A 70,743-nucleotide genomic window follows, 5' to 3' on the forward strand; every position below is an offset into this window, starting at 1 on the left:
TTATACTTTGTTCCCTTCTGAAAATTCAAGGACCTTTGAACGCTTTAACTCTCCCCCTATATAAGATTACTGTGATTACTGTTGACTATTTTAGTTCTCTCTTTAAAAAAAATTCCACAGACCTTATTATTGTTGTTTTACACAGTCAATGTTTATTTAAATTTACCTGTGCATTTGCCACTTTCTCTACTCACCATTGCAATTCAGACTTTCCTTTCTGGGACTGGCTTTCTTTTTTGAATTATATTCTTTAGACTTTTCTTTGGTGAGGGTCTGTTGGTGACAAACTCTCAGCTTAATGTTTACCTGAAAATGTCTTTGTTTCTTCCTTGTTCTTGAAAGATAATTTTTCTCCATATACAAATCTAGGCTGACAGTTACTTTCTTTTAGACTTTGAAGTTATTCTACGTCTTCTGGTTACACTGTTGCTGTTGATAAGAAAGTCACTAGTCTAATTGTTCTTCCTTTGGCTACGCCCAGTGGCTCATGCCTTTAATTCCAGCACTTTGGGAGGCCAAGGTTGGAGGATTGCTTGAGCCCAGGAGTTTGAGACCAGCCTGGCAACATAGCGAGACCTTGTCTCTACGAAAAATAGGGAAAGAAGACATAGTGAGGCTTTGTCTCTAAGAAAAATAGGGAAAAAGTCAGGGTGGTACCTGTAGTCCCACCTGCTCAGGAAGGCCGAGGTGGGAGGATCGTTTGAGCCTGGAAGGTCAAGACTGCAGTGAGCTGTGATCATACCACTGCACTCCAGCCTGGATAACAGAGTAAGATCTTGTCTCCAGAAAAATTTGTTCCTCTTGTATCGGTGATCATCTTTTGTTCTTCAGACTCAGTATGATGTATTGAGATGTGGATTTCTTTTTCGATTTAATTCATTTAGAATTTATTAAAGACTTGAATCTGAAGATTGTCGTCTTTTATTAGTTCTGAAAATTCTCACTTACTGTTTCTTCAAATTGTCTCTTTTCCTTTCACTCTCTCCACTTATTCTAGAACTCTGATCAAATGTAGATTAGCTCCTTTTACTTTTTCTGCGTGCATATTAGTTAATTTCCTGTATTAAAAAAACCTCTGTGCTATATTATAGAACATTTTCTTATATTTCTCTTCTAATTTATAATTCTCCCTTTAGCTTAGTTTTATCTGTTATTAAAATTATCAGTTCAATTTTTAATTTTAATTGGCATGTTTTTCATTTTTAGAAGTTGTATTTGATTCCTTTTCAAATACACATTGATACTCTTTAGTGTCTTGCTCCTTACTGTTAAATAAAATTTACAGGAGGCTGTTGATTTGGACTGAGCTCCTACGCTAGGTTCAACATACAAAAGCAAAATGGATTTATTTATGCTGAAGTTCCATGTTACCAAGCTAAAACTAAGCTGTTTGTCTGACCATTCAATAAATCAGGAGAGAGGTACTATAATAGCTAAATTCCAAAGAGGCCGGTTTTAGCCAATGTAACAAGGAAGTTCCCTTATGCTAATTGGGAAATTCCATGTAGAATTGTGTGGTTCTGACTCAATGGTTTAAGAAGGGAGGCTGTAATGGTGCTGGGAGAGGAAGCCTCTCTGTAGCTGGTCCTGGAGGATGAATAAGAAGGGAGGAATGACAGCGTGAGTCAGGGCACAGAGACTGGAAGGAGCCTGAGGAAATGGGCAGAGAAGGCAGCCTTGTTGAGCAGAGGGCTTAAGTCACTCCCTTGGACACATGCTTAGAAGTGAGATGGGGCTGGACTGTCAGGTGGGAGAGTCCACACTGGGTGGGAAGTTTTGCTTTGTTTTGTTTGAGAAAATGTTGGGAGAGGTATTATTCTGCAGAGCACCGAATATCTGTGGATAGACCTTGGGCAAGTCTCTGCTGCTCTGGTGTTCTGACAACCACCCATGGCTGTATGGGTTGCTTCCTGGTCACGTCTGATGTTGAGAAGTAGTGGAAGGCTGAGAATGGTTCCTGCCATCAGCAAGGAAGCCAGGAGCACAGCCACAGGGTCATGGTAGAGGAAGGTGTCCTGAGGTAGGAGCAGCTGGCCTTTTACCTGAGCTATTGCAAGAGCAGCTGGAAATCAGGCTCCTCAAGTTGTGTCCCAGAAGGTCAAGCTGAGGTGCTGAATCCAAACAGAGTGGCCCACCCAAGAGGTACAGGAGCTGAACTGAGAGGGAGAGAGGAACTAGGAAAGATAAATGTGAGGGGAGCAGGCCAGCAGGAAAGGGTGGGCTCCAGAGTACAGGCCTGCTTGGGTGAGAAAAGTCCATTTAAAGAAGTAGCAATGGGATGGAGCAGAGAAAGCCAGGAGACCCAAGGAAGGTGAGGGATTTTGCAATAGGAAGATTGGGTGGGCTATATCCTGAGCAATGATAGAGGAATGGTTTTGTAAAGCAGAGGAGTGAAGGCAAACATCCTCTTTGACTTCCTTTCATCTTCTCTGTCCAGAATCGGGCTTTAATTTGGAATGGATCCAATGGACTTAGTAGAGAGGCTAGTAGAGTTCTGATGAGCCAGGAGGTTGCCCTAGGTCTCTGTTGTCTGCCCTTACAAGCACATGGAAGACCTGCTCAATACATTGTCAGTAATGCAAAGCTGGAGTTGAGGGGGAGATGAGAATTAATGTGATGGGTGACCAAATGTGGCCTCAAAGAGGTAATGAGCTTGGGAGTCTGAGACAGGAGGATCACTTGAGTCCAGGAGTTCGAGGCTGCAGTGAGCTATGATCACATCACTACACTCCTCCAGCCTGGGTGACAGAGTGAGACCCTGTCTCTATTAAAAATGAAGGGCTGAGAAACCAGAAAGAAGAGCTAACCTAATAGTTGAAAAATTCACCTGTAGGTATTATGGGATGGAACAGACATGGTTTGTCAACAACACACATGAACAAAGTTGAGGCAGGCTTAACTCAGAAAAAGCTAAGGCAGAACTCAGCCAGGGACAGAATTTAAAGAAAGATCTTTCCTTCAGTTTCTAGCCCAGTGCTATGGTCACTCAAATTCAAACCTGTGAGGACTAACACCATGGCAGGCCTGCCAGTCCTGTGATCTTTTGTTGTCTGTCTCCCACATTCCCTACCCACCTCAGTGATTAAATACACAGCAGATTAGGATATAATGAGCCTAGGGGTGGATGCTGCTCATCCAGTTGTTAATCTTTCAGAAATAACTCCAAAGCAGTGGGGAGGAGGTAAATGACTGGTGTCAGAAGTCAAAGGATCAAGCTGTTTTTCCTCCTGCTCCATCTCATTCCTAACGTGTTTGAGTGTTGGAGTTTAGTCAGGTTGGTGGGAAAAATTTTAAAGATAATTATAAGAAATAGGCACAAACCTCCTTGGAAGACTGTGGGGGTTGCATAAGCTCCAGTAATAGATCTGGCTGAAGGCAGTCTAATCCTTACCTTGAGTAAATAACTTAAAGTAGATACACAGGAATGTAAGGGAGTTTATCTAAATAACGTCTTTACTCATGTGGTCCTAAAACTAATCTTTGATCATTTGCAGGCAGGATGGCCCTCTTAGCGGGAAGGGCGACCAGGTTAATTACTCTCTAATGGTGTTGACTCAAAGCCTTTGTCATTTAATGTGTGGTGAATAAATGCTGGCAGGGTCAGCCAGTCAGAGCCAAGGCTGCAACTCTTTACAGCACCCTCCTTGGTGTCTGTAAGTGGCCTGGACTCTCAGCTGGACTGACAGGCAAAATATCTGTGTCAGTGTATGTTATTCATCTGCTGTTGGGTCAGGGTCTGCAGGACAGATCCCCACACTTGAGACCTAGAAAGAATGGTTTGTCTGCTCATGAAGTACCTGCCTATAAGGGCAGTGCCTCCCTCAAGCAGATGTGCTTTCCCCAACTAGTGCGATATAGGGCAAAACAATGTTGGTATAAATGCTCTGCAAATGAGATGCCTCTGTGTGTGTGTGTATGTGTGTGTGTGCGTGCACGCAAGTGTGTGTGTCTGCATGTGAGAGAGTCTGGAGATACCTGGGGGTGACTAAAGGGGACCCTTACATCTTCTGGGGGCACTCATCAGTTGCCTGAAAGGGGAGATGGGACAAAGTTAGGTCCCCAGGCTGGTGGGCAACTTTACATTTATCAGGTGTAAAATGATTGATGAAAACTAAACTCTTCTGAGAAAGAAGCCAAAGCTGTGAGTCTCAGTATCCCCTTCAGCTCCTGTGGGGAAACAGACCTCCCATGCCCTGAAGTGGCAGGGCAGAGCCTCTAGTGAGCTCTGAGGGTAAGTGACTTCTTGTAAACATGGGGAACACAAGGAAGACATCTTTCCTGTTCCTCCTCCTCTGCCTCTCTCTCTCTTGCCACTCTGCCTCCTCTTCACAGGAGCTCACCCATCTTCATGGCTTTCATCACCTTATTGGTTATGGCCCCTACGGCTGATATCCCTGCTGTCTTGTGTAGCTGCCATTCTCCCTTCTTGGGATTTCTGTGCACATTGCTCTTTCTCTGGTTGGATATAATCTTGGTGGAACCATTCATCATGATGCCTACCGTCCCCTGGTGAAGGGACGAACATGTGACTTCTCCAGTTAGACCAGTTATGTGTGTTCTTTTTGGAATCTGAATTTAGAGATGGTTCTTCCTGGAAGCAGTGTCCAAATGAGACTGACCCCTGATTCTGCCTGTCTGGAGCCCCAGAGCTCCCTTGATTCTTCTGATTTCTGAACTAATACAGCTTCTAAAACTATTGCTGCTCCAGGCTCTATCTGTGTAAAGACCTGAGTAATGTATATCTCCACATGGACAGCTCACAGCCACCTGGAACTTACTAGGCCCATACTGATCTTATCATCTCTCATCCCTGGACTTGTTTCTCTTCCAACCTTCTCTCTGTCAGAGAAAAGCACTGCCATCAACTCAGATGTTCAAGCTGACAATCTTGAAAACATCTGTGCTTCCTTATTCCAAAATTGACCACATAGTTGGAAGTAAAGCACTCCTCAGCAAATGTAAAAGAACAGAAATTTTAACAAACTGTCTCTCAGACCACAGTGCAATCAAACTAGAACTCAGAATTAAGAAACTCACTCAAAACCGCTCAACTACATGGAAACTGAACAACCTGCTCCTGAATGACTACTGGGTACCTAAGGAAATGAAGGCAGAAATAAAGATGTTCTTTGAAACAAATGAGAACAAAGACACAACCTACGAGAATCACTGGGACACATTTAAAGCAATGTGTAGAGGGAAATTTATAGCACTAAATGCCCACAAGAGAAAGCAAGAAAGATCTAAAATTGATACCCTAACATCACAATTAAAAGAATTAGAGAAGCTAGAGCAAACACATTCAAAAGCTAGCAGAAGGCAAGAAATAACTAAGATCAGAGCAGAACTGAAGGAGATGAGAGACACAAAAAACCCTCCAAAAAATCAATGAATCCAGGAGCTGGTTTTTTTGAAAAGATCAACAAAATTGATTGACTGCTAGCAAGACTAATAAGAAAAGAAAGAAGAATCAAATAGGCACAATAAAAAATGATAAAGGGGATATCACCACCAATCCCACAGAAATACAAACTACTATCAGAGAATACTATAAACACCTCTACGCAAATAAACTAGAAAACCTAGAAGAAATGGATAAATTCCTGCACACATACACCCTCCCAAAACTAAACCAGGAAGAAGTTGAATCCTTGAATAGACCAATAACAGGCTCTGAAATTGAGGCAATAATTAATAGCCTACCAACCAAAAAAAGTCCAGGACCAGACGAATTCACAGCCGAATTCTACCAGAGGAACAAGGAGAGGCTGGTACCATTCCTTCTGAAACTATTCCAATCAATAGGAAAAGAGAGAATCCTCCCTAATTCATTTTATGATGCCACCATCATCCTGATACCGAAGCCTGGCAGAGACACAACAAAAAAAAGAGAATTTTAGACCAATATCCCTGATGAACATCAATGCAAAAATCCTCAATAAAATGCTGGTAAACCGAATCCAGCAGCACATCAAAAAAGCTTATCTACCATGATCAAGTGGGCTTCATCCCTGGGATGCAAGGTTGGTTCAACATATGCAAATCAATAAACGTAATCCAGCATATAAACAGAACCCAAGACAAAACCACATGATTATCTCAATAGATGCAGAAAAGGCCTTTGACAAAATTCAACAGCCCTTCATGCTAAAAACTCTCAATAAATTAGGTATTCATGGGATGTATCTCAAAATAATAAGAGCTATTTATGACACACCCACAGGCAATATCATACTGAATGGGCAAAAACTGGAAGCATTCCCTTTGAAAATTGGCACAAGACAGGGATGCCCTCTGTCACCACTCCTATTCAACATAGTGTTGGAAGTTCTGGCCAGGGCAATCAGGCAGGAGAAAGAAATAAAGGGTATTCAATTAAGAAAAGAAGAAGTCAGATTGTCCCTGTTTACAGATGACATGATTGTATATTTAGAAAACCCCATCATCTCAGCCCAAAATCTCCTTAAGCTGATAAAGAACTTCAGCAAAGTCTCAGGATACAAAATCAATGTGCAAAAATCACAAGCATTCTTATACACCAATAACAGACACACAGAGAGCCAAATCATGAGTAAAATCCCATTCACAATTGCTTCAAAGAGAATAAAATACCTAGGAATCCAACTTACAAGGGTTGTGAAGGACCTCTACAGGGAGAACTAGGAACCACTGCTCAATGAAATAAAAGAGGACACAAACAAATGGAAGAACATTCCATGCTCATGGATAGGAAGACTCAATATCATGAAAATGGCCAAACTGCCCAAGGTAATTTATAGATTCAATGCCATCCCCATCAAGCTACCAATGACTTTCTTCACAGAATTGGAAAAAAACTACTTTAAAGTTCATATAGAACCAAAAAAGAGGCCACATTGCCAAGACAATCCTAAGCCAAAAGCTGGAGGCATCACGTTACCTGACTTCAAACTATACTACAGGGCTACAGTAACCAAACCAGCATGGTACAGGTACCAAAACAGAGATACAGACCAGTGGAGCAGAACACAGCCCTCAGAAATAATACCACACATCTACAACCATCTGATCTTTGACAAACCTGATGAAAACAAGAAATGGGGAAAGGATTCCCTATTTAATAAATGGTGCTGGGAAAACTGGCTAGCCATATGTAGAAAGCTGAAACTGGTTCCCTTCCTTACTCCTTATACAAAAATTAATTCAAGATGGATTACAGACTTAAATGTGAAACCTAAAACCATAAAAACCCTAGAAGAAAACCTAGGCAATACCATTTAGGACATAGGCATGGGCAAGGACTTCATGTCTAAAACACCAAAAGCAATAGCAACAAAAGCCAAAGTTGACAAATGGGATCTAATTAAACTAAAGAGCTTCTGCACAGCAAAAGAAACTACCATCAGAGTGAACAGGAAACCTACAGAATGGGAGAACATTTTTGCAATCTACTCATCTGACAAAGGGCTAATATCCAAAATCTACAAAGAACTTAAACAAATTTACAAGAAAAAAAAACCCCATCAAAAAGTGGGTGAAGGATATGAACAGACACTTCTCAAAAGAAGACATTTATGCAGCCAACAGACACATGAAAAAATGCTCATCATCACTTGCCATCAGAGAAATGCAAATCAAAATCACAATGAGATACCATCTCACACCAGTTAGAATGGCAATCATTAAAAAGTCAGGAAACAACAGGTGCTGGAGAGGATGTGGAGAAATAGGAACACTGTTACACTGTTAGTGGGACTGTAAATTAGTTCAACCATTGTGGAAAACAGTGTGGCGATTCCTCAAGGCTCTAGAACTAGAAATACCATTTGACCCAGCCATCCCATTACTGAGTATATACCCAAAGGATTATAAATCATGCTACTACAAAGACACATGCACATGTATGTTTATTGAGGCACTGTTCACAGTAGCAAAGACTTGGAACCAACCCAAATGTCCATCAATGATAGCCTGGATTAAGAAAATGTGGCACATATACACCATGGAATACTATGCAGCCATAACAAAGGATGAGTTCATGTCCTTTGTAGGGACATGGATGCAGCTGGAAACCATCATTCTCAGCAAACTATTGAAAGAACAGAAAACCAAACACCGCATGTTCTCACTCATAGGTGGGAATTGAACAATGAGAACACTTGGACACAGGAAGGGTAACATCACACACCAGGGCCTGTCATGGGGTAGGGGGAGGGGGGAGGGATAGCTTTAGGAGATATATCTAATGTAAATAATGAGTTAATGGGTGCAGCACACCAACATGGCACATATATACATATGTAACAAACCTGCACATTGTGCACATGTACCCTAGAACTTAAAGTACTACTAAAAAAAACCCAAAAAACAAAAAACAAATCCATGTTTCTTTCCTTTTTATTCCATCTTCTGCCTTGAATCAGTCATTCAAACTGATGTTTCTTCTTTCTTAATATTTAGTATGGACTCTCGAAATCCTATCTCTACCCTCAACCACAAACTGTGAATGTCCATACCTGTTAATTAGTTTGGATGTTTGTTCCTGCACAAATCTCATGTTGAGATATAATCCTAATGTTGGAGATGGGGCCTGGTGGGAGATGTTTGGATCGTGCAGGAGGGTCCCTCATGGCTTGGTACTGTCCTTGAGATAGTGAGTACTCCCAAGGTCTGGTCATTTAAAAGTGGGCGGCACCTCCTTTCTCTCTCTCTGTCTCTCTCTCTGTCTCTCTCTTTTGAGACAGAGTCTCACTCTGTCTTCCAGGTTGGAGTACACTGGCATGATCTCAGATCACTGAAACCTCTGCCTCTTGGGTTCAAATGATTCTCCTGCCTCAGCCTCCGGAGTAGCTGGGATTTACAGGTGCCCACCACCAAACCTGGCTAATTTTTGTATTTTTAGTAGAGACGGAGTTTCATCATGTTGGCCGGGCTGATCTTGAATTCCTGACCTCAGGTAATCAAGCCCCCTTGGCCTCCCAGAGTGTTGGGATTACAGGCATGAGCCACCACACCTGGCCCTATTCCCTCTCTTTTGCTCCTGCTTTCACTGTGTGATGTGCCTGTGCCTCCTTCACCTGAGGCTGTGAGTAAAAAGCTCCCTGAAGCTTCACCAGAAGCCAAGCAGATGCCAGCACGATGTGTACTATAAAGTCCTCAGAATGATGATCCAATGAAAACTCTTTTATTTATAAATTACCCAGTCTCAGGCATTTATAGAAATACAAGAATGGCCTAATATACCCATCCTCAGCTTCTTTGCCCAACTTCGGAGGGTGAAGAGTCCCTCCTCCCGTTTAAGGCCAATTCTCCACATGTGACAAAGACTCCATCCTTCCTACCTCTCCTGGGCTTGTGTCCCCTCTCTTCTCTGTTTTCTGTCTTCTCTCCAGCCTGTAAGCTTGTCCAAGTCCCCCCAGCACTTGCCAAATCCCCAAACATTCTCACCTGACACCACATTCCTTCCAGATACCACACAGATCTCTGCCCTCCACGTCTTATCTATAGGTCTTAGAAGAGTTGTCTATATAGCCTGACTTATTGTCTGTACCAACATCCTGTACTCATTCTTCTACCCCCATCTCCACTGACATGGTGCTTTCCCAGGTCACCAATGGCTTCCTAAATCCAGAATCCTAGGGATACTTTTCATCCTTGCAGATTTCTTGGTGGCTCTGCACCCAGTGTTCTTCTTCACTTCCTCTTTTATTCAACTAGTATTTGTTAAGTGCTGTGGAGATGGCAGTGGAAGAAGACAGTCATAATCCCTCTCCACATGGAGCTTAAATTCTAGACGAGGATACAAGCATTGAACAAGCAAGTGAAAATAATTGCTGAGAGTTATAAAAAATAAGTGCAAGTTCTTGCAAAAGTATAGAAAACAGCCGAACTCAGCTTTTTTTTTTTTTTCCCCCAGGAATTCATAGAAAGTTTCCTGGAGGAAGCAATGTTTAAACTGAAAGGTAACTAAGACTTTTCAAAGAGAGAGGAAAGAGGATTTCTGGCTGAGGGAGGAGCGCGTGGGAAAGCCTGAAGGCAAGAAGGAGCAGTGCGCTCTGGAAGACCTGAGTTGGAGGCAGTAGGAAGGGAGGGTGGAGGGGTGGAAGGAGAGGATGAGCTGGGTGGGGAGCAGTTGCTGGATTGAGCAGTTCCGTGACGGCTAAGTTAAGGACTTCCCCTTTGACTGAAGGGCAAGGGAAGCCATAGAAGAGGTTTAAACAGAGGAGTGATGTGGTCAAATCTGCACTCTCGAAATACTACTGGTTGCAGCATGGGGTACGCATTTGACAGAAGCCAGAGCGGATTTGGGAGGATCTGTCAGGAGACCATTGCAGTAGTCCAAAGACCATTCTGGTTGTGTTTAACTCAGATGGGTCCCTTTGGAGCCAGAGGGACACCATAACTGCCATCAGAAGCTCAAGAGACCACCTCTTCACAGCCACTGCCACCACTGTTGCAACCTGTCACTGAGTCATGTCCCATCTGAGGCTGCTCCAAGCCCTGCCATGGAGCTACCACACACATTGCCCCTACCATGGTGGTATTTTAAATCTAACATTTAAATTATGAGACGAGATGTCAAACAAACTGAAAATACAGAAAATAATTTAACAGAAACCTATGAACCTATCTTCTGTATTTAACAGATGTGAATATTTTGCCCTATTTGTCTCAGATGTCCCTTTCTATCTGTTTTTTTTTTTTTTTTTTTAGACGGAGTTTAGCTCTTGTTGCCCAGGCTGGAGTGCAATGCCGTGATCTCGGTTCACTGCAACCTCTGCTTCCCAGGTTCAAGTAATTCTCCTGTCTCAGCTTCCCAAGTAGCTGAGATTACAGGTATGTGCCACCACACCCAGCTAATTTTGTATTTTTAGTAGAGGTGGGGTTTCACCATGTTGGTCAGGCTGGTCTCTAACTCCTGACCTCAGGTGATTTGCCCACCTTGACCTCCCAAAGTGCTGGGATTACAGGCATGAGCCACTGCGTCCGGCCCCCTTTCTATCTTTTAAAAGCAGTTAAACCCTAGATACAGCTAAAACCCCACCTAATTATCCGTCTTCATTCCTTCTCTCCACAAAAATCTAACCTGAAATTAACATGTATTGTTTTTATATTTTTTCTACATATGATGTGTGTGTATAATGCATAGTGTTGTTTTTGTATTTAAAAAGTTTACATAAATTTTTATGTGCTTTTGCAACTTCCTTCCCCACCCTCCACCCACTCAGCTTTGTTTTTGAGATGTATTCATGCTGGGATATGTAAACTGGTTGATTAATTTTAACCACCATATGGTATTCCATTGCAGGGATTATTCAGTTTACATATCAATTTTCCTACTGAGGGGAAGTTGGGATATTTATATTTCTCCTTTTTTTTTTTTTTTTTAACATTGCAGGCACAGCTACAAGGAACACCCTTCATTGGTCTCTGTGTATAAGTATAGGAATTGGGTATGTGGCTAAAAGAAGAATCACTGGGTGGTGAGGTTTGTGCTTCTGCAAGTCTACCAAGCATTGCCACAGTGCTCTTCAGTATGAGTGCTCCTCATACTCTCATGTGAGAGTTTCTTTTTCTTCACCTCCTCAACTCTTGGCATTGTCAAACTTGAAGATGTTTGCTGATTTGTTGAATGTGAAATGAACTTTCATTCTGGATTAGCTTTTCATTTCCCTAATTTCTAGTGAGGTTAAACATTTCCCCATGTTTTTGGCCATTGATATTTCTTCTATAAATTGCCTTTTTATATCTTTTGCCCATTTCTTAATTGGTATGTTTGTCTTTTGCTTATTATTTGTAAATATTTATATATTTTGAATGCTCATATGCTTTGTAAATATCTGATTCAGTCTGTGACTTGTCTTTCAATTTTGCTTATTAAATACCTTTTGTCATACACAAATTTCAAATTTTAATGTGGTAAAATTTATTCATTTTTCTCTGATCAGATATATCACTTTGTCCCTTATGGTTTAAAAGTTTTAAAACTTCAACAAAATTTGATGTTTAGGTCTTTAACCCATTTGGAATTTTTAAGTATGATATGAGGTGGGGATCTAATTTTCCTCATTTTTATGTGGATAGTCAATAGTTATAGCCTCATCTATTAATACTTAATTTATTCACACTGATTTGTAATACTTTTGTCTCATATAACGTTTTAACATATTAGTCTTTCTGTTCCATTGTGACATTACCACACTTCTAAATATTACTATAGCTTCGAAAATTCTTGATGTCCCTATGAAGGCAAGTTCACGCTTATTCTTTTTCAAGTTCTTCTGGCTATACTTAGCCCTTTATTCTTCCATAAGAATTTTAGGACCAGCTCAGTAAGTTCCACAAAAATTCCTGTTAGTATTTTGTTTGGAATGGCATTGAAGTTATGGATTACTGTAGGAAGAAGTGCCACCTTTGTGATACTGTGTCTTCTCATCCATGGATTTGGTGTATTTCTCCATGTATTCACCTCTTTATGCCTTAGTGGCTGGTGAGATGGGGATTAGGTTTCTTTCTTTAACAAGCTCACAGGGTTTTGTGAGAATCTGTGGAGAAAATGCTTGAGAAAATGCTTTCCAAAGTGTGTAGTTCTGCACATGTTTGTTGCAGCCTTGGCATATTATTAAGACCAGTGAATTTCTGGTCCCTATCTCCCAGAAATTACAATTCATTAGAAACAGGCCATCCTTTTTGCTAACAAGTTTTCTTGCTTTTTTTCCTCTTAATTCAACTCAATAAGCACTTACTGACTCAGCTATGGATGAACTGGTGGCCAGCCATCTCAGTATGCCCAAGACTTTGCTGATTTTACCACTGAAAGTTTCTGTGTCCCGGGAAACTCTTAGTCCCAGGCACATTGGGATGGTTGGCTACTGAGTTCTGTGCTAAGCCATGGGCCACCAGAGAGTTGAATTAGATGAGTCCCTGCCTTTGAGGTGCGGAGGGGTCTTGGAGGGCCTTGGGAGATAGGATTGGAGAGTGAGGGGAGGAGAGCTTGTGGACAAATTCACTTTTATATAACTGACTAAATACAGGAAGGGAATCACAAACAGCCAAGCATAGCAGTGTGGGTGTAGGGATGAACTCTTAGAGGACTTCCTGTAGGAAGGGCATTGGTTATGAAAAGCATAGAATTAGGTAGGCAAAGGTTGGGGGTTAGAGGAGAGAAAAAGTCAATTTTGCTTTTCTCTCAGCTGCTTTCAGTTTCCTACCTACTATTTTGTGCTAACTCTGCTCTCTATCTCAGGTGTAAGATATTGTTAAGATGCAATATCTTAGTATGACATGGGACCTTGTCCAACCCTCCTATTGAACAGATGGGCAGACTGAGGACCTGATAAGGAACCTACTTGCCCAGGATCACACAGTGAGTCCATGGCAGAGGTTGGCCTGGATTCCGCTCTCTAGCCTGATATCCTGCCTAGCATACCACAAACTGTTTATTTAAGGAGCCTGATCTTATCCCCTTAGCCAAAGGCTCTCAGGCTGCTCTGGAGGCAGACCCCTGGCTTGCCTTACTGGCATCGTACTTGAATGGAATATAGCCAGCTTCCAGGCTTCCTGATTCTGTTTGCCCTGCTCGCGTTCCACAGCCCTCTGCCTCCACTTCACACACACTCAGGCTCAAGTACCAGGCAGGGGCAGCTGGAATTACTCTGAAGCAAGTCTATCTCATGGGACAAGCTGTTCAGGAAGCAACGAAGCCCTAGAATCCATGCTAGAAGCTGCCTCATTCATTCTCCTTTTATCGATCACCACTCACCCCAAAACAACCGCATGTGAGAATATTAAGCCAAAATGTGCTGAGCTGTCAATGTGGGAGCTAGGTGCTTTGCACACATTATCTCATTTAATCCTCCAAGAAACTTTATGGGGTAGAGGTGATGATAACCTCTGTTCTGCATATTAGCAACCTGAGATTTAGAGAGGTTAAGAAACTTGCCCAGGGTTGGATTTGCATCTCAGGTCAGTCAGAAAGCCAAGCTGATGCTCTTAACTGAAGCTTCTGACTGTGCTAGGCAGCTAGTGTGCCTGATGAGGAGGTGGTGGAGCCAGGCATGGCTTTCATGGTGAGTGGCCTGAATGCCAGGCTAAAGGTTTAGCTTTTTCTTGGCCACCCCAGCCAGGTCCCTGAAGGCAGAAATGATTGAACTTTATATGGAAGATGCCAAATGGGGTGGGATTAGATCGGGCACAAAGGGTGTGGTATAAGGGTCCATAGACTGGAGCCCACCCTCCTAGGGAACATGCCCTCCTACCTGGATTTCTCCAGAGGGGAGCACAGCCCTCTCTGCCAGGGGTCAGACTGCCGATGGGTCCAGTTATCTCCCTGGGGGAGCCACTCAGGAAAAGTACTGAGTCATCATCCTTAGTGAGAGATGGAAGGGAAAAGGAGAAAAGAAGAGAGGGAGGGACCAATTGGGAGGGAGAGAAACAAGGAAATAAGTCCTGTTGTAATACCAGATGGAGCTTTCTTTGATGTGCCAAACACATACCTTTCCCCAACCGGTTCTGGAGCAATTGAGAAATACTGTTATCTCTTGTCTTGGTATCTGGGAAACTGAGTATTCACATGGGGGATTTCAAGCTTCATGATTTCCCAGGACCAGGATGGAAGAGCTGCCCATTGACGCAGATCCATTGTACCATCAATGTAATAAAATGGGATTAGCACATATATTAAGCACCAGCATGTAAACCCCACCCTGGGTCTTCTGACCCTTGTCACCTCAGCACCCTCCACCCACAGCCACATGACCATATATCTTCATTTTAGTCCCCCCAAAAGCAGAGCTTGAGGGAAAGACTTGTTTGCTTGTAGTGATCCCAGGGAATAGGAGTGAGGGGCTCAGGAGGAACCCACAGGGAAAGCTGTTACTTGCTGGAGACAACCAAGCTCAGTCATGCTAGGAACCCTCTGAGGAATTGTGTAGAATCCACCTTAGAACTACCTGCCTGAGGCATGGAAGAGGAGAATGTTTATTTATCCACTCTTCTCCTGTTTTCCACTGGTCAGGGGTTGTCTGGTCAGGGGTTGCAGGGATTTTAACTCCCTGGCTTCACCAGGTGTATGGGATCCCACCTGTGCTGAAATGGCTGAGCAGGCTCCTACTTGGCAGTGGGAGGGAAGTCCTAGGGCAGAAAGCAAGAGAGATGAAGTGAGGTGAGGTGCCCATAGGCTACACCCACATGCAGCTGGCTGCTACAGCAATGGTCAGAGCAAAAAGGTGGGCTGTGGGGTGTGCAATGGAGCATAAAGTTTGCCAAAATTGACATATCATATTGCACACTGGAGGGCACTTCCCAGACATAATCTGATTCACTGTCATGGGACAAGCTGAGGCACTGAAAGCAACAGGATCTCATCTGAGGTCACTTAGTGAACCACAGGCAGACTCGAGACCAGAACCCACGTTTTCTGATGCCCACACAAAGGTCTTTATTTTTCTGGGCTTAACGCAGGTGTGCTCTTCCCAGGAACACAGTCAACTGGTAGGCAAAAGAATGCCTGTATTTTGGACTGCGCTCCTGGAAATATGGGGAAGAATCTTTTTTTGTTGTTGTTGGCAGAACATTGTCAGAATGGGAGCTCCTCATCTCTCTTGTGTATTAATTTATTTCAAGTACCTCAATATATTGCAGTACTTATTTTATAGGTGCAATAGTAGGTGCTTGGTAAATACGTGTTGATGAATGAATGAATGAATGAGTTTGAAAACTGATAGGAGAAAAGTGATTTCTCTCCTCTTACATGCAGATGAAGGAAATCTCTTTGATGTTTACCTTTCAAGCACTGGCCCATCTTTGTTCACTTGCTGTGACTCAGGCAGGCTGTTTTCTCTGTTCTGTGGTGCAGGTCTCTCTCTATCCTTCTTCCATTTGCCAAGACTGTACCCATCCTTTCCAGGGATGCATCTCGTACTTACTCATTTCCTGCAGAGTGTGAAACAGCCACAGCTTGCAGTTTCACATGGAATCTAAAGTATCCCACCATTCTGGGCAGAGGGGCTGGGGACTGGTGTCCATGGGAGGGCAGGGATTCTGAGTCACATCCTCCCCATTGTGTCGTATCTTTAGCTGTCCTTGTGGCAGGGCCATCTTTGGGGTGGATTGGAGCACCTTAGAAGAAGGTCACCATGCTCTCTGGAGGCTCAACTCAGAACAAAGCCTGTAGAATGGCTGACGTCTGTCTTCCTCACTGCCCTCCTGCCCTTCCCATCTCCACACTCCACCCTTTTGCTCTGACACTTTCAGGACCAAGGTACTCAGCTAAAGCTAGTTGGGATTGCTCACAAACAAGTACAACCTAGATGGAAGGAGCTGGGCAAACTACGAAGATCAAGAAATCTCAGATGCCAGGACAGGGAGCCACCTGTCTTCTTCCCCCTACCCACTCTGGGCACTAACTGTAGCATCCCTCACATGGTGCACCAGTTTTGTAACATGCATAGAACATTGCCATGTTCACAGGATCCTTATGACAACTATGTGAAGAAGGCCATGTGAGCAGGACAGACAGGTTGTGGGCCAGCACAGAAGACAGGGATGCATCAAAGGCACCAGGTGATTCGAATGTGTAGCCAAGGTCAAGGCTACCACTCTGGACACATCTTTTCTTCCTCTGAATATTACGTGGCTTTGTCTCCTTTGTCAAAAATTCACATTCAATTTGCCTGACATCCCTGGGATATTGAGGTATGGGTCCCTTTGAGGACAGTGGTGAGGTTTGAGCCCACCAAGCAGTGGCTACTGGGATCCAGTCACAAGAAATGCCGACTGCATCAACCATAAGGGCATCAGTACAACATTTCCAATATATTTCACATTGGTCAGTAAATCTTTCCTCACCATCTCCTCCCCATCTCCAGCTATAATAGCCAATCTCTTCAACATTCATTCAACAAACCGTGAAAGAAAAATAAATCTTGGAGCCCCAAAATCACTAAGCTAAAGGGAAAAGTCAAGCTGGGAACTACTTAGGGCAAACCTGCCTCCCATTCTATTGAAAGTCATCCCTCTGCTCACTGAGATAAATGCGTATCTGACTGCCTCCTTTGGAGAGGCTAATCGGAAACTCAAAAGAATGCAACCATTTCTCTCTTATCTATCTCCCTATGACCTGGAGGCCCCCTCCCTGCTTTGAATTGTCCTGCCTTTGGGTTTTACTTTGAGTTGTCCTGCCTTTCCAGACTGAACCAATGTTCATCTTACATATCTTGATTGATGTCTCCTGTCTCCCTAAAATGTGTAAAACCAAGCTGTGCCTTGACCACCTTGGGTACATATCTTCAGGACCTCCTGAGGCTGTGTCACATACACTTGTCCTCAATCTTGACAAAATAAACTTTCTAAATTAACTGAGACCTGTCTCAGATATTCAGGGTTCACATTTTGATAACCATGGAGGGATTCTGAGTGGAGATGCCCCTGACCTTTGACAAATCTTCCATTGGTGCATGGTACCAGCCTGAGCTATCTTTATGGCTCAAACCGACAGGACAATTTGGTGAGGTCTGGGAGCACCCACTCCAGAGAATCCCTGATCTCCCAAAATTTGGTCGATATCTAAAGTTTATTTTGCTGTACAATTCCCCACCCCCCAGCTTTTTTTGGAGTTTTACTTGCTCCCAAGAAGGAAGGCAAGATTTCCTGCTTCCATGACGATGGAGGGCAGCTAATTCCTTTATGGAGTTTGAGCTTGCTCCGAGCGGGGAAGATGAGTTTGAGTTTTTCTTCCAGCTTCTAGGATGGTAGAAAGCAATCTTCAGCCTCAGACCCATCTCTAGGTAAGTAAGTAGCTGAATTGGGGTTTTGTTTTGGCTAAAGTTTAATAACCAGCTGGTCTTAATTTCTCCTTACTATTAGAGTGCACAGTGATCATATTGTTGGGTTTTTTTGTTGTTTATTCCAGTCTTTCTCCCATCAGATTGGAGCAGCTCTACCTGACTTGGTCAAATACAAGTAGAATTCCCGCCGGGGCGCGGTGGCTCAAGTCTGTAATCCCAGCACTTTGGGAGGCCGAGACGGGCGGATCACGAGGTCAGGAGATCGAGACCATCCTGGCTAACACGGTGAAACCCCGTCTCTACTAAAAAATACAAAAAACTAGCCGGGCGAGGTGGCGGGCGCCTGTAGTCCCAGCTACTCGGGAGCCTGAGGCAGGAGAATGGCATAAACCTGGGAGGCGGAGCTTGCAGTGAGCTGAGATCCGGCCACTGCACTCCAGCCTGGGTGACAGAGCGAGACTCCGTCTCAAATAAATAAATAAATAAATAAATAAATAAATAAACAAACAAACAAGTGAGAATTCCAAATTATGGGTAACAAAGTCTCTCTAATTTGGCTAAAAATTCCTCGCAGCTGCAAAAGGCTGGTGGCGGGGGTGGGGGGGGGCGGTGGGGGCGGGGTGGGGCGGGGGGGGGGGGGTGGGGGGTGGGAAACAGCAAACTCCAAATAACCATGCACTGCACTTGATTTCTGTGTTTACTTCCTGTCTTAAAAACAAACGAATGAATAAACGAACAAACAAACAAACACATGTTCTTTCACTTACTTCCACCCTATACCTCCTTCCCCTTTTGCCATCTGCAGTACCAAAAAATCTAGTAATTACTTGTCTTCCATCATCATGGAAGCAGGAAAACTTGTCTTCCTTGTGTTGCAAGCAAATAAAACTCAAAAAAAAAAAAAAAAAAAAAGAGTTGTACAGCAAAATAAACTTTAGATCTCGATCAAATTTTAGGAAATCAGGGATTTTCTGGAGGGAGTGCTTCCAGGCCTCAGCAAATTGTCCTATTGTCCTACTGGTTTGAGCCATAAAGATAGCTCAGGCTGCTACCAAGCAATGATAGGAGATTTGTCAAAGGTCAGGGGCATCTTCACTTAGAATCCCTCCATGGTTATCAAAATGTGAACCCTGAATATCTAAGACAGGTCTCAGTTAATTTAGAAAGTTTATTTTGCCAAGGTTGAGGACAGGTACCTGTGACACAGCCTTAGGAGGTCCTGAAGATATGTGCCCAAGGTGGTCAAGGCACAGCTTGGTTTTATACATTTTAGGGAGACATGAGACATCAATCAACACATGTAAGAAGAATACTGGATCAGTCTGGAAAGGCAGGACAACTCGAAGCGAAGGCCAAAGGCAGGACAAGTTGAAGCAGGGAGGGGGCTTCCAGGTCATAGGGAGATAGATAAGAGAGAAATGGTTGCATTCTTTTGAGTTTCTGATTAGCCTCTCCAAAGGAGGCAGTCAGATATGCATTTATCTCAGTGAGCTGAGGGATGACTTTGAATAGAATTGGAGACAGGTTTGCCCTAAGTAGTTCCCAACTTGACTTTTCCCTGTAGTTTAGTGATTTTGGGGCTCCAGATTTGTTTTCCTTTCACAAGGATAAGACAAGGATAAGACAAATAACTGCTACAAGATTGAAAGTGAATGCAGCTAAGAAGAGTTGCAGACTGAGGTAGCAGATTTAGAAGACTGGCCTAATTGGTGTTTCTGAAGTGGAAGCGTGGGAGGATGGCATCCTGGAGGAAGAGAGCAGTTAGGAAGGACTTGGATAAAGACAGTCTCCTTACGTCCATCTCCTTTGCACCCTCCCTTCCCTACTCCCATAGCCCCAGACCTCTTCAGACACGTGGGAATTAATCTTTGCGAAAGGCCTGAAGATTTTTTTTCCCCAAGGAGTTTGAAAGGGAGCCTTCTAGTCTTGCCCTACAGGCCTGGATAATGTTGGTCTCTTAGGCAAGAACCAGTGGTCAAGGAGATCTGCTATAGTAACTCTGCAGCCTGGGGTTTAGGATCAATGGTATGTTGGGAAGTGTTTAACAACTGGCTTCTCAGGGGAAAAAGTGGGATTTGTAGCATTTGCCAATTTCTGTCATGTAAATGTTAAATACTCCCATCATGGCCAATTTCAAGCTGCTAATGTGACACCAAACCTAGAGTTGGGAAGTGATATACACAATCTGCTCTTGAGAGCCAGTGCCAGCCTGTTCCAGCACACTAATGGACTGGGGGCCACCTACAAGCCTTTTTTTTTTTTTTTATAGTTGAAGTTTTCTGTGGGATTCTTAAGGGAAAAACTAGGACTACTGGGTGGAAGCTTCCAAGAATGTTGGCTTCCACAAATCACACTGGCAAGATGGCCAGGGGTGAGTAGCTAGTAGGCTCAGGACCTGGGAGTTGACAGAAGCCTAGCCTTTGGCTCTGGTCACATGATGACTTGTTTTTTGCCCTAAAAATGTGGGTGGCTGCCAGATTTCAGCCAAGGGGCGGAGAGCAGGGTGTATGACAGATAGATCATGAGTGCTGGGCTATATTTCTGGCAGGAGAAGTTATGTAGGACCTCTGAGGCACAAGCAACATCCACCCCGCTCATCCTCCCTCTGACTTCCTCTCCCTGTCTGCCATTCCAGGCTGTGCTCTAGCCCCCTTGCACCCCACCAGCCTTGAGTCATGCCTTCTGCCACCTCCTTGTCCAGGTTTGTCATCTTTCACAAAGATCAGTGCATTGATAGCTTCCTCTCCTCTCCAAGCCTTCTGCAGGCCTCACCCCTACCAGCCCAAGTCATGGCACACATACAGAGGTGGTGATCTTCCTGGACCTCACCTCTGATAACTCTTGTCCCTCTGCCTTAGGCCCTCTCCATGGCCCCCTGCAGCCTAGAAGACAAAGTTTAGTCTCTTTACCCCCCTATTGAAGCTCCGTGCTAACCCTGCTCTTGACACTCCAGTTTCCTGACATGTTCCTCTCCTTCGTGTTTTCTGCTTGATAACGTCTCAGATATCTGTTTCTTCTCCAAACTAAGCCCCTCACTTTCACCATATCCAGATCATTGCTTGCTCTTATCTTATGGGAACTTTGCCCAGGATAATATCACTTAGAACTTCTCTATGAACCCCCTCAGTATTTCCCGGGCAAGCCCCACTGCTCAAAATGTACCAACATAATCCCACTTGTCCCTTCCCAGGTTAATTTCGTTCAGTTTGTTCCAAGCTAACCCCCTAAATATGTTTCAGCCCAACTTAACCAAGGCTTTCCCATTTTCCCGGGTTTTCACTAGTATGTCACATAGAAATACTTTGGTTTCAAGTAGCAGAAAACCCAACTCAGATTGAATTTAAACAAAGAGGATTTGTTGGCTCATGTAATAAAAAGAGTCAAAGCATTCATGACTAAATCCTCAAAAGTAAATGCAACAAAAACAAAAATTGACAATTGGGACCTAAATAAACTAAATAAACAGCAAAAGAAACTATCAATGGCTGGGCGTGGTGGCTCAAGCCTGTAATCCTAGCACTTTGGGAGGCTGAGGTGGGGGAATCACAAAGTCAGGAGATGGAGACCATCCTGTCTAACACAGTGAAACACCATCTCTACTAAAAATACAAAAAATTAGCCAGGTGTGGTGGACAGCGCCTGTAATCCCAGCTACTTGGGAGGCTGAGGCAGGAGAATGGCATGAACCTGGGAGGCGGAGCTTACAGTGAGCTGAGATTGTGCCACTGCACGCCAGCCTGGGTGACAGAGTAAGACCCCATCTCAAAAACAAAACAAAAACAAAAACAAAAAAAGCTATCAGCAGAGTAAGCAGACAACTTACAGAATGGGAGAAATATTTTCAAGCTATGCATCCAACAAAGGACTAATATCCAGAATCTATAAGGAACTTAAGTCAACAGTAAACAATCCCATTAAAAAGTGGGCAAAGGATGTGAACAGGCACTTTTCAAAAGAAGATACACAACTAACTGAGAAGCATATGAAAAAATGCTTATCATCACTAATCATCAGAGAAATGCAAATCAAAACCGCAATGAGATGCCATCTCATACCAGTCAAAATGGCTATTACTAAAAACTCACAAAATAACAGGTGTTGGCAAGGCTGTAGAGAAAAGGGAACACTTACACACTGTTGGTGGAAATGTAAATTAGTTCAGCCACTGTGGAAAGCAGTTGGAGATTTCTCAGAGAACTGAAAATAGAATTACCATTTGACCCAATAATCCCAAAGGAAAACAAATTGTTCTACCAAAAATATACCTCCACTCGCATGTTTATTGCAGCACTATCTGTAATAGCAAAGACTCACAGAATCCACCTAGGTGCCCATCAGCAGTGGGGTCAGATAAGAAAATGTAGTACATATACACTGTGGAATACTACACAGCCATAACAAAGAATGAAATCATGTCTTCTGTGGCAACATGGATGCAGCTGGAGGTCACTTTCCTAAGTGAATTACTGCAGAAACAGAAAACTGCATGTTCTCACTTATAGGTGGGAGCTAAACACTGGGTACAAATGGACATAAAGATGGAAACAATAGCCACTGGGGACTCCGAAGGTGGGGAGGGAAGAAGAGTGGCAAGGGTTGAAAAACTTCCTATTGGGTACTATGTTCACTATTTGGGTGATGGGTTCAACTGAAGCCCAAACTTCAGCATCATACAATATAGCCATGTAACAAATCTGCACATGTATGCCCTGAGTCTAAAAAATAAAATAAAATAAAATAAAATAAAATAAAATAAAATAAAATAAAATAAAAGGTAATTCTAGCTTCAGGTGAAGCTTGATCCAGGAGTTCAAACAATGTGACTGATATTTAGTTCCTCTTGGTATGTTTCTCAGTTCTGTTGCTATAGTGTTGAGTACATTCTTGTCTGCCTCTTCCCACATTGATGGCTTCTGAGATTACATGCTTTAGAATCGACTTCAATATTGAAGAGATAATCTGTTTCAAGATAGCTTATATTAAATACTGGAAATAGAATTTCATTTGTCCTGATCGGCTGACTGTGGTCATGTGCCTATTCTTGAAACAATCAATTACTGTGGGCAAGATGAATGCAGACTATGTTAAATAAATATAAGCCCATACTGGAGTTGAGGGTGAGGGCACTCAGAATGCACCCCAAAGCTTGTAAATTCATGGTACTGGGTGGAAGGGGGAAGCAAGGAACAGATTGCTGGGGAGTCATTCAACCAACGTCCACTCTACTCACTCGACATCTTCTAAGCTAACCCTATTCACTTTCCAGGTGAATCCTATGTGGTCCTTGCCAGGAGCCATGGCTCTTTCACCAGGTGGAAGCCCATTCAGGCTCTCCTCAAAACACTCCATCATATGACCAGGATGAAACTATGCTGATAAATGAATTCACCATAAAGAGTGGAATTTTGCTGATAGCTCATCATGTTCCTTTATTCTCTGACTTGAGTGACTTTCTTTTTAAATGGCGCACTCAATGTCTCAATCCAATAAAATAAAGCACAAATGTGAAATTTCAGGAAGTGTGACAGACCGATGGAGAAGACACTTTTGGAGTTCTTTCATTGTACTCTCTTCTTGCTTTCTCTGCCTATGGGTAAGATTGGACATGATGTCTCCCCAGCAGAGGGGGAGGCTTGGTTTCCTGTGCCAGAGGGGACAAGGAATCCATGTTGATGGCTTATCATTCTTTGAATTAGAACCTGTTATCTGAGTTCTGAGATTTGAGATCCAAGTCCACCTGATTGCTGGTTTTTTCCTGCCACCTCCTTGCCAAAAAACTATCAACAGAGTAAGCAGACAACCTACAGAATGGGAGAAATATTTTCAAGCTATGCATCCAACAAAGGACTAATGTCCAGAATCTATAAGGAACTTACAGATTCTTGCTCTTATCTCTGCTGGGAGGCTGACTTCTGCAGACTGACTCCCCAGGCTCCTTGCCATTTCACTTCTGATTGGCTTGGCTGATTGGAGACACTACTAAGAGATTGGGGATGGGAGATGAAAGAGTTTAGGACATTTTTGCTCCGTTCTTTCCCTGTTCCAGCATCACTTCTCTGGCACTGACTGTGTTCCCCATAAATACAACTCCCACCAAGCTACAGGAGCATGATTTCCTTCCCTTGTTCTTTTAGTCTTGGGGTATTGATGCATTTCTTGTTGTTTCTAGTTTCTGCATGCCACATCATATCTTGTTTGATGTCTTAAATCTGCCTGCCTCTTTGGGTAGCATACCCTCCCCAGGCAAGGCAGTGACCTGAGCCAAACTTGTTCTTCCACAGAAGCCTGGGCTGTGGCATTGGGTGCTGCCACTGTCTTGCTGTGCAACTTTGGATATTTCTCTGCCTTTCTTTGAGCCTAAGTGCTTCCATCCAGCCAGGAGGGACTGAATTTCATGACTTCTTCTCATCACCCTGAAAGTTCTATGTTCCTAAGTGTCAAAATGGCACTATTGTTTTAGGGGTGGAGTTGGCCCCTTTCTGACCTGGTATTTCCCTTTTGGGGCTAGAACCTTGTCTCTGAAGGTGACTCACAAAAAAGAATTCAAAGCATTGCGAGCCTAGCATAAGTGCTAGCTCTCTCAAGGGTTCATATTGAAGGGGACACTGGAAGCTTTCTTGAGAGAAAGCGTAGGCAAGCTGAGCCTCTGCTTCATTATCTGGGAAATGGGTATAAAATGTGAGTGCCTCTGACCTCCTTTGCTGTTTGGGTTAAATGAGATAGTATGTAAAAAGTGCCTGAAACATTCACAATGCTTGTATGAGAAGGCAGTGGTTATTATGCTGATGATTACACCAAGAATTGCCATCTGTTTGTTTTAAGGAATCAAGGTGGGATGCCCATTGTCTGCTTTTTTTTGGAGTTCACTATTAGGTTTCTCTTTAGCTGAATTTTGGGAGAAGGCCACTAGGCTCTCTCTTCTGTTGTTTGTGGCTTTGGGGGTTGCTGTCTCCACCTTATGGCACTCAGCCCAGTCTTGGCTGCTGCTGGCTTCAGGGAGTGGCTGGGGCTGGGAGCTGACAGGATGCATGGGTCCAGAGTATAAAGGAAACCAGGAGCAGCTGGAGGCAAGTCGAACGAAGGCTGGGTGACTGGAGCTCCAGCCATGGTGCCCAGCTTCCTCTCCCTGAGACTCTCCTGCTTGGGCCTGTGGGCTTCTGGGCTGATCTTGGTCTTAGGCTTTCTCAAGCTCATCCGCCTGCTGCTGCGGAGGCAGAGGTTGGCTAAGGCTATGGGCAACTTCCCAGGGCCTCCAACTCACTGGCTCTTTGGACATGCCCTGGAGGTATGTGGAGGTCGGGGGTTGGGGAGAAAGAAAACATCCTCCCTTCTTTCAGAGAATCAGGTCTAATTCCTAGGGTGCTGTGGAGAGAGACTTCAAACTTGGGCAGGGGGATGATGTCCTGGGATCCATGGCTTCCATTCAGCTTTCCCACTGGAATTTCTCCTTCACTCCAGCCTTTTAAGCTGACTTCAGAAGTGGGGGCAACTTCCAAGTCAGGGCTCAAGCATGCCACAGACGCCTTCTCTTCATTCTGAGGCCCGAAGTTTGGACCAGGTTCTGCTAAAGGCTCAGCAGTGACAGAAAGGCAATGGCAGAAATCCAAAACCTCTGAATAGTCCATAGAAGTAGGCAATCCGTTGAAAGCTCAGTCAGCATCCGCGTTGTTGTGTGTAGTGTAAAGATTTCCATTTATAAGGCAGGAAATGAGAGTGAGCATGAAGATGAGTACCACCACATGACAGGCTTCACCGAGTGTCTAGGTGGTTAGTGTCCCCAAAGGCAGGGCTCTCCCGGCCATGCCTATGGGTGGCTCAGGAGCCGTGATACCTTCCCAGGTTCAGATCATGGTTCATCTTCCTGTTACTCCAGGAACTGAGTAACTCCTATTACTCCAGGGTGAAAACTACCTTAGCCTCTGCTCTTAGGAAGACCTCTTAGTTTCCTACTGTCATGGGGATCTAGACCAGAGGTTTCTAATTAGACACAGGGCAGGGAATTGGATTCCTGGACCTCCAATCCCTGGAGATTCTAATTTGTCAGATTGGAGCTAGGAGTTTACATTTAAAAACCTGTCTAAGTGTTAGTGTTTTGATCTGCAGCCAGCTTGGGGAACCCAGGTAGAGATGCCAGAGACTTTTCTTTCTTTCTTTCTTTTTTATTTTTTTTTTTGAGATGGGGAGTTTTGCTGTGTCTCCCAGGCTGAGGTGCAATGGCGCAATCTTGGCTCACTGCAACCTCTGCCTCCCAGGTTCAAGCAATTCTCGTGCCTCAGCCTCCCAAGTAGCTGGGACCATAGGCATGTGCCACCACACCTGGCTAATGTTTTCACTTTGTAGAGATGGGGTTTCACTATGTTGGGCAGGCTGGTCTCAAACTCCTGACCTCAAGTGATCCACCTGCCTCGGCCTCCCAAGGTGCTGGGGTTATAGGCGTGAGCCACTGCACCCGGCTGAGATGCCAGAGATTGAGGCTCAGAGTGAGGCAAGTCCCTTCTTCTACCTCCTGAACCCACTTTCCTCATTCTCAGTCTGGGCAGGGGGCACTGCTTCTCTTCCTTGATTGACACTAGAAATGAGCTTGACCTCTAGGCTTATTCTTGCCCTGACAGATAACCCTGTAACATGCATCCGGAAGACATCCAGGAAAGGAAAGGGTAGGTCAGAGAGATGAATCAGACCCAGGCCTGGGGTTCAAAGAGCTTATAGTCTGAGGGGAAAACAGACACCAGAGCCTTGCTCCAGAGCTGGGTGAGGTTCCTCCCCAGGATTCTGCCTTAGCCCCATTCTTTTTGTCTCAGCACTTGTCCTGTTGGGTTGTTGTCTTCTGTTTGCCTGTTCATCTTCCCCACTAGGCTGTGGCTTCTGGAGGATGGAGATCTGATCTGATTCATCCCTGTACCCTCAGGGTTCAGCATAAAGCCTAGTGTAGTGTAGGCATCACTGAATGAACCAGTAGTGAATGTTGGAGAGTAGGGAGAGTATCCACAGAGGAGAAAGCATGATGGAAAAGAGAAGCACAGGGACCAGGAAGGCTTGGGAGAGGGTTTGCTAAGTACACAGGAGGGCCAAGGGAAGGTTGAGGTCTGACACTAAAGCTGTACAAGAGGTATTTAGAGAGAACTTTCTCCCTTTCTTCTTGTTCCCTTTCCACTTCTACCTGCCTGCGTCAAATTGTGTTTGCCCTCAGCCAGGGGCTTCTTTAGGACAGGGACCTTGCACCTTCACCTCCAGGTCAGAACTGGCTGTTTTCTTTCCCCCAACGGCCCCCACCCCCACCTTGAGAGTATGCAGAGGGCCTGGAACACAGCCTAGCTTTGGCTTCTTGGCTCTAACACAACTGTCTGAAGGGCCTTCCCTTGGCAACAGGTTGAGCAACAAAGGCTGGAGGGGTGACTACTTGTGAGAACTACAAAGGTTTCCTGGGGAACCATTGCAAACACAACTTCTGCAGTCCTCCAGGGTGTGGCGCCTCTGTTCTCCCTTGGATTCATACCTGAACTTGAGAAATGGGGAGGGCAGAGAGGGGATTATTTTCCCTAATGTAAAAACGAGGACATTGAAGTTCAGAGGGTGCAAAGTATTTGTCTACGTCTGTTTAGTAGCTCAGGAGTTAGGTCAAGACTGGGCCCAGGACTTCTGCATTTTAATTCATAACATTGTGAGTCCATAAAAGGTTACTGCAAAGTTGATTCTTAGGCCCAGCAATGATGGGAGTAGGAGGGGGAGGAAGACTGGTGGGTAAAGGGACTGGGGGCAGGGAAGAGCTGTCCATCAGGATTAATTTCTCCTTCTTGGTCTCCAATTACAGTCTGGAGGCCTTGGAAGCATCTACCTGTCATCCTCCTCAATTCTCAGAATGTGTCTTCTGGAGATGGGGACATGTCCTATTCTTCCAGGGTCCCCCTCATTCCAGTCTAGGAACCAGGGAGGACTTTGCATGTAGTAGGTGCTCAGCTATATTGCTGGCCTGAGGTTGGAACCCTTGAAAGAAGCCAACAAATCTGGTGTGTGTGTGTGTGTGTGTGTGTGTGTGTGTGTGTGTGTGTGTAGAATGTCAGCTCCCAGACCAAGGAAATGAGATTCTCTGAGACTGCAGAGGCCTCTTTCCCAGCGATGCCGTTTGCTGTGACAGTGCCCTTGACCTTGTACTGTGTAGTGAAGACAGGGCTGTGGCTCATTTTCATTCAGTAAACATTGATCACAGGCCTTTGCTGTGCCTGGTTAGCTAAGCCACTTTACCTCTCTGTGCTTCTGTTTCCCTGTCAACAAAGTGGAGATAATCATTTTTACCTTACTGGGTTAGAAGGGGTTAGAAAGAGATAAAGTATAGGCATTTTGGGCAGATAAACGTCAGGTGTTAAATCATTGTGGAGGGATTCTTGCTACAAAACACCCTGGGGCATTTGCTTTCTTCATCACCTTCCTTCTTCTCAAATCAACCCAGTCTTTGTGAGCCAGATACGGTCCCTCTTTCCTAAGCAAACAGCAGTGTCTGATCAACAACTCTGGGTCTGGTCCTATGCTGAGGCCAGAGGATGAAGAATCAAGACAAAGAGGTTGCCTCAGAGGAACTAGGTCTGTAGGAGAGATGAATAACACAGCACAAGTGTTACCAACCCTTAGGCCTAGAGAAGGGCTCCTCTCAGTGTGGGGAGTCAGGGAGGTCCAGGGAGGTGATGATGAGGCACATCCTCAAAGATCTGGAGGTAGAAACCTGTGGCAGGAAGTGCAGAAGAAAAGGCAGAAGGTGCTATCTGTGCAGAAAGGCACACAGCCTGGAAAAAGCAGTGTGTTTAGGAAATTAAATTGTCTTTTGGGGTCTAGGACATACCTGTGTTAGTAGCTCAGCAGTTCTGCAGTGGTGACAGGGAGGACAGAATGGAGAGGATGAGGCTGGAGGTGGACAGGGATGTCACACAGATCCTTGAGGCCAGGTCAAAAGGCTTTACCTTATTCTGAGGATGATGGGGAACGATGGAAGGAATTTAAGCAAAGGAGAGACAAGCTTAGACTTATGTTTTAGAAAGATCACTTTGGCTTCAGGGTGGTAAACAGACTGACAGAGGGCAAATAGGAGGCAGGGAGGCTAGGGTGGAGGTGATCCAGGCCTCCACCTTGTGTTGGGGAGTGAGCCAGTGGGCTGGAGGGAAGTGGAAGGTAGAGCAGGCCAGGTCTTGGCATGGGTGGGCACAGGAGAGAGAGGCATCGAGACCTCCACCGTAGCCAGATGTGAGGGTCAGCGAGGGCCCCTCCATGTAGCAGGAGAAGGAAAGAAGGATTGCCCTTGGAGCTCTGTTAATTGGAGGCATCAACACAGCTGGATCAGAGAAGAATCTGGCAAAACTCATCAAAAGAGAGCCATAAGACTGGACTGTAAACAGGAGGAATGCATTTTTTGTCTCAATTTTAAAATGTGGGCATCTGAGACCCAGGAAGAGGAGGCTCAGTGGCGGGCAGCCCTGTCAGTGCCTGGGTATGGAATCCTTGAGTACTAGATTTGGAGAACTCTGTGACAGAGTCTCCTCCCATGACCTGCTACATCTGGCTCTTTTCACTCTGGTTTGCTAATTTCAAGGTAAAAATCACTTGGTGGGCCTGCAGAGGGGAGGGGCTGCCTCCACAGGACATCCCTCTTCAAATTGATATAAACAATGGAGAAAACGACATTCCGTATTCCTGGCTAGTTTTGGGGTGGGTGATGGTTCCATCCCCAGGTTCAGTAGGAGAGGCAGATTTTGGGGACAAACGTGTACGAAGATGTGTGTGAACGTGGGTTTGGAAATGCTGGGTCTGAGGAATCTGGAGGGTGTCATGCAGAGAGTTCCGGGGGGTTGATTATGATTCTGGACCTCAGGAGACAGGTAAACTGGAAAGAGCTGTCAACTGAGAAATTGTTGGTAGGTAGATGGCACAGGAAACCACAGAAGCAGGTGAGAGCTTTCAGGGAGAAGATGCAACAAGGGAAGAGGCCAAGGACTGGATCTGGAGGAACAAACAGTGAGTGAGGAGCTGCCCAGGGGGGCCACTGGGAGAGAGGGGAGGGCATCCAGGAGACACGCAGGAGAGATGGGAGTCATCTGGGCTCAGCACCGGGGAGGGTGCTGGATTCCTTAGCAAGAGCAGCATAGGAGAGGTGGGGCTGTCGCAAGGAATTGGAAACAGTAGTCACAGTTCTTTAGAGAAGTTAGATTATGAAGGGATGAGGAAATACGGTGTTAGCTGGAGGAGGAAACTGAACCAAGGGAGGTTTGGTTTTGTTTTCCTTCTTTCTTTTCTTTTTTTTTTTTTAAAGTGAGAGACTTGAACAAGTTTTGAATGAGGATGGGAGGGAGCCTACAGAGATGAGGTCTGTGATTTGAGAGAGAGGGGCTGATTGATAGGTGAGGTACCTTGTGGGGAGGGTCGGAATCCAGAGGGACTGGTCTTGGACAGGCCCTGCATGCTCCTCTCCTGAAACAGAAGTCAACAGAGAGGCTGGGCGCAGGTGGAGTGGTCCTTCAGGTCTGCCAGCTGACTTTTTGGGTTTTCTTATCTGATGGGTTCTATTTTCTCTGGGAAGTAGAGCAAAGGTGATCTGCCAGGAGTGAGGAGGGGGGAGGTAGAGCGGCCAGTTGAAAGAAAAGTTTTTGAGAAGCAGATTGTGGCTGATGCCATGGGGCTTTCCAGAAGGCATTTCTGCTGCTCTTTGCTGAAATGTCACCTTAGAGAGGCCTTCCTAGCCCACTCCCATCCATAGTGGCAGCCCTGCCCCTTACTCTGCTTTTTTTCTTTCGGGAGTTATCACTACCTGAAATCCTACTCTTGGCGTATTTGATTCTTGTTTATTTTCTTTCTCCCCACTTGGAATGTATGCTGGTGGGGCAGGGCTTTGTCTTGCTCACCGCTATAACCCCAGAAACTAGCACTGTCTCTGGCTCAATGCCCATGTGTTGGAAGAGTGGATGAATCTCTCGGGGGGACCCAACTCTGGGCAGCAAAGCTGCCCATGCAGACTGACAACAGATGACTGCATCCTCTTGGACTCTTGGGCATTTCTTGGGTCCCTGCCCTCCTGCCTTTTTAGTTGTTTGGATGCTTTCCTGCATTCCTCCTCTCACCTGATTGGGTGCTCCTGAGTCTGGAGTTCATCTTTGGATGCTGAAGACAGGGAGGGTGTTGGGGGCAGAGCACAGGCTTTGGAATCTAAAGACTAGGGCATGATGCTAGTTGTGTGACTTTGGACAAAGTCCATCATCACTTCCTAGCCAAGGCATGGTGGCTAGAGAGTCCTGGTGACCACACTGATCTCACCCAAAGTCCTTTGCTCCTTCTATTGAGCTAGGGGTTCTTTCTGTATGTTATCTGTTCACATGTACATGTGTAATCGTTCATTTGTCTTTGAAAGGGAGGATGGAGGATGAAGTCATGTTTGTCACCAGCATGGGAGGAATGTTCCCTGCTCCCTGGGGCATTTTGCATTTGATCCCCTCTTTTCAGGCTCTCCATGGCTCTGTTCAACCTCACGGCTGAATCCCCAGTGAGTTTGTGTACGTTGAGTCTGCTTTTCCCACTGATTTTTATAGTTATTTCAGAGATGCTACTTCTACTCCCTTTTGGTTGGTTTTTCTTGGCTTCTAGCTCTTTAGCTTTATTTAAAAACTTGGCAGTGGCTTGGACTCATGCACACATGGAGCCCTGGTAATCTTGGGTGTGGGGAGAGGGACCATAGTAGGGAGACAGCCGAGACCAGGGCACCAAAGGGCACCTAAGGGTGTCCATCCTGGAGGAGAGCAGAACTAGGGGGTTCTAGCTCCCCACTCCCAATCCCTGCAGGACTTCCCTGGGCAGTGGGAGCCTGTGTGGTCCCAGAGGGAGACCCATGGGGAAGGCTATGGGCAGGTGGCTTTCTCTTTAGCGACGAAGACGCCTTTTGAAGAATTAAGACTGTCCAAAGATGGTTGGGGTGTTTTGAAAAGAAGTTGCCTGTCACTAGAGATGTTTGAGCACTTGGGCAGGGATTCTTACCAGGTGTAGGTGCTGGGCAGGCACCCTGTGTGCTGGGAATCCGAGACTGACATGACCTGCCTTGAGGGAACAATGACATGCTGCCGAAAAGGAAACCTCTTCGTCTTTCTCCTCCGTCATCTTTGGTTTTTCGAAACTCTTATCCCCATTTTGTGAGCCGACTTATTTTTGTTCTGAAGCAGCCCCCTGGGGCACTGCAGCTGCAACACACTGGTCAAGGGTAGCTTGTTTCTTGGACACTGGCCCACTGAGCTTCAGGTCAACTGGCTGATGGCTTGAGCAGGCTTGCTAACAAGGGCTGCAGAAAGAGCCTAAGCCAGGATCCCTGGTCTCCCTTAACTCACACTGGATGGGTAATCCAGTTGTGTAATCCTGAGCTGGGACACTTACAGGGCTGGGAGGTCTGGGACAGGAAGAGAACAGGCCGTGAAGATAATTCCCTTTGGTCTTTGTACTGCACGTTTCCACCTATAAAAAGAGGTCAGGGTTCCACTAGGCAATGTTGAAATCCCTTTCCCATCTGATTCTTGGAGCAAAGCTTACTTTAGACTCTTGGGAAGCAGAGAGGAGAGTGGTGACATATGCTTGCTCTTCCCAATCCTTCCTGTGATTTATTTCTGGTGAGGTCAACAAGGAGTGCCAATGTGAGGGTGGGAGGTGAGGCTGGGGAGCTGGGATCAGTGAATTATCTTCATGCCCTGTTCTCTTCCTGTTCGCATCCAGTTGTGTAATCCAGAGGAACTGTCCAGGCAGCCACGTGTACCCCACAGGGAAGACGCCTCAGCCCTCTTGAGGGGCTGCAGCTGCAATAGTGGGACCAGGTGCTGGGAGCTGTCCTCCCTCTTACCAGGCTCCTGGGGTAATCAAGGCAGGTGCCTGGCAGGTGCTTCTAGTTCTCTAGCTTTATTTAAAAGCTTGGCCATGGCTTGGGCTTATTTATTTCTTAAATAAATCTAAAGAGCTAGGAGAAAGTCGGGCACAAGGAGGCTGTGACAAGCTGGCTGTGACCTTGATCAGGGCACAGGCTGTGAATGTGGTCAGTATGAGACCAGGGTCTTGTGCAGAGGTGCACAAGCATAACTGATAAGGAGGGGAGTGAGGCTCGGATGAACCAGATCAGCCAAAGGCTCCTTCCGACCCTGAGATCCTATGAGTCTGGCTTTTTTGTGATGTAAGCCTTTCTTTGACCCATCCAATTGGGCTTTCTGGACCTGGTAGGGATGGAGAGAAGGGGAATGGTCAGATGACCAGGAAGTTGGCGAGGAAAACCCAGCAGGGCAGATGGAAAAATAAGAGAGACACTGGGGAAAGGAGCACTTCCAGGGGTACCAGCCAAGAAGGAGGCAGGGATACCAGGTTTCCTCTTACCTGTGTGTAGAGATGATTTTTATCACTTTGTGTTCTTTTTGACATTGTGTACTCAAGGGCAGTGAAAACTCTTACAGTCCTGTTGGGTTGAACTCAGGATTCCGAGTTCAGAGGCAGTGAGGGAAGGGATCTATGGGATGATTACACACGACTCCACAGAGGGCCTAGGAGGGGAAGAGCCCTAGAGAAGGCACAGACGGGTGGCTGGAGGCCAAAATAGGCCCAATCCCATGAGCCCTTGGAGATAGTGGCTTGGGCCAGAAAGGATCCCTCAGGGCTACATTATCAGATGCCTATGTCCTTCTTTAAGACTATTCCCTGGAAGATACAACATGGATGTCTTAGTCCTTTGTGTTGCTATAAATGAATACCTGAGACTGGGTAAAAGGTTTATTTGGCTCACAGTTCCACAGGCTGTACAGGAGGCATGGTCAGTGTCTGCTTCTGGTGAGGGCTTTAGGAAACTGCTATTCATGACAAGGAGCAGGCATCACATGACAAGAGAGGAGGAAAGGGGAGAGAGAGAGAGAGAGAGGTGCCAGACTCTTTTTAACAAACAGTTATCATGGGAGCCAAGAGAACTCACTCAATCCTGCCAGAATGGCCCCAGAGCCATTCATGAGGGATCCACCCCTACGATGCAAACACCTCCCACGAGGCCCCACTTCCAACATTGGAGATCACATTTCAAAATGAGATTAGGAGGGGAAAAATGTCCAAATTATTAAGGTTTGGATATTTTTCCCTTCCTAATTTGTGTGGATACCATAAACGAGTAGGTGGCAATTGTGAGAGAGAATTTTAGAGAGAAAAAGCACGCCCAGCACAGGCTCAGGCCTCAACAGGAACTTTATGGGATTGTAACCTAACATCTCTATTCCTCAGGCTCGCTCCTCTTCCCTAAAATGGGACCACTTGGAATTGTGAGGATTCAATCAGGTCAAAATGTAAGTAGCTTAAACAAGGTCTGGCACGCAACAAGTGCTTAATAAAGATTAGTCTTACTATGCCTCCTTACAAACTCCAGAGCTTGGACCTTTCCTAAGGCCCCTGGGCAGACCACTAGGAGTGTTAAGTGTATCTTTGAAAGACTCCCACTAAATGAGGAAAAATAGTTAAATACATTACATCCCTATAGTGAAATACTACACGACTGTTAAAAATATTAATGACAGTTAAGTGCACTAGCCTGGAAAGAAGGACAAGATATGCTTAATGAAAAAAGGCTGGTTTTGCAAAAATATTTATTATATAACTTTGTTTACTTAAAACACCTCTGGGTGAGTATATGTGGCTATAAAACCTCCAAAGGACATGTACCAACCTCTGGATGACCCATTCAAGCTCATCCAAGGTGACTGTCCCACCATGGGACACCTCCTGGAAGACACCGTGGTCTTTCCCACTCCAGCACTTTTGTGCTTGCTGTTTTCTCACCCAGAATGCTTTTCCTTTATGCTTCACACAGCCAGAGCCTCACCATCCTTCAAGTTTCACCTTAAATGTTGTCTCCAACAAGAAGCCTTCCAAGATCACCCTATCGAAGCAGGCCCTCCCTGTTAGTGTCTCTCATAGCACTGTTTTTATTCTCAGCAATCACTATTGTCTGTGATTATTTTACTTAATTGTCTACTTGTCTATTGTCTGTCTTCTCCATAGAATGAAAGGGCAGAACTTGTCTGTCTCATTCCTCTGAGATGTTGAGAACAGAGACCTGTACATGTAGGCCCTTAATAAAAATGTGTTGAAAGATGCGGCAGGGGTGGAATTGAGGCTATTTCTCTATTGCACAATGAACAAATATTACCTTTATAATGAAAGAGCTTTAATGTGGAGAAGAAAGCACTTTCTGGCTGCAGTGCAGTGGAGAGTTGGTGGCAGGTGCCAAGTGGAAGCAGGTTGGCTAGTTTGGGGATGTTGAGCTAACCCCGGTGTGAGAAGAAGGTGACTTGGACTTAGAGCAGTGGTTATAGGGCTGGAGAGGGCACTAGGCCTAGGAATGTTTAGGGGAAGGGAGTGCAGGAGAGGTAAGGAAGCAACCAGGGCCTGCCTGAGCAGCCTTCTCCCCTGCCCTCCCAGGAACTTGGGGTCTGGCTAGAGACAATGTGTTCCTGAGTAACCTTGACCTTCTGTCATCATTTCAGATCCAGCAGACCGGGAGCCTGGACAAAGTGGTGTCCTGGGCCCACCAGTTCCCGTATGCCCACCCACTCTGGTTCGGACAGTTCATTGGCTTCCTGAACATCTATGAGCCCGACTATGCCAAAGCTGTGTACAGCCGTGGGGGTGAGGAGAGAGGATGGGACTCTCAGGAGAGGGTGGGGCTTCCTGAGAACAAAGGGCTCAGGGCACCATGTGAGGAGGAGGCCTGGGCCTGTGTACTAAGTCTGGGCGGCTGAGGTGCCCACCCTACTCATAAACAAGCCTTCTCTAGGAACCCCGGGTCCCTGCTTGACCTGATTGTCTCCTCCTGCAGACCCTAAGGCCCCTGATGTGTATGACTTCTTCCTCCAGTGGATTGGTGAGTGAGCACCTGCCTTCCTTGCCATGCCCACCTCAGACCCATGGTGACTAGGATCCTGCCCTGTCCTGCTCAATTGGTTATCCCAGATGGCCTAGTTCCCGGGTACCCATCCTAAGCTCAGCTCTCAGTGGGGAGACAGGGGAGGAGCAGGAGAACCCCCAGCTGTGGAGCCAAGGCATCTTCTCTGGCAGGGTCTGCCTTCTCTAGACAGGGCAAAGGCTCTGGAGAATGTGTAAGTGTGAAGAACAGTTTCCTGAAGGAGGTGGCACTAGAGTTGATCCGAAAGGAGATTTAAATAGGTGGTGCTGGCCAGGGCAAGGGTCTGAGGAAATGGTGTGGTGGTAGGACCACGGCTGGTCACCAGAGGCTGTGAGGCTGTCGGGGTGGCTGCAAGGTAGAGCCCAGCTGGGAGATGAGGCTGGGCAGGGAGGACAGGTCAGCCTTGACTGCCAGGATGAGGAGGTGATTTGATGTCGAGAGTAGGTGGGAGTCATTGAGTATTTTATTTTATTTTATTTTACTTTTTTCTTTTCAGAGGTAGTCAAGTTAAACCCACTGAGTGTTCTTTAGCCACCATATGCTTCTCCAAAGCTCCTCTTTTACTCATGATCCTATGGGGTCTTCAGTGTTTTCCTGGGAGCTGAGAAAGGGCAGGGCCAAGAGGGAGAACACATTCCCAATCCTATTTACTCACCGAGTACCACTGGGAAGTCTTTTTGCTTCTAACACTCTTCAGTTATCAATGGGAGGATAAAATTAGAAGGCAGACAGAAAAGGATCAGGAAAATGAAGAGGTGGTTTTGGAGGCAGGAATGCATTTCCATTGCTGGGTGTGTTGGGGTGGGGTAGGAAGGCTCCCACCTGAGGCCATGAAGCACGAACACAGTGGGCCATTCCCCAAGTCCTGAAGCTGTGGCGAGTCTCAGCAGCTGACAGTCAAGGCTCAGCAGGCTCCCCCCACTTGACCGTCCCCAGGGGGATGTATGTCCTTTGTCTCATATCTGGCAATGTCATCTGACACAAGTTCCTGGACCCAGGACTTTTGGGTGCAGCTGAGAGGCAGAAGCTGAGTCATCCTGTCCTAAGGAAGGAGCTCACTCAGCCAAGAACTGCTGCCACCTGTGTCCTGAGGCCCTGGTAGCCTAGGGTGAGAGCGTGGAGGGCAATACTGGGTCGCTTAGTGGCCCATCCTTGGAGGGTTCCAGGCTCAGGGATGGAATCGGGTAGGATGTGCTTAGCCCCAGGCTGCCCCGGGTGGGGCGGTATCTCCTGGACTGACCAGCCCTCTCTCTCCTATCTCTTCCCCAGGGAGAGGCCTGCTAGTTCTTGAGGGGCCCAAGTGGTTCCAGCACCGCAAGCTGCTCACACCTGGCTTTCATTATGATGTGCTGAAGCCCTATGTGGCTCTGTTCGCTGAGTCCACACGTGTCATGCTGGTGAGCTCCCTGTGCCAGAGCAATGGAGGCTGTTGGCTGCTGGGCTAGCCCCTCTCCACCATGATTTTGTCCTGGGGAGAGCAGGTGGTGCTCTGCGGTGGGGAGAATAGCTGAGCCCCAAGACCTGTTCTGCCTGCAACAGCAGTGCCAAATCCCTGCATTGCTGACATGTGCCACATGCTGCCACTGAGTAGGTACTGAATCTCTGAGTGTCCTGGCAGCCCGGTCCTGGTCTCCATCAGGAGACCCAGCCCTCTTTCCTCCCAGGCCAAAGGGTCTCTGTGAGAACTTACTAAGACTCCTAGCATAGCAGGTTTGAGGACTGCCTTTATTTGAGAGTATAGGGAAAGGCTTTCACACCTAAAAAGTGTCTCCTCACTTTCTGTCTACCACAACTGCCCAAAATTCTGTCAATACAACTCATCTCTAAGAGGGATGTCAGAGGTCGGGCTCAGAGTCTCAGGGCTGGATAATCCCCAGGTTATCCAGGCTAGTCTTTCCCCTTATAGGAAACTCCTCTCCAGGATTACTTACACACACACTGTGCTGGGGAGCTCACCACCTCTCAGCCGTCCTACTCCCTTATAAGCTACCCTGACTGGGAGAAAACATCTGTGTGCGGTGCAAGATCTGCCTCCTGGTCCTGCCCTCTGAGCCTGTAGCCCAGAGGCTGCCAAATTGCTACCTACCCTACCCTGATATTCCAGCAGGATGGAGGGCAGGGCAGGGACTGGGAGTGGGTGAAGGGGGCTTGGTGGTGGAGGATAGGCTATGGGTCCTGGAGTGAAGCTTGTGGCATCCAGTCCAATTGACCCCCACATTGCCTCCTATCCCTGGACTCCAGGACAAGTGGGAAGAGAAGGCTCAGGAGGGTAAGTCCTTTGACATCTTCTGCGATGTGGGCCACATGGCGCTGAACACGCTCATGAAGTGCACCTTTGGAAGAGGAGACACCGGCCTGGGCCACAGGTCAGGGGCCACCTCGGGGCTGACCACACTGTCTCCAAAGCCAGCTTACAGGGGAGAGTTGGCAGGGGTCCTGGGCCCTGACCTGAGAAGAGATAGTGTCCTGCCCCAGGGAGCGTTAGCTTGCGGGGAGCCAGGACTTACTCATGGTGGGGAGAAACATCGGGCTTTAGCGAGGAGGCTTAAGGGCAGGAGAGGAAGGGCAGGATGCTCTGTGGTTGGGGCTAGATTTCTGGAATGGAGTTTCTCTGGCTCTGCTCCTGGGCCAGTGTCCAAGCCAATCCTTCCTCCTACCCTCTGCTTGGCAGGGACAGCAGCTACTACCTTGCAGTCAGCGATCTCACTCTGTTGATGCAGCAGCGCCTTGTGTCCTTCCACTACCATAATGACTTCATCTACTGGCTCACCCCACATGGCCGCCGCTTCCTGCGGGCCTGCCAGGTGGCCCATGACCATACAGGTGGGCCTTTCCAACAAGGCTCACCCCTAGGAAGCCTGGGTTCCTCCTCCTGGCCCCTCTCTGCCCCCTCCTATTATAGGACCCCAGTTGCCCTTTGGACACAAGATGGCTTCCCAGGCAGTGACGCTCTGTGCTTCCGGTTCAGACCAGGTCATCAGGGAGCGGAAGGCAGCCCTTCAGGATGAGAAGGTGCGGAAGAAGATCCAGAACCGGAGGCACCTGGACTTCCTGGATATTCTCCTGGGTGCCCAGGTGAGTACATGATTCCTCACCGCCTGAGGACTGGTCCCAGAGAGGTCTTCAGACCATCCTCCCAGGACAGCAGAAGGAGCTCTTAAGCATTTCCCCCTCTTTACTCGGCAAATATAACCTGTTCCTCGTCCCAGGAAACATATTAGCAAAGGTTCAGAGGTGGGCAGGTGTAGGGTGTGTGTGCCTGAGCTGTGGAGTTGGGAGCCTAGGTCATGTGGTAGTGACTGGATGACATTTCTAGACTTCTAAGATCCCCCAAAATGTTGGCCTTGTAGAATCCTAGAATCTTAGACTTCATTCATTCATTCATTCATTCATTCATTCATTCATTCTGTAAGTTCTTTATTCATCAACTCTAGAAACTCACTGAGCTCTGACTCTGGGTCAGTTCCTGTGCTAGGATGCAGAGATGGGAAAGACCTGGCCCTGCCCTCCAGATGCTTACAGTCCAGCAGGGGAGATAGTAGGTAGATGTTGACCAAAATGTCTTCCTCTGGCAGGTGGTGTTCTGCATGCCCAGTGAGCAGAACTAACAGTCAGGGCTGGACAAGGCACAAGTCATTTGGCCAGAGCGATTAGGGAGGGCTTTGTGGAGGAGGAGGCATCCAGGCTGAGCTTTGAAGGAAGATGGGAATCTGGGGGAAGGTCCTAATCCACCCTCTGAAAAGGAGCTTTCACTCCCTCCCTGAGACCTTCATTTGACAACCACTGCTATGAGTTCTTCTTGTTACCCATCTCCAATACTGCGAGCTGTCCTATTATGCCTTCCCTAACCCAGGATGAAGATGACAGCAAGCTGTCAGATGCAGACCTCCGGGCTGAGGTGGACACATTTATGTTTGGAGGCCATGACACCACCACCAGTGGTATCTCCTGGTTTCTCTACTGCATGGCCCTGTACCCTGAGCACCAGCATCGTTGTAGAGAGGAGGTCCGTGAGATCCTGGGGGACCAGGACTCCTTCCAGTGGTGAGTGAGTCTGAGGGTGGGCCCAGTTTATCCTGCTCAGCCCTTGGGAAGGGCGGTGCCCATCCTGTCCTGAACCATCCTGGAAATCAGGTGAGGTGGCGGCGGCTGTCCTGTTTCCCCCAGTGTCATACAATTTGTGACAGCGGGGGGTGGGGGGTGGGGGGTGGCTGGGCACAGACACACCCCTGAGCCCATTCTCCCAAAATGGAGCCTTTTCAGATGTGTTACATAGAGAAAGTTGTCAACAAGAGGCTGCTATTTTGTGTGCTAACTTCTTCTGAAGGTAGAACCTGATTACCCTTCTGGGTTCCTGGATAGAGTAGGGAGAGCTGGGAGAGAAAGAGGTGGAAATGTAGGGGTGAACAGAGTTGGGACAGCTAGGAGAGCCAGTCCCTTGCTACTTGCCTTTGGATGGCAATACTCAGCTTCCAGATGCCTTATCTCTCCTGCTGGTGAAGGAGAAAAGACTTCCCCAAACTTCATCACTTAAAAACTTTCCATTGTTTTCCCCTGTTTCTTGGCCCAAGACTGAACTCCTGAACACTTCAGGATTGACCTTGACCTCTCTTTGCAGCGTGAGCTCTAGGAGTCTCTCAGAAGCTCCTCCAACCTTGCTTGCTGTCTGCTCCCCTCAGGCCTTTGCTTGTGGTCAGACACCCTGCCTTTCTCTCTGGGCTCCTGAGCAGCCTCCAGCAGGGGCTAGGCACACAGCAGGGGTACAGAAAATGCTGAGCCGGTAGGGGAACTTTAGATCCACTTGAGGGGGACTGACCTTTAACTCCAGGGTCTGGGACCTGGAGTATGAAGCTTCATTACCATTTCTGTTGGTCATATGTGAGAATTCCCCCTCACAGGGTATCCAGGCACATGCCAGGTGCTATCAGGGCTGCAGAATGGAAGAGAAAGAGAAGCCAAGTTGCTGCCCGTGGGGTTTTGTGAGAGACAAATTCACATAACCAAACAGCGAGAGAAAATTACAGGATCGCGTGGTCTCAAGGCTGAGGGCAGAGGGAAGGAGTGACGCTTAAATTGACTTTCTAAGGAGGGTTAAAATTCAGGCAAAGAGAGAGAGCTAGGCATTGTAGGCTGGGTAACAATGTGAACACAACCCGAGGCAGGGATTAGAATATTTATTTTATTTTCACGTGATTCCATCTAGAGCTTGAAGCAACTTAGAGGACATTTATTCAATAAAATAATAAAATGCAAATGAAAAATAAGAGCCAGTGTGGAGTTTGGGAACTCTGTAATAAAATATTGCCCAGTAGTTATAGTTGGATGTCATATCTGGGCCTGAGCTTCCTGGTGGCCAAAGGGAAAAGGCACACACACACACTCACCTCATTAAACAATGCATGAACTTTGGTTGATTCATTCAACCAATGTGTATCAGCCCCGGTTTCTTTCATTCTGCTCAGTAGGGGAAATCAAGTTGGAACCTAAAGAACTATCCTTTGTAGGCATCTATGGGGGTCCTGAGAGTTGCAGAGGTGACCTTGTCTTTGATGGCTGTGTGCACATTCATCTCTAGGGTCCTGTACCTTCTTCTCCTACCAGTGAAGATGAGAAAGGGATGCAGAAAAGTGGAACCAGATCCCTTAGATCTGAGTGTCCACACCATGTCAGGCCTGGCCTGGGCACTTGGAACCCTGTGGCCCTGACTCTTGAGTGTGTGGTGGTGGTGAGGGAAAACTGGGGCTGGAGTCTGCTTTCTTCCCAAATCCTGTTGCTTCCCATTCCCAGAATGTTCTGGTTGTGTTGCTGGCAGGGATGATCTGGGCAAAATGACTTATCTGACCATGTGCATCAAGGAGAGCTTCCGCCTCTACCCACCTGTGCCCCAGGTGTACTGCCAGCTCAGCAAGCCTGTCACCTTTGTGGATGGCCGGTCTCTACCTGCAGGTGGGATGGGTGGATTTGGGGGTGGAAATGGAGTCCTCTGCATGCTCCTCTGGCACCCTCTGTGCCTTTAGTCAAATCTTTGCACTTTTGGGGAAGAGCTCAGGCTTTGCGTTCAGAGAGCCCTGGGTCTCAATCCCAGTCCCACAACATATTGATCAATTCTTCTACCTCTGAGCCTCCATTTCCACTTCTGTAAAATGGGGGATGAGAAGAGTATCTATGTTTCAAGGCTGCTGTCAGGATTAAAGAGACAATGTCCACCAAGGCTGCCATGTACCACCATGCAGATCATGCCCTGAAGATCACTAGAGAGCATCACTCACATAGACTATGATGCTGTGCAGTGTACAACCTGCACAACTGTATGTGGTAGCTTCATAAAGAGTGTTAAGCCTGTACCTGGTTCCTAGTAAGCACCTGGTGAATGATAGCTGTTACTGTTGGCAGTGTAATATTATGAATAATAATTTCCCAAGAGTCAGTCAGCTGAAAAGGTTTAATAGTTCCTTCCTGTTCTACCTCATGATGGAGGGGTTCATTCTCCCTTTATTCATTTCACAAATGTCTGTCAGGTGCTGCACCCAGTGCTGGGGTTACAGGAACTGGGCATGATAATCATCAAAGTACTGTGATGAGTCGAGTGTGGTCATGAACTCTCTGTCACTGGCAGTGGTCAGCAGGGGCTGGCACCCCAGGGGGCACTAGGGGAACTCTGACCTTATGTGGAGGTAGGCCTGGCTTCCTAGGACTACCTGGTCACCAACCTCTGTTCTGCCCACAGGAAGCCTGATCTCTATGCACATCTATGCCCTCCATAGGAACAGTGCTGTATGGCCCGACCCTGAGGTACCCTTTCCATGGGCTGGGAGATCAGACAGAGTGGGGGACTGGGAGGGTCACCGTCTGCCAGAACCTGGTGAGTGTTTAAGCAAGGCCTGTCTCCTCAGGTCTTTGACCCTCTGCGCTTTTCCACTGAGAATGCGTCCAAACGCCATCCCTTTTCCTTTATGCCCTTCTCTGCTGGGCCCAGGTATGGAGAGACCCAGTATCCCAGGCCCTCAGGACTGGGGAGGAGAGGGTGGATGACATCACAGGGGAGGCACTATTAGAAGGTACGCTGAATAAGGGGGAATCATGCTGGGTTTGTGGTGATTCTAATGCAGGAGCCTTCTTGCAATTATCTTATTCCTGTCCCTGGGAAGTAGGTGGGATAGGTGAGTCATTCCAAGAGAGACCCCTATTCCAGACCCCCACTATGTGAATCTACCTAGTCTGGGACCCTCACCATGCTCTCAAGGTTTGTTTCATAAGCCCAGGTCAACCAATCTATCAGCAAGTTATTCATCCAAAAACAGTAATTGACTTTTGTTGGCTGCTAAGAGCACTGAATGCCGTCACTCTGGACGCTCCATTGCACAATGACTCTTTGTGCTGCTTGCTACAGGAACTGCATCGGGCAGCAGTTTGCCATGAGTGAGATGAAGGTGGTTACAGCCATGTGCTTGCTCCACTTTGAGTTCTCTCTGGACCCCTCACGGCTGCCCATCAAGATGCTCCAGCTTGTCCTGCGCTCCAAGAATGGCATCCACCTCCACCTGAAGCCACTGGGCCCTGGGTCTGGGAAGTAGCTCTGATGAGAATGGGGCTCCGGATGGCTCAGGCTGTGACCTCTCCCTGGGCACCACCCTCCCCGGGCTGGATGTAGAGGAGTTGGGGCACCCTGCCTTCAGAAGGCTTGTAGTTTAGAAGGGGACTAGGCATTACCATAGACAGCTCCTAGAGGACAGTGCTGTGTACAGATGTGTGTCTATAAATGTTTATCATTCATTTATTCAACAAACATTTGGTGAGCACCTATTTGGTTCAAGAAACTTCATTTATCTCCTGTAATTGGCAAACTTAAAAATGCAGCAGAGGCCGGGCGCGGTGGCTCAAGCCTGTAATCCCAGCACTTTGGGAGGCCGAGGCGGGTGGATCACGAGGTCAGGAGATCGAGACCATCCTGGCTAACATGGTGAAACCCCGTCTCTACTAAAAAATACAAAAAACTAGCCGGGCGAGGTGGCGGGCGCCTGTAGTCCCAGCTACTCGGAGGCTGAGGCGGGAGAATGGCGTGAACCCGGGAGGCGGAGCTTGCAGTGAGCCGAATTGCGCCACCGCACTCCAGCCTGGGCGACACAGCGAGACTCCGTCTCAAAAAAAAAAAAAAAAAAAAATGCAGCAGAAACTTACATTCCAACCTTAGAGAGACTCATAGTGAACACAAGGAAAGTTTTGCCCTGAGATTCGTGGTTATGACTGGATACCACTGAATAGAAGAATGGCTTAGGGGATTGCCCCTTCACTGAGATGTGTTTCTTTGTTTAACTTTGTATGTGTGTATTTCGAATATAACAGACATAAGAAAAAATTGCCTAAACGAAGACTGTACAAAATAATAAATAATTCTGAAGCAAACTCTCTTGTAACCATCACTGAAGTCAAGAAATATGGGGTATGGTATCACTGGTGTGTCTTCCGCTCCTCCTGAGATGTGTCTCTGTGGCACCCCTGCCGTTGTCAGTGTCTGTGTCTCACAGTCACGTGGTGCTCCAGGCATCCAGGGTTCAGCTGGGGAAGGTGGCCAAGTGGCATTAGAGGGGGGCTTCCTGGAGGAAAGGAACCCTTCTCCCCCACTTGAATCAGCTTAAATCAGGCCTTGAGAAGGCCTGGGAGGCTGGATGGGAGGGGACCATTTTCCCACTTCTGTGTGAAGGCAAGGAACCTGTAAGACACTCATCTGGGAGGAGCTTGAGCTGAGGCCTCTGATTCTGGCCTCTTTGACCAAGCCTTCATCATGAGTACTGACACTCTCTGAGAGTGTGTGTCAGTGTGAAAAGGAGCTAAGAGCTTTGGTGTGAGAAGCGATCGACAGGCTCCCTGTGGGACGGAGATAGGAGGCTGGGGACTGGTGGGCACCAAAGATGGATTCCATTTAATTCTTCCGGTTCTCTAAGCACACTCTGCTGCCTCCTGTGATCCTGGGCATGCGTGTGGGTTGAATGTGGAGTGTGCAGTGGGCACATACAGGTGTCGCTGTGCCTGAGTGTGTCTATATGTTGTCATGGAATGTGCACAGATGTGCACTCACCCTGAGTCTTGCCCATTGTGTGGATTGAGCAGGGTCACTTTTTGGTCACTCATTCATGCCCTGTGGGATCCTATGGTTAGAGCACCTCTCCATGGCTGACCAACCAGAATTCTGAGCCCCCACTGTCCTTTGTTCTCTGATCATGGCCAGCACAAGCCCTCGTGTGCCACCTGATACTAGGTGAACATCCTGTGCCGGAAGTTCCCAGCCCACTCTTCTGTCCCAACCCTCTCCCTCTGACTCCAGTCAAGCACTGACTGTCCAGGCTGCTCCTTTCCTGCCTCCTCTCAGAGCAGGGCTAAAGTAGCCCAGTGATTTGGGAGGTCAGGGGACAGGGAGGGAGGCTCTGCCTACAGCCACCAATTTCGGGAGAAGTCCTGTCAGAGAAGCAGAAAAAGATGTCACATCTTAGTAAAAAGAAGGTCTGTCTATGGCATTCAGGGACCTGGGCTAAAAATGGGGGACAGCTGTGCTCAGATCCAGCAAGAGAAGCAAGGTCTAGATGGAGAGAGGCTGGCACAGCAGGGACACCAGTCCAGTGAAGCTGTGAGAAGTAGGGGACTGGGTGTTGAAACAGCCCCCAGGCAGTCACCAAGTGTGGACAGGGTTGAGGATGTCCCTGTTCACTCGGGGTGGCCAGCTAGAGGCAGGAAACCACCACCAGACTGTGGTGTGGGGGAGGAAGTGCTTGGGGTCCGACATCCTTTCCACTGGCCAGACTCATTTGTCTACCGGGGCTCCTCCCAGACCTTACAGGACAGCTGCCCACTCCGTGAGCTTCCTGAAGAGCCTGCAGACCTCATGTGTGAGGGAGACTGACAGGTGCCTGGTGATGTGGCCAGGCTGGGCTCCCTTTTCATGTCTCATTGCGGGTATGAGAGGCTGGGTCCTTGAGGTGCTCATGCCAGACCAGGCCTATGAGGCTTTCCTGCTCAGCTCACAACAGCCCTGCTGGTTGGGATGTGGTGTGTCGCTGCTCAGACTCTAGTTGCTAACTTGATTCTCAATGTGGCAGTGTTGGGAGTCTGGGCCTCGTGGGCAGTATTTGGGTCATGGGGGTGGATCTCTCATGAATAGATTAATGTCCCCCTGCAGAGGCATATGAGTTTTTGCTCTAACTGGAAGGGATTGGTTCCTGAGAATGTGGGTTTTGAAAGGAGCCTGGCTTCCTCAGTCTTTCGTGCTTCCTCTCTCACTCTGTGAGAGTCCTGGGTTGCAGTTTTGCTTATTGTGCTTGTTTTGTGTTGGTTGGCCTTCAGCCAGGAGGTGGCGCTTTAAAGAGAGCATCATCTGTGGCAGTATAGGGGGGATCAGGTGGTGGGAGGGGCCATAGAGCTCCCAAGAGATTATGTCTTTTGTCTTTGGCTACAAAGGTGAGTAGATAAAAAACTTACCAGGTGGGTGCAGGGTTAGGCATGTCTGAACTCAGACTCTCCTTGGGTGAAGCTTGCTGCAGCAGCTGTGGGGGATGGGAGTGTGGTTCTCAGGCCAATAGAATTATGTTTCCAGGGGGATTATGGCTGCCTCTGCTGTATCATGTAGGTTACCAGGGAAGGAGGGAAAGCCATAATTACAGGCCTCACTTAGCTCCCATGCAGCCCAAAAAGCTTGTCTCATTCCCATTATGCTTCACCAACAGCACTGAGTTTATTTCCAGGCAGTGGGTGAGCAGGGCTGAGAAGTTGCCCCAGGTTACCAGCCTCCTGGCTGAGAAAGCAAGCAGGGCTTTCAGGTTTCAAGCTTCCTCATCTGCTGTGGCTTCTGTGCTGTGTCTGTACTCCCGATTTACCCCCTCCCCCAGTTCTGTCCAGGAAACTTCATGTTCAGTCAAATTTATTACGAAGTTCAACTGGAAATTTCCTTCTTTGTGTGGTCTTTTCCCAGTTCCTCTGGCTGCTCTCCCTAGGGACCCCTATGAGACAAAGTCAGAAATGGCTTCCTTGGGGACAGAGAGTGCTTCTTCTACCGCTGTATTTCACTTGGCTCTCTAAATTCATCCCAGCTCCAGGTAAGGTCAAATCCTACTCCCTCGATCTGGACTTTCAGTTTTCCCAGTAAGGGTATGTGTTCAGGGGCAGAGGAGTCCCCTTTCACACTTTAGACACTCACAGGTTTTTGACTGTTTCCTAGGGTCTTGCAACAGCAGTCTGCTTCCTTTGAAGGGTCTGGGGATTCTGTCGGCTTTCCAGGTGTATCCTGCACTAGTTATTGGAGCAAAAATTCATGATGTGAGTCTCCATAGGCTACTCTGTCTGTCTGAGTGGGAGTTGCAAGTTAGTCCTGTCTCCTGTTTGCCATTTTTTCCCCCAATCGGTGTATATTAACTTTTAAAAATTAGTCAAACATACAGAACATAAAATAGGACACTTTAACAAATTTTAATTGTACAGTTCCATGGCATTAATTACATTCACAATGTTTTACAACCATCATCACTACCTATGTTCAAAACCTTTTCATCATGCTAAGAGGAACTCTGTAACCTTTAAGGAATTACTCTGCCTGCCCTCAGTACCTAGTAATCGCTAATCTACTTTCTGTCTTTATGTTTGCATATTCTACTACCTGTAAGTGGAATAATACAATATATTTCCTTTTATGTCTGGCTAATTTCACGCAGCACACTGTTATAATGATCATTCCTGCTGTAGCATGTATCAGAAATTCATTCCTTTTTATGATTGAATAATATTCCATTGTATGTATATACCACATTTTGTGTACCCATTCATCTGTTGAGGGACACTTGGTATCTTTCTGCCTAATAACTATTGCTAATAATGCTGCCATGAACACTGGCTTAGAAGTATCTATTCAAGTCATTTCTTCCAAGTCCTTTGTTTATAGACACAGGAGTGGAATTGCTGGATCCTATGGTAATTGGGTTTTTATCTTTTAGAGGAACCACAAATCTTCTGTGTCCCCCTCACCCCTCTATCCACTGGAACCTGTAGTCTTCTAATTGTATTCCAGAAATGTCGTTCCTTGCCATCCCTCAGTCTTCTCACTTGGCCTTTCTGGGTCTCTGTTTGCCCTCCCTCCACACTGAAGCCACAGCCCAGCTTAGACCTTCCCACACTCTTCATCAGGGAAGACAGCATCTCAGTGTTCCAGCAGGCAGCCAAGCCCTCCGTGGGCTGATGCCTCACCCACATTTCACTTGTCCAGCCCACGTCCTAGCCCTGTTCATGTGGAGACGGCTGAGAACATCCTCCCCTCACCTCTGCCTGCCACATCCTCAAGGCTAAGGCCAGAGCCCAGGTGCCTCTCACGCCCTGCTGGCTGTCTCCCTCCCTTCCTCGGCCCCCAGGCAGCATTTGTGATTTATCCACAGACAGTTACAGACCAGTGCCTAGGATAGTGCCAGAAACAGAGCTGCTCAGTGAGTGAATAAGTGAGTGAAAGGATGAATGAGGAGCGAAATATCTGGAGCATAGAATGTGTTTCTGTGCAACACATTTTCATCCTTGACTGTGAAGTCTTCAAGGCAGGGACAGTATCATTTACCTCTGTTTTCTCATCACCGTGCACAGGACTTGACCCACAGAGGTAGACTTAATAAATACTTTTATATTTGCATGAAGTTAATTAAGTTTTTTTTTTTTTTTTTTGAGGCGGAGTCTCGCTCTGTCGCCCAGGCTGGAGTGCAGTGGCGCGATCTCGGCTCACTGCAAGCTCCACCTCCCGGGTTTACGCCATTCTCCTGCCTCAGCCTCCCGAGTAGCTGGGACTACAGGCGCCGCCACCACGCCCGGCTAATTTTTTGTATTTTTTTAGTAGAGACGGGGTTTCACTGTGTTAGCCAGGATGGTCTCGATCTCCTGACCTCGTGATCCGCCCGTCTCGGCCTGAAGTTAATTAAGTTTTTAAAATGAACAAAACAGAATGGAATTCACTGAGAGTAAATATTCGTTCTGAGCTAGAAATGGAGCTTAGGGATGCTCTCCTATCCTCTAGTGGCAGCGACATGACTGGCAGCCACATGACTGGCAGCCAGTGTTTAGGAAGAAGTTCTCATTCTGGGATGAAGCAGTGCTGGAGAAGGTGTATCTGGAAGAAACATTTGCTTAAAGCCTGTTGCATGAAAGTTTATTCACTATTTGAAGAATTCACAGAACTATTCCTTCAGAAAAAGCTTGTTTCTACTACTATTTACACCATTTTCGGCATTTGTATTTCACAGGACATTTCCTGCAGCTTTTCAGATTTCCACAGCAGCCATTTTGGAGTGTACCTGTCCAGCTCAACAGCTATTTCAGGTGTGTTTCATATTTTACAGACTGGGAACCTTCAAGTGCTGTGTCACACAATAAATATTGAGCTTTTCTTTCCAAGGCAGTCTATTGTCCACATTTGTATGTTTTTTGCCAATATTGTGCTATGTGGAGTGTGGGACCATGGTATCGAGATCCCATTGCACATAAAGAATTTTGGCAACTTGGAAAGTAGATGTTAATACGTGAACATTATACTGCAGCAAAAATTTAATTGGGCAAGACAAGAAAATGTGGGAGATGACACACATTGATGTAAAACTTTCTATAAAGGCTTACTACTACCTTTCACTTCTATGGCTTGAAAGGTAGGACCAGTAAGCCGAGTGAATTCTAAATATATGCAAAGCTTTGAATTATTCAACATGGCTGACTATTGAGTTAAGTAGAAAAGGTGGTGTGCTGCATTGAGAATGAGTGGGGAGAGACAAACTGACTCTGTAAAATTCCTGATGATTGAGAGAAGCGCACATCTGAAGTTTAATGTACTGAAGAATACCTAATTCTGAAGAGTCATACTCCTAACATGAGGAAAACACCTGAATACACTCATATTTGAAACACCCACTGACAGTGGATTTTGACTGGACATTGGGAAAGAGCAGAGGGATCAGTGTCTTCATGGTGTGCCTGAAATACCAACTTGCTTTTGTGCACAGAGACACCGACACGAGGTTTCCTGTCCACAAACAACCAATATACAAGGACATAAATGAAGATGCTGCCTATGAACACTGGGGTCACAAATGTTGGCTGTGAGCCTGGAGACTCCCCCTATCTTCCCACCACCACTGTCACAAATTGGTGCCTCACCTTGATCCTCCTGAGAAGGGCAGGAAAGCATGGCTGTGTTGAGCAGAACCCGATGCAAAGCGGGAAGGGTCAAACATCTGTAGAGAGATCATCAGGGCCAGGACAGGAAGGGGTCCAGCCTCTGCTTCCCACCCAGGAGGGGACAGGATGCCCAGAGTTGGGAGCAGAAGAAGGTGCCGGGTCTGAGAGATCATCCCTTCCCCTCCTCACAGTGCCCTCTTACCTCTGGGTTTGGCCACACCTTTGGGTTGTGGTGAAGGCCATAAATGGAAAGCACGACTGTGATACCTGTGGGGTGCATAAGAAGTAAAGAGAAGAGTGATTGTACCCATGGGTGGCCTGGTCCCTTAGCCAGCTGGGGAGAATGGTTTCCTCAAGTCATCACTTTGAGAGGGATGATCTTGACACTATGCACGTGGGTTGGGCTTGGCTAAGCATGTGTGGTCAGATGATGGGCAGAAAACCACGAATCTAGGGATGAGAAGCAAGAAAGCATCGGTGCATTACTGCTTGGAGTAAGTTGAGTGACAATTCACATTTATCAGATGCTGTTTATTAACTGTTGGGGAATATACATGAACTCACTCAATACTTAGAACAAACCTCTGAGGAAGACATTCTTTTATTCCCAAATTTCAGATGAGAGATGAGTCCCAGAGAAGCTGGTTGTCTTGCCCATGGTAACCGAGCTAGGATATAGTGGGACTAGGACATGACCTGGTGGAGGTTGAGCCTAGGTGCCTCTGATCACCTCAGGAGTCTTAGATCTGGTCATCAGCTGTTCTCTGCCATCAACCTGAGGGCTCCTCAGAAACTGGCCAACAGCTAACTCATGACACGGGATTCCTGATCTCCCTCCTTTGTGTTGACCCTATCAGGAAAGGATCACATGCCCCCTGCCCCTGTCTGATACTCTCTCCAGCTCTCTACTTCTCAGGGAATAGAATTTTAAGTACTTTTTGTTTTGTTTTGTTTTGTTTTCAAGGCTAACATTTAGTTATTGAACTTTTGGTGTGTTCAAGCTCTGGGCCAGACATTCAAATTCTTCTTTCTAAAGACAAAGCATATAACATTTTGACAAGCAAAGGGAATCCCAGAGATATTCAGAACTGCTAAAGCACAGGTGCATTTCTGACACTCCACGTGTCCCTGTAGAGAGCTTAGGTGAGTGGGCGGGGGAAGTTCATACCTCTGGGCAAGAGCACCCATCAGGGAAGGTGATGGGAGTGCTGAGCTCTCTGCCAGGGCCTGGCACTGGTTGGTAGAGTTTCAGTGCTTCCTTGATGCACATGGTGGTGTAGGGCATCTGGTCCAGGTGGTCCCTGAAATAAAGCCCATCCTGAAGAGGGGCAGGGCCGGGGCAGACCAGGGGCTTTTCCCTACAAAGAGGGCAGGGCTCCCCATCTCTTGATTCCTCACTCACCAGGTGATTGAGGCTCCATCCCCAAGGAGGCCCTGGATCTCCTCCCGGCACCTCTGCTGATGCTTGGGGTGTGTAGCCAGAGCATAGAGGATCCAGGAGATGCCGCTGGCTGTGGTGTTGTGGCCCTCAAACATGAATGTGTCCACCTCAGCACAGAGGTCCTTGTTTGACAAGCTGCTCCCATTCTCCATCTGGGGAGGCCGAGGTGAGAGTGCAGGGTTGGTCTCTTGCTCTACGCTTCTTGGAAAAGCCTCTGGCCTCTCCTACACTCACTTTGGCCAAGAGGAGGATGTCCAGGAAATCCAAGTACCTCTTCCTCCTGACCTTCTTCAACTCCCCCTCCTCCTGCAGGTCAGCTGGATCACTCGGTCTGACCCAAAATAGTGGTTAACAGGCAGAGCTGAGAGCATCAGTGAGGCTGAGCTGTTCGTCTGCTCCCATCTAGGTGCCTGCTAGACCTCAGCATGAATGTAGGTGTTGGTGTGTGGTCATGGGTGGAGGCTTTAGCGCCATGCAAGGCAGGGCAGGCTGTCCCACACTGGTATAGCCCATGGAGCCTCTGCTTAAGTGGTGACAGGATAGGGTGTCATTCAGCCATCTCCATGTCAACTCCTGCACAACACCAGGCCCCTGTGATTATTGCACCAAGGAAGTCTCCTATGTGTGAGTCCTATCTCCTGCAGAGGCACTACGGGGTTTGGCTCTGCCTGAGGGGTCAGGGCCAGCACCTTTAGCTGTGCCTGGTAAAGGCAGTCAGGCTGTAGAAGGTGTCATTATGATGAAAGGGATTCCTCAGGTGGGAAAAGGGATTATGATGAAAGGGATTCCTCAGGTGGGAAAAAATCAGGTTGTTCAGGTCCCCTATGACCTGGATGTAGGACTGGGAATTCTTAAGAGAGGGGATCCAGAAGAATCCAGAGGTGAGGGGGACCCTGCTGTGAAGACAAAGTGGAGTGTGGATGGAGATCGCCTGAAACAATGGGGACAGGCAACACTGAAGCACCTGTATCTTCTGTCTCACAGCCCTGTGACCTTTGGGCCTTTATAAGATTTGTGTGAACAGCCAAGGTCCACCTGTGCTGGAAATCAGGGATCTGTGCCTGAGTCATCTTATGTTCTAGTCTGGAATTGGAGCTTGGGCAGCATCTGCATCTCACTTTGTGGGGATATGAGCCTCCAGGCTGCTCCAGCTGCCGCTCAGGTATGTCTATGAAGTTAATAAGAAGAAGGACCCTGCAGCTGGAGGGTTAGCACTGACCTGTCCAGCTGGACGCTGCCCTGGTGGCTGAAGGCACACTTCATGGTGATGTCCAGGGTCATCAAGGAGATGTGCTCAGAGACCTCCAGAGGGGAATCCTGGCCGACCAGCTCCTCCCATTTGTCCTGTGGTGGGAGGTGGCATGGACCTCTTAATCCCCCAGAAGTCTTTTGGTAATAAGGCTCAGCCTTTCCCTTTATCTCCAGATATTGTGGTTGGGATCCCTCACTTTAGAGAGCAGATACATTATAGCAAATTAGAATAGTGAAGCAAATGCTTATAAAATGATATATTTCCCCCAGAAATGTTTACTACAAAATTAAATGTATGTTCCGATAAAATCTGATTTACATTTTGAATTTTGGGAATTGGTTATGACCTTTGGTTTGATGAGATTTTTTTTTCTGTATGGGATAAAGCCTTGGAGTACTCTTCATACATGTGTTTTCTAGGAGCTGAGCTGACCTGAGGAACTGGTTGAATATTAAATTAGGAAAATATGTGTCAGGCAAGGGACCAGTATGGGCTTCTAATGGAGGGACAACCAGGACTTCAAATGCTTTTAATTCAATAAACATTTGCTGGGGCACAATTGGGTGATAAATCAGTCCTGATAGGAGGGGAGGGGAAGGTAGATCTGGCTCTGAGAATGTAGACCTGGTGTCCATTTCACTCCATGGGTGGCTCAAATCCATGTGGAAGCCCTGAGCCCCAGGCCAGAGCCTGGTTGGGTGACATCCTAGCCTGTCTACCCCGCCAGTGAAGCTGCCATTGCACAGAGCAGCCAGGAGCAGGGCGTCCTGGTGTTCAGGGGATTGACCACTCCTCCAGTCCTCTGTGCTGAAGGTTTCAAAGTGGGAAGAGAGGGGCCTTTTACACATCATGACTCTCATTTCCTGTGATGTTGAGCAAAGTGTGGATCCGACTGGATGCCTGGGTGCTCTGCTTTCCACTTGTGGAACTCTACTATCAGAGTAAACACCTGACAGTGTTATTGCATGGGGCTGTGTCTATGGCCATCTGTGGGACATAGGACTGAGAGTGGAATTGGTGAGAGTGTGTGCTGTACTGTGTGTGGAGAGGAGAAAGACATGGACTTACCAGCATCACTTGCATGGAGTCTGCCATGAGCCCCACGTAGGGCTTCAGGGTGTCATAGTGGAAGGCTGGGGTCAGCATCCGCCGGTGCTGAAACCATATCTGCCAGAGACGGATGTGTGTATATGTGTCTGTGTGTGTGTGTGTGTGTGTGTGTGTGTGTGAGATGGGATCAGTGGGACAACTGGGGACAGTTTGGGAGGTACATAAGGTGGCTCCTTGGGGGAGAAAACCAGAAGATGGCACATCATGGCCAAAGGCAGGAAAGGCAGGTGCATTCAGGCATGGGAATTTGATTATTGGGCTGGTACTTCCCTGTAATTGTGATAGCCAATATTCATTTTATTTTATCTAAATAACGGTTGAAAAGTGTTGTGGGGCAGACATAAAATAAATGTGAGGCCAAGGATGTCTGGAGAGAACTGAGAAGTGAAGTGGAAGAAGCCGAGCCTCAGGAGGGCTCACAGCAGCATTAGGAAAGAGTGAGGGTCTTGTTAGGAGGGTATGAAGCTTGATTTAAGTAGTGGTCATGACAGTGGTGGCCCCTCACCTGTTGTTCTCTGTGAGCCAAACAGATAGCTTTTGGCAAACCTAACTGGGGAGTGGACTGCAGTCCTAGTTCAGATGTACGTACCAATCCAGGGAGCCACATATCTGCAGAAATCATGAACCCTTGGGTCTGAAAGGTAAGAAACGGTTTAATAGGAAACAGAGCTGTCAACCAAAGTAGCCCCAGAGGAAACTGTGGTTCAGACCATGGGCTGCCATTGGTTCTTGATATCTGTCAGTCTCAATTTGACCCATGTCACCTACCACTTTCCTGACCCTTTCCATGTCTGTCATGAAGGTGACAGTGTGGGATCAGGAAGGCAGCAGTAGAACACCCACAGAACTAGAAAGGTGAGTTGCCCAGGAACATAAGTAATATCCTCTATGCGAGGGAGTAGGACAGTGCCTTGGGTTTTTTCTCCATTGCTGCTGGCTTAGCCTTCCCATAACCCAGAATAGGCAGCAATAAGAGGTTGCAAATCCCAGTCAGTGTAGACATAAAATTTGTTTTAGAAATCTGGTGCAATTTACATTATGGGTTGCCTCAATTTGATTAAAAAGAAAAGAAAAAGAAAATAACAAGATTCAGCCCCACACAGCTGTTTTAAACATCCAGTATTAAGTAAATATTGCCGACCATGTGCTGTGTTGCACCCAAGAGAATGGGTAGTAGAATGTGTAGGGTTGATGGCTGAACTGCCACTTTCTTCTGAAATTTTACAGACCCAGGGGCATGTACCGAAGAGGGAAGAGCTGCTGCAGCTGGGGTGGGGTTTCACTCTCACCTGATCTCCCCAGAATCACCTTCATGTAGTCAGGGTCATAGAGGAGGAGTCGGACTCTGTTCCCACATAGCCAGTGTGGACAGCTTCCCGGGAATCTTTCCCCCCGTTTCAGAATCTGTTGTAGTTCCTGGCCCTTCTGGAACTGTCACAAAGGGAAAGACACATTAATGAAAACTTTTGTTTACTTCTCCTCTTTGGAGTGGAGTGAAGGGCTGGTCGACTGCAGAGAGATTATTTTGGACCTATCAGCAGACGTTAAGGGTTGAAACTGTTTCTGATGTTCTGCGCAGTGATCCAGTCTGTGGCTGTCTCCGCAGGACTTGACCTGAGCCAGATCCTATCCCTTTATCGAATAAACTGTATGTGTGCCTCAGAGGATGTCAGAAACATCAGCTCCTGAAACTCCCATCTCCTCTTAACTGTGTTCAATCCACAAGCCCTTGGTGAGCCCCTCTCCATGAGGCCCCTTACCTTGCTCTGTGCCTCCTCCCCAGTGTTGGCAGTGCTGAGTGGGATGTGGACCCTGTTCCTACCATCCCTAGTGCTTCTTTCCTACTTTCTTCTGTCTCTCCATGCACCTGGGCCAACCATCCCACTGTGCCAGGCTTGTGCTGGGGCACAGGCAGGGGATGACATGCTCAGCTTAAGGAGCTCAGAGTCCAGGTGTGTGGGAGGAGAGCCAGGAGGTAAACCCACACTGTTCAATCGTGCAACTAAGACACTTTCACCCGGAGGTGCAGGCTGTCCTCCTTATGTGAGCCCATGACTGTCAGGGTTCCATTACCCAAATCACCTGCTCTAGAAATTCCCAGTCTCAGACAAAGCAACCTGGTTTATCCCCTACGCCTGACCTCAGCCACGCATCCAAGCAGAGTGAGCTCTTTTCCCATGGCCTGATACCTTCCAAGATTCCTGTCTATGGTCTCCACAGATCATAACCCCACAGGGCAGGATTCCATTAGATGGGTGTCTATTCTGAGGCAAGCTCAGGGCCAGGCAGAAAGGATGGCACTGAGTGGGCAGAAAGCCTCTCGAAGCCTTATTTTTTGAGAACAGGTGAGGCTACTGGGGGTGCTTAACTTGGAGAGGGAGAGACCCAGGACTGATCAGGCATTGGCCTCTGTGGGCAGGGCTGCCAGGGCAAACTTCAGATCTGCATAAGAAGGGCATGGGTGTCATGGCTGAGGAGCAAGACAGGCTTTTTGGGTAGTAGTGAGCCCCCCTTGGCTGGCATGAGCCGAGACTGGGTAGATGAGCTGGGTGTTCCTTGAAGGCCACATGCTCAGGACACTATGAAGCTTGTCCCTCATGGAGTTGTTGAACAGGCCTCAGACCCCACACCCTCCCTGCCCTCCCACTCTTCTGTCAGCTCCTTCTTATCTCCTGGTTTTGCCCGTAGAGCCAGTGGGAGGGAGGAGACGGGAAATGCTGGAGGCCTTTGAGCAGCCGCTGCCTTTGCAGGTAGAGCCGGGCTGCTTTGAGCAGCAGCAGAAACAGGATGAGCAGGGAGGCTGCTTGGAGGAGCCCGGAGATGCCACCCAGGAGTCTGCTGGGGCTCAGCACAGAGAAACTCATGGTGTAGCATCTGCTGGATCTCTGAGTGTCCCTGTCTGCTCCTTACTGCTCCTGCCCACCTCTGCCCATATCCTGGGAGGCTTGTCCCACCCACCTGTGGACAGGGTTAAAGGGGAAGTCAGGGCTTGGACCTCAGTGTCCAGAGTTGATGGACTGTGAAGGATCTGCCTGGGGAAACACTGAGAGGAAAGCTTCATCAGCTGGGTGGTAATGGCCACGTACACACCCATGTTCCCCTGTCCTTGTAACTCACAAATGTCTAATGTGCACCTGCTGTGTGTCAAGCAGTATTTTAGGTAGGTGGGCGCAGGTGTAAGAAAAACAGACATGATCCCTGACCTCAAGGATTTCACAGTCTAGTCTACCAAATGTTTAGTAGATGTAGCTGGTTTTATTATTATCCCAAGTTCAATTTTGATAAACTGATTATAGAGAGGCAGAACCTTGTGTTAAGAGTAAAACAGCCATTGCAAGTTGAAGGTGGGATGGACTCCTTCTCTGTTGGACTCCACTAATGCCAATGCCTGTGGCCTCTGAAATGTTCCCCAGGGCTTGTCCCCATCCTTTTTTTTCAGTCATGGCCCAGGATCATGGTGCTGGTGGATGGAGCACTGGTCTTGGACTCAGGCAATGCAAGCCTCAGGCTCATGACATATGTAGCCAGCAACTTACAGTCTCTGAACCTCAGTTTCTTACGTCATAAGGTGGGATGGTAAACGTTATCCTCAATAACTCTTAGGATTATTAGTATTTAAGTCATTCTTTTGTTCAGGAAATATTTCATCAAACACACCTTTATTTTGGCAGAGGTAAGTAAGAGCAGCAGATCAAAGCAGAAATGTGCCTAAACAGAAAATGTTTATTTAGCCCATAATTTAGTGGATAAAACAGAAAATAAAATTAGTTCAGTAAAAAATTACAAGGCTTTACAAGAGAGATGAAATGGTCATGCAGAAGGAGAAAGGAGAAAACGATAAAGGAAGGCTGGCGTCTTGAGGGAGAAATAGGAGTTCACCAGGTAGAGAGTTCTTGGTATAGGGACTTGCACCAAGAACATCATGGGGATCATGCTAAAAGAACAAAGCGTGGCACATGGTCATGTTCACATTTCTTATCCTCACTTTTTTCATAATTCATCTCCTCTAAGGTCAAATTTCGTGTTCAGAATTCATAGACTAAAACAGGACAACATGAGTCATGTTGTGGTAATAGCTAACATTTAGTGAGCACTTACTATGTTCTAGGCACTGAATAAAGAACTTTACATGCTTTCTATCACACCAACCGTATAAAATGGTTTTGAAAAACATCTCATATTGTACTTGCGATGTCTATGGCACAAAGAGGGTAGGTGCTTCTCCAGGGTTGCCCAGTTGGTAAGAGGTGCAGCCAGGATTCTAAGCCAGGCAGTCAGGCTCCAGAGACTTTGCCCTTTATGTAAAAGAGGCAATGATTAGGTTGAGCCTTTAGTCTAGATGGCCACCCCTAAACTTCCCTGGGAACATTTCACATTTGCTATATTTTTATCCAGTGATTCCAAACAGCAAGATGATGTGTCAGATTACCAACTCCACATGTTGGTATAAATGCAAGCCTCACTATTCAGGGCAGCTCCTGTGAGAAAATGAAGTGCAAACTATGTGGCTGGGTGTAGCAAAGTTATTGAAAATGTCAGTTATGGAGGATGTTTAATGAGATGAGTAAAGCATATAACAAGGTGATAAAATCAATCTAGAGCTGTATGTAGAGTATGAGCTTAAGTCTTACAGAAGTATGTTTGGCATTTTAAAGATTTATTAACAAGTAAATATCTTTTCCATTCATTTGGTATCAGACACCACCACCAACGGCTCCTGGAGATGGTAACTCAGTGTCTATGTCCTTTTGTTTCCGATGGCATGAAGCAGATGACCGTGCCTGTTCATGATGCTCAAGAAATACCTACTGATTGGATCAATGAGTGAGAGTAGAAATGAATCAGACTTAGGTCTGGTTAGATCACTATCATGAGAAGACTCAGTTTACATTTGTGTGCAACATTTAAAAAGGCAGTTGTTATTTTTGTTGCTGGATGTTTCTCGGGTCAATGTTGAGTCAAAACAAAGGCAGAGGTGGGGGCAGTGGATCCCCATGGTGGCAGCCTGCAGCAGTTACTCCTGCGGGTATACCACCCTAGGAGATTGATTTCTGGGTCTTGATATATTTTATTTTGATTCTTATGGAATTTTACATTTTGTTTACTTTAGCACCTTTACAATAATTGAAAAGCCTATGCAGAAGCGTTTTTTTAAAGTTTAAAGTGAATTATTTATAAATGAATTTTTTCTGCATAGCTCATTTGAATGATTTTTTTTTAATTGTAGATTCATGGGGTACATATATATGTTTGTTACATGGATTTATTGTGTGATGATGGCGTTTGGTCTTCTAGTGAACCCATTACCCAAGTAATGAGCATAGTACCCAACAGTTTTTCGAGTCCTTTCCCTTCTTCTTCCCTCCCTCCTTTTGTAGTCCCCATTGTCTATTGCTTCTATCTTTCTCCATGTATACTCATTTTTAACTCCCACTTACAAGTGAGAACATGTGGTATTTGATTTTCTGAGTCATTTCTGTTAGGAGAGTGGCTTCCAGCTGCACTCACTTTGCTGTGAAGGACATGATTTCTTTCTTCTTTTATGACTGTGTATTATCCCGTGGTGTATATCTACCACATTTTCTTTATCCAGTCCACCACTGATGGACACTTAGGTTGATTCTCTGACTTTCCTATTACGAATAGTGTTGTGATGGGCATATGAGGGCAGGTGTCTTTTGCTTTGGGTAGATACCCAGAAGTGAGATTGCTGGGTCAAATGGCAGTTCTATTTTTAGTTATTTGAGAAATGTCCATACTGTTTTCCCTAGGAGTTGAACTAACTTACATTCCCACAAATGGTGGATAAGCATTCCCTTTTCTCTGCATTCTCACCAACATCTGTTATTTTTTGACTTTTTGGTAATAGCCATTCTGGCTGGTGTGAGATGGCATCTCATTGTGTTTTTAATTTGCATTTCTTTGATGATTATTGATGTTACACATTTTTTCACACATTTGTTGTCTGCATGTACATCTTCTTTTGAGAAATGTCTGTTTATATCCTTCACCCACCTTTTAATGAGATTGTGTGTGTGTGTTATTTAAATTCCTTATAGATTCTAGATATCAGTCCTTTTCTGCATGCATAGTTTGCAAATATTTTCTCCTATTCTGTAGGTTGTCTGTTTACTCTGTTGATTGCTTCTTTTTGCTGTGCAGAAGGTCTGTAGTTTAATTAAGTCCCATTTATCTAATTTTGTTTTGGTTGCATTTGCTTTCGAGTTTAGTAATACATTCTTTGCCTAGGCCAGAAGAGTTCTCCTAGGTTTTTTCCTAGAACTTTTGTAGTTTCAGGCCTTTACATGTAAGTCTTTTATCCATTTCGAGTTATTTTTTTCCTATGGTAAGAGGTAGGATTCCATTTTAATTATTCTGCATATGGATAGGCAGTTTTCTTCGCACCATTCATTGAATAGGGTGTCCTTTCCCCATTGTTTATTTTTGTTGACTTTGTGAAAAATTGGTTGTCTATAGGTGTGTGGCTTTATTCCTGGGTTCTCTATTCTGCTCCAGTGACCTATACATCTATTTTTGTTCCAGTACCATGCTGTTTTTGTTATTATAGCCTTGTAGTATAGTTTGAAGTTGGGTAATATATTGTCTCTGGCTTAGTTCTTTTTGCTTAGAATTGCTTTGGCTATTCAGGCTCTTTTTCATTCCATATGAATTTGAAAATTGTTTTTTCTAATTCTGTGAAAAATGACTTGGTAGTCTGATAGGAATCATGATGAATCTGTAGATTGCTTTGGGCAGTGTAGTTATTTTAACAACACTGGTTCCTCCTATCCGTGAACATGGAAAGTTTTTTCATTTGTTTGTGTCATCCATGATTTCTTTCATCTATGTTTTGTAGTTCTCCTGGTAGAGATCTTTCACTTCCTTGGTTAAATATATTCCTACGAATTTTATTTTTCTTGTGGTGATTCTAAGAGTGATTGAGTTATTTTTAAATTATATTTTGATTTTTGATTTTTATAAGTAGAATATAGGTATATATATTTATGGGGTGCATGAAATATTTTGATACAATGTGTAATAATGACTTCAGGGTATCACCTCAAGCGTTTATCATTTCTTTGTGTTATGAATATTCCAATTATAATCTTTTGGTTATTTTAAAATGTACAATACATTATTGTTGACACTAGTCACCTTGTTGTGCATTTTAATACTAGATTTAGTCATTCTATCTAACTATATTTTTGTACCCATTAACCACCCCAACTTTTCCATCCAAGCCTCTGGTGACTATCATTCTACTCTTTATCTGTATGAGTTCAATTGTTTTAATTTTTGGCTCTCACAAATGAATAAGAACATACAAAGTTTGTCTTTCTGTGTCTGACTTATTTCACTTAACATAATGTCCTCCAGTTCCATTCATGTTGTTGCAAATCATAGGATCTCATTTATTTCATGGCTGAATAGTACTCCATTGTGTATATGTACCACATTTTCTTTATTCATTCAACTCTTGATGGACCCTTACGTTATTTCCAAATCTTAGTGAGTGTGAATAGTGCTGCAATAAACATGGGAGTGTAGATATCTCTTTGATACACTGGTTTCCTTTCTTTTAATTATATACCTACAAGTGGGATTACATCATATGGCAGCTATATTTTCAGTTTTTTGAGGAATCTCCATACTGTTCTTCATAGTGGTTGTGCTAATTTACATCCCCACCAACAGTATATGAGGGTTCATTTTTCTCCACATTCTTACCAGCATTCATTATTGCTTGTCTTGGATAAAAGCCATTTTTAACTAGGGCAAGATGATACCTCATCATAGTTTTGATTTGCATTTGCCTGATGTTTAATGATGTTGAGCAACCTTTCATATGCCTGTTAGCCTTTTGTATGTTTTCTTCTGAGAAATATCTATTTAGATCTTTTGTTTATTTTTAAATTGGATATTTAGGTTTTTTTCTCATTGAGTTGTTTTGACTCCTTATATATTATGGTTATTAATCCCTTGTCAGATGGATAGTTGCAAATATTTTCTCCCATTCTGTGGTCTGTTTATTCACTTTGTTGATTGTTTTCTTTGCTGTGGAGAAGCTTTTAAACTGGATGTGATCCTATTTGTCCACTTTTGCTTTGGTTGCCTGTGTTTGTGGGCTATTACTCAAGATATCTTTGTTCAAACCAATGTCCTAGCATACTTCCTCAATGTTCGTTTTTAGTAGTTTCATAATTTAAAGTCTTAGATTTAAGTCTTTAATCCATTTTGATTTGATTTTTATATATGGTAAAGATAGGAGTCTGGTTTCCCTCTTCTGCATATGGATATTCAGTTTTCTCAGAACCATTTATTGAAGAGACAGTCTTTTCCCTCAGTGTATGTTCTTGGCGTCTTTGTCAAAAAAATGAGTTCACTGTAGAAGTAGGGATTTATTTCTGCGTTCTCTATGCTGTTCTATTGGCCTGTGTCTTTTTTTTGTGTGTGTGCTAGAACCATGCTGCTTTGGTAATTATCACTCTGTAGTATAACTTGAAGTCAGGTAATGTGATTCTCCAGTTTTATTCTTTTTTTCTTAGGATAACTTTGGCTATTCTGCATTTTCTGTGGTTTCATATAAATTTTAGGATTTTTTTTTTCTATTTCTGTGAAGAATATCATTGGTATTTTGATACTGATTGCACTGCATCTGTAGATTGCTTTGGGTAGTATGAACAATTTAACAATATTGATTCTTCCAGTCCATGAATATGGAATATCTTTCCATTTTTTTGTGTTCTCCTCACTTTCTTGTATCCATATTTTATAAGTTTCATTGTAGAGATTTTTCCCTTCTTTGTTAGTTAATTCCTAGGCATTTTATTTTATTTGGAACTGCTGCAAATGGGGTTACATTCTTAATTTCTTTTTCAGATTGTTCACTGTTGGCATATAGAAATGCTACTCTTTTTTTTTCATATGTTGATTTTGTATTCCACAACTTTACTGAATCTGTTCATCAGTTCTAATTGTTTCTTGGTGGAGTCTTTAGGTTTTTCCAAATGTAAGTGCATATCATCTGCAAACAAGGATGATTTGACTTCTTTCTTTGCAGTTTGGATGCCCTTTATTTCTTTCTCTTGTCTGATTGTTCTATCTAGGACTTCCAGTACTATATTGGATAACCATGGTAAAAGTGGGCATCCTTGTCTTGTTCCAGATCTTGAAAAATTGTTGTGGTTATTATTTTTTATTGTTTCACTTTTAGTCTTTCTACTCAAGATGTGAATAGTTTATACACTACAATTACAGTGTTATAATATTCAGTGTTTTTCTGTGTACTTACTTTTACCAGTGAGTTTTGTACCTTCAGATGATTTCTTATTGCTTATTCACTTAAGCAATTATTTAACAATTAAGCAACTATTAGCTTATTTTCTTTCTAGTTGAAGAACTGTCTTTAGCATTTCTTGGTGCCAGGTCTGGTGTTGATGAAATCCCTTAGCTTTTGTTTTTCTGGGAAAGTCTTTATTTCTCCTTCATATATCAATGATATTTTCACTGGATATAGATTCTAGGATAAAATAGTATTTTCCTCTAGGGCTTGGAATATGTCATGCCACTGTCTCCTGGCCTGTAATGTTTCCACTGAGAAGACTCATGCCAGATATATTGAAGCTCCAATGTATATTATATATATCTTTTTCTCTTGCTGCTTTTTGGATCCTTTTTTTTATCCTTGACATTTGGGAGTTTTATTATTAAATGTCTTGGGGCAGTCTTATTTGTGTTAAATCTGTTTGGTGTTCTACAACCTTCCTCTAGTTGAATATTGATATTATTTTCTAGGTTTGGGAAGTTCTCTTGTCATTATCATTTTGAATAAACTTTATACCTCAATCTCTATACCTTCTTTTTAAGGCCAAGAACTCTTAGCTTTTCTGATTCGAGGCTATTTTCTAGATCTTGCAGGTGTGCTTTATTCTTTTTTTTGGTCTCCTCTGACTATGTATCTCCAAATACCCTGTGCTCACTAATCATTTCTTCTGCTTGATCAATTCTACTGTTAAAAGACTCTGATGCATTCCTCAGTCTGTCAATTGCAGTTTTTTAGCTCCAGAATTTCTGCTTGATTCTTTTAAATTATTTTAATCTCTTTGTTAAAGTTATCTAATGGGATTCTGAATTCCTTCTTTGTGTTATCTTCAATTTCATTGAACTTTTTAAAAACAGCTACTTCGAATTCTCTGTCTGAAAGTTTAGATATCTCTATCCAGGATTGGTCACTGGTGCCTTATTTAGTTTGTTTGGTGAGGTCATGTTTTTGTGGGTGGTCTTGATGCTTGTGGATCTTTATCAGTGTTTGGGCATTGAAGAGTTAGGTATTTATTGTAGTCACCACAGTCTGGGCTTGTTTCTACCCATCCTTCTTGAGAACACTTTCCAGGTATTTGAAGGGACTTGGGTGTTGTCATCTAAGCCTTTGGTCACTGCAGCTATATCTGCTTTAGGGGGCATCCCAAACTCAGTAATGCTTTGGCTCTTGAAGACTCTAGAGGTACTGCCTTGGTGGTCTTGCATAAGATCCAGGTGAATTCCCTAGATTACCAGGCAGAATCTCTGGTTTTCTTCCCTTACTTTCCCCAAACAAACAGAGTCTGTCTGTTTTGAGCTACTCGGAGTTGGGGAAAGGTTGATGCAAGCACTTCTATGGCCACCACTGCTGGGACTGTGCTGGGTCAGACCTGAAGCCAGCGTAGTACCCTGTGGTGACTATCTCTTGGCTACTGCTGTTCTTTATTCCAGGCCAAGGGCTTTTTAGTCAGCAGGTGTTTAGTCCTACTAGGACTGCATCTTTCCCTTCAGTGCGGCAGGTTCCCTTCTGGTCCAAGGTGGGTCTAGAAATGTTGTCCAGGAGCTATGACCTGGAATGAGGTCTTCAAGACTCTGCTTGGTGCTTTATTTTACTGTGGTTGAACTGATATCCAAATTGCATGACAAAGTCCACTTTACTTTTCTCTCTCCTCCTGGATCTGCAAGCTACACTGCCTGGAGTTGGGGGATGAGTGATGCAAACACTCCATTGGCCACCCCAGCTGGTGCCTCACTAGGTCACATGCACTCCAAGTCCACTGGCTCTGAGCTCAGCACAGCATGAGGACTTCCCCAGGAATTGCAGTGTTTGTGGCCTAGACTGCCTTTCAAATTTCTTTAGGGCCCTAGAGGACTTTAGCCCATGATGATGGGATTAGCTGGAACTCATTTTCTGACTATTGAGATGGGTGATTCCCCTTTGACTAGGGCTGATCTAAATGCTCCATCCGTGGGTGCCAGCTGACTTCTGCCCTGTGTTGCCTTCCACTGTGACAGGTCAGAACTGAGTTCCAAGGCAGAGTCCCACAATCGCTTTGCTCTCCTTCTCCCAAGAACATAGACTGTCTCTGTGCCACAGCACCACCAGGGGATGGGGGTGGGTGGGTAATGGAGACAATGCAAGACAATCTTTCCAACCTGCTTCAGTGCCTCTTTCCGTGATATGGTGTTAAAATGAAGTACTGTAATCATTCACCTAATTTTTCTTTCTTGTGTGAATAGTTGTTCAATGTGGTGTTCCTATGGGGCAGATGATCACTGGAGGGTTCTATTCAGCAATCTTGCTTCGCCTTCCCTCTAGGATTGAGTTCATGGTTTGATTCTAAGCTTGAATGCTGTTTGTGTATAGAAGAGAAATTAATTTTGTGCATTTTAAAAATTATTTCAATTGTTTTTGGGGAACAGGTGGTGGTTGGTTATATGGATAAGTTCGTTAATGGTGATTAAAGGCATAAGAACGATACAATGAACTCTGGGGACTCGGGCAAATGTAGGAGCAGGGTGAGGGATAAAGGACTACACATTGGGTACAGTGTACACTGCTTGGTGATGGGTGTGCCAAAATCTCAGAAACCACCACTAAACAGACCAAACACCATCTGTTCCCCAAAATCTGTTATTGAAGATCGAAAGAAAGAAAGAAAGAAAGAAAGAAAGAAAGAAGAAGGAAAGAGAGAAAGGCACCTGAAAAACAGCAGATGAAGAAAAAAGAAAGAAAGAAAAACTTAACCAGGTAGATGAGGTCTGTAACATATTTAGTGATTGAGAATACCCCAAGAACTTTAATATCCTCATAAAGTTATGTCTTATATATGCTTATTAAAAAGAAAACACTTCTTTTTAGAATAAAAAGAATTATGATAGATAGCTTCCTCTATATTAATATTTATCTTTGCATCAATTCAATCTCTTACCTTAACATTAAAAATACGAATTCTCTTATCTATGCCATATCCATGAATTATTGTAAACTTGGGGACATTATTTATTTTATCAGTTTCAAGCCTAGCTTTATACTCCATGCTAAGATCAGGATGAACTTCAAGGTCAAAACATGCCTTCTTAAGTATACATATAGGAGCAGCAGCACAATTTCATTTGAAGTAAGTTTAGCAACTACTTTACTATTAGTTATATGAATAAGTGGATCATTTACACTCTCTACTCTTATAATTAACCAAGAGTGTTTATGATTAATTTTTCCATCACGGCCACTTACCATCACAGAATTTAAACTTGAAATTGAAAAAGATTAAGGTTTACAAGAAACAGCTGGACCGGGCACGATGACTCACGCCTGTAATCTCAGCACTTTTTGAGGCTGAGATGGGTGGATCACGAGGTCAGGAGATTGAGACCATCCTGCCTAACACGGTGAAACCTATCTCTACTAAAAATACAAAAAATTAGCTGGGTGTGGTGACATATGCTTGTAATCCCAGCTACTAAGGAGGCCGACGCAGGAGAATCGCTTGAACCCAGGAAGTGGAGGTTGCAGCAAGCCAAGATCGTGCCACTGCACTCCAGCCTAGGAGACAGACTGAGACTCCGTCTCAAACAAAAACAAACAAACAAAACAACAACAACAACAACAGCAAAAACCTGGGGCTGGGCACAGTGGCTCACACCTGTAACCCCGGCACTTTGGGAGGCTGAGGTGGGTGGATCACTTGAGGTCGGGAGTTCAAGACCAGCTTGGCCAACATGGTGAAACCCCATCTCTACAAAAAATAAAAAAATTAGCAGGGTGTGGTGGCTGTCACCTGTAATTCCTGCTACTCAGGAGGCTGGGGGAGGAGAATCGCTTGAACCTGGGAGGTGGAGGTTGCAGTGAGCTGAGATCAAGCCTGGGCAGCAAAAGTGAAACTCCAAAAAAAAAAGAAAGAGACAAAGGAAGGAAGGAAGGAAGGAAGGAAGGAAGGAAGGAAGGAAGGAAGGAACTGGAGTGCTTCATTCATCCTAACTGAAGGAGAATGATAACTTGTGTCAGGCTTTAATGTTAAATATGCAGCAGGATCGTTTGACTATTATTTGCTGAGTATGCTAAATATCACCATGATAAATACTCCTACAGTAATTTTATTTTTAGGAGCCATATTCCAGAAATTTACACAATAACTTTTATTATTAAGACTTTACTGCTTACTATTTTATTTCTATGAGTATGAGCTTCATATCCAGTATTTCGTTATGGCCAATGCATTCATTTCCTATCAAAGACTTTACTACCACTAATCTTAGCCCTATGTATGTCACATTTCAATCTTCGTTATATCATAAACTATTCCACTACAAACATAAAAACAGTTTTAAGCTAGTTTTAAGCTAATGGTAGTTGGACAAGATTTTACACTTGAGCTGATGCTGTAATGGGTTGAGGCTTTTGGAATGTTGGGATAAGGCAAACACATTTTGGTCGGGGAGGGCCATCTTCAATGATCAGTAGGAAGATTTTAATATGCTGGATAATGACCTTGATAGACGTCAAGTTCTAATCTATAGAACCTGTAAATGATATCTTTTTTTGGAAGAGTCTTAGCAGAGGTGATGATGTTAAGAATCAATATGGGGAGATTATACTGGATTATCAAGGTGAGCACTAAATGTAGAAGGAGATATGACACACACAGGGAAGGCCTTGCAAAGATGGAGTAGAGAGAGATTTGAAGATGCTGGTCTTGAAGATTGGAGGGATGCAGCCATAACCCACAGAATGCTGGCAGCCAGCAGCAGCTGGGGGAGGTAGGGAATGGATTCTCCTCTAGAGCTCTGCAGGGAACACAGCCCCACTGATACTTTTTCATTTAAGCCAGGCTAGTGTTTTGGACTTCAGGTCTCCAGAACAGTGACAGAATAAATTTCTGCTGTTTTTTCCTTCTTTCTTTCTCTCTCTCTTTCTTTCTTTCTTTCTTTCTTTCTTTCTTTCTTTCTTTCTTTCTTTCTTTCTTTCTTTCTTTCTTTCTCTCTCTTTCTTTCTCTCTCTTTCTTCATCTTTTTTTTTTTTTTTTTAAAGACAGGGTCTTCTTTAAGTTGCTGAGGCTAGTCTCAAAGTTCTGGGCTCAAACAATCCTTCCATTTCCGCTGTTAGAGTAGCTGGGACTACAGGCTCACGCCATTGCAACTGGCTCTGTCATTTTAAATCACCACATTTCTGTTAATTTGTTACAGAAGCCCTAGGATTTTGGTAGTAGAGGTGAGGTGTGCTGTAATAAATACTCACAAATGTAGAATTGGCTTTGGAATTGAAGAATATGTAGAGATTGGAAGATTTTGAAGTGCATGATAGGAAAAGCATAGACTACCTTAAACACAGAATTAGTAGATATATGGACATTAAAATGCTTCTCATGAGGGCTCAGAGGGAAGTGAGAAACATGGATGAAAAAGCTTATACTGGTTTATAGAATAATTATACCACCATAACAGAATGTTAGTAGAAATAGGAACATTAAAGGCGCTTCTGATGAGGGCCAGTCGGAGCTCTCCTGTATGAGGTGTCAGTCAACCCCTATTGGGAGGTCTCTGGCAGTCAGGAGGCATGGAGATCAGGGACCCACTTGAGGAGGAAGTCTGTCCCTTAGCAGAGCTCAAGCACTGTGTTGGCAGAACCCTCCTTGTCAGGATCCACTGCTGTCTTCAGAGCCGGCAGGCAGGAATGTTTAAGTCCGCTGAAGCTATGCCCACAGTGAGACGGGATTTTATCTATAAGCCCCTGGCTGGGGTTGCTGCCTTTCTTTCAGAGATGCCCTGCCCAGTGAAGAGGACTCCAGAGAGGCAGACTGGCCACAGTTGCTTTGCTTCACTGCGTTGAGTTTTCCCAGTCTGAACTTTCAGGCCTTTTTAGCACTGTTAGGGGAAAATCGCCTACTCAAGCCTCAGTAATGGCAGACGCCCCTCCCCCCACCAAGCTTAATCATCACAGGTTGACTTCAGACTGCTGTGCTATTGGTGAAAATTTCAAGCCAGTGGTTCTTAGCTTGCTGGGCCTTGTGGGAATGGAACCCACTGAGTGAGACCACTTGGTTCCCTGGCTTCAGCCCCTTTCCAGGGGAGTGAAAGGTTCTGTCTGGCTGGGGTTCCAGGCACCATGAGGGTATGAAAAAAGAAAACTCCTGCAGCTAGTGTAGTGTCTGCCTGAACAGCTGCACAGTTTTGTGCTTGAAACCCAGGGCCCTGGTGGTGTAGGCACATGAGGGAATCTCCTGGTCTGCAGATTGCAAAACCGTGGGAAAAGTGTAGCATTTGGGCTGGATTGCACAGTCTCTCATGGCTTCCCTTGGTTGAGAAAGGGAGGCCCCACACTCCTTGCATTTCCTTGGTGAGGCTATGCCCCACCTTGCTTCCGCTCGCCCTCTGTGGCCTGCACTGACTGCCTAACCAGTCCCAAAGAGATGAACAGGCTACTTCAATTGGAAATGCAGAAATCACCCACCTTCTGTGTTGGTCTTGCTGGGAGCTGCAGACTGGAGCTGTTCCTATTTGGCCATCTTGGCAGCAGATCCTACAGTGTTTTACAACCATCATCACTACCTATTTCCAAAAGGTTTTCATCACTCTAAAGAAACTCTGTAATCATTACATGATAACTCTTCCTTCTCCCAGTCCTTATTATTCTCTACTACTTTGTCTAATGTATGAATTTGCTTAATCTACAACTTAGGAGTGGAATCATATGATATATTTCCTTTGATGTCTGTCAAATTTTACTTAGCATGCTGTTATCACTATCATTCCTGCGGTAGTGTGTATCAGAACTTCATTCTTTTTTCAACTGAATAATATTCCATTGTCTGTATACCACATTTTGTGAACCCATTCATCTGTTAATGGACACTTGGGCTCTTCAACCTGATAACTACTGTGAATAATGTTGCTGTGAACATTGGTTTACAAGGATCTGTTCAAATCCCTGCTTTCAAATCCATTGGGTATACATCTAAAAGTAGAATTGCTGGGTCCCAGGGAAATTGTGATTTTATTTTTCTGAGGAACCACAAATTGGTTTTGCAAATTGGCTATGCCAATTTACATTTACCAGCAATTCATAAGAGTTTCAATTTCTCCATATTCTGTTCAGCATTTCACATTTTCCATTAAAAATAATTATAGCCTTTCTAAAGGATATGAAGTGGTATCTCACTGTGGTTTTGATTTGCATTTCCCCAATGACTAATGAAGTTGAGCGTCTTTCCAGGTGTGCTTATGGATCACTTGCATATCTTCTTTGCAGAAGTTTCTATTGAGGTCCTTTGAATTTTTTAATGGGATTGTAGTATTTTGTTGTTGTGGGGAAAAGAGAGATCAGACTGTTACTGTGTCTATGTAGAAAGAAGTAGACATAAGAAACTCCATTTTGTTCTGTACTAAGAGAAATTCTTCTGCCTTGAGATGCTCTTAATCTGTAACCCTAGCCCCAACCCTGTGCTTGCAGAGACATACGCTGTGTTGACTCAAGGTTTAATGGATTTAGGGCTGTGCAGGACGTGCTTTGTTAAAAAGGTGTTTGAAGGCAGTATGCTTGGTAAAAGTCATCACCATTCTCTAATCAATAAACTGCGGAAGGCTGCAGGGACCTCTGCCCAGGAAAGCCAGGTATTGTCCAAGGTTTCTCCCCATGTGATAGCCTGAGATATGGCCTTGTGGGAAGGGAAAGACATAACCATCCCCCAGCCCAACACCCGTAAAGGGTCTGTGCTGAGGAAGATTAGTGAAAGAGGAAGTCCTCTTTGCAGTT

At 45.5% G+C, this 70,743-nt stretch overlaps 2 protein-coding genes across 15 annotated transcripts; one reads left to right on the forward strand and one right to left on the reverse strand.

Moving 5' to 3' along the window:
- The first annotated feature begins 24,785 nt into the window (after positions 1 to 24,785).
- On the forward strand, positions 24,786 to 43,477 carry LOC101013375 (cytochrome P450 4B1). 14 transcript variants are annotated; one of them, XM_009207946.2, is made up of 13 exons: positions 24,962 to 25,050; positions 34,026 to 34,087; positions 35,285 to 35,426; positions 35,617 to 35,661; positions 36,973 to 37,100; positions 37,945 to 38,069; positions 38,375 to 38,526; positions 38,672 to 38,778; positions 39,557 to 39,747; positions 41,516 to 41,649; positions 42,431 to 42,495; positions 42,597 to 42,679; positions 43,094 to 43,477. In XM_009207946.2, exons 2-13 carry the CDS (start codon positions 34,046 to 34,048, stop codon positions 43,275 to 43,277), a joined length of 1,398 nt encoding a protein of 465 aa, XP_009206210.2. In that variant the 5' UTR covers positions 24,962 to 25,050; positions 34,026 to 34,045; the 3' UTR covers positions 43,278 to 43,477. The 14 variants fall into 14 exon arrangements, with proteins under 14 accessions (XP_003891883.2, XP_009206186.2, XP_017816720.1 ...); XM_009207900.4 differs by lacking the exon at positions 24,962 to 25,050 and adding an exon at positions 26,143 to 29,765; XM_003891834.4 differs by lacking the exon at positions 34,026 to 34,087 and having other exon boundaries at positions 24,786 to 25,050.
- Positions 43,478 to 49,602: 6,125 nt separating this feature from the next.
- LOC110743797 (cytochrome P450 4A22-like) lies at positions 49,603 to 51,705 on the reverse strand. The gene is made up of 5 exons (XM_031664636.1): positions 51,290 to 51,705; positions 51,056 to 51,188; positions 50,090 to 50,154; positions 49,867 to 49,943; positions 49,603 to 49,787 (listed from the first exon to the last, which is right to left on the reverse strand). The coding sequence occupies exons 1-5, from the start codon at positions 51,478 to 51,480 to the stop codon at positions 49,603 to 49,605; spliced, it is 651 nt and encodes a 216-aa protein (XP_031520496.1). The 5' UTR covers positions 51,481 to 51,705.
- Positions 51,706 to 70,743: the final 19,038 nt, after the last annotated feature.

Source organism: Papio anubis, chromosome 1 (assembly GCF_008728515.1).
Source record: "Papio anubis isolate 15944 chromosome 1, Panubis1.0, whole genome shotgun sequence".
Lineage (NCBI taxonomy): Eukaryota > Metazoa > Chordata > Mammalia > Primates > Cercopithecidae > Papio > Papio anubis.

What these genes read in the sequence shown, in the direction of transcription:
- LOC110743797 (XM_031664636.1), bottom strand. Translation starts at nt 51,480, where the DNA reads ATGGAGAATGGGAGCAGCTTGTCAAACAAGGACCTCTGTGCTGAGGTG. An exon ending in GATGGAGCCTCAATCACCTG is followed by an intron (nt 51,189 to 51,289) that starts GTGAGTGAGGAA and finishes GCTTTATTTCAG; the next exon opens with GGACCACCTGGACCAGATGC. An exon ending in AGGTGTGGCCAAACCCAGAG is followed by an intron (nt 49,944 to 50,089) that starts GTAAGAGGGCAC and finishes ATCTCTCTACAG; the next exon opens with ATGTTTGACCCTTCCCGCTT.
- LOC101013375 (XM_017961204.3), top strand. Translation starts at nt 34,471, where the DNA reads ATGACCCATTCAAGCTCATCCAAGGTGACTGTCCCACCATGGGACACC. An exon ending in AGCTGTGTACAGCCGTGGGG is followed by an intron (nt 35,427 to 35,616) that starts GTGAGGAGAGAG and finishes CTCCTCCTGCAG; the next exon opens with ACCCTAAGGCCCCTGATGTG. An exon ending in AGTCCACACGTGTCATGCTG is followed by an intron (nt 37,101 to 37,944) that starts GTGAGCTCCCTG and finishes CCTGGACTCCAG; the next exon opens with GACAAGTGGGAAGAGAAGGC.